This window comes from Hordeum vulgare, chromosome 1H, assembly GCF_904849725.1.
Source record: "Hordeum vulgare subsp. vulgare chromosome 1H, MorexV3_pseudomolecules_assembly, whole genome shotgun sequence".
Lineage (NCBI taxonomy): Eukaryota > Viridiplantae > Streptophyta > Magnoliopsida > Poales > Poaceae > Hordeum > Hordeum vulgare.
In genome coordinates, this window is record NC_058518.1 from 348453724 (window position 1) to 348525812 (window position 72089).

The 72089-nt window shown below is 42.3% G+C and overlaps 1 long non-coding RNA gene and 1 pseudogene across 1 annotated transcript; both read right to left on the reverse strand.

The window, feature by feature from the left end:
- Positions 1-8949: 8949 nt before the first annotated feature.
- On the reverse strand, positions 8950-10107 carry LOC123410875. Its single transcript, XR_006613123.1, has 2 exons — positions 9871-10107; positions 8950-9161 (listed from the first exon to the last, which is right to left on the reverse strand). It is a non-coding gene; the product is annotated as an uncharacterized LOC123410875 (long non-coding RNA).
- A 1137-nt stretch (positions 10108-11244) lies between these two features.
- Positions 11245-12240, reverse strand: LOC123410883 (annotated as a pseudogene).
- Positions 12241-72089: the final 59849 nt, after the last annotated feature.

A 72089-nucleotide genomic window follows, 5' to 3' on the forward strand; every position in this document is an offset into this window, starting at 1 on the left:
CACAATCCCCCACCCCGCGGCCAGGGGGCGCGCCATATAGGCTTGTGGGCCCCTGGAGGTCCCCTGACCTATATCTTTCACCTATATAATCCCATAAATTCCAGAAAAAGTCAAGAGATCATCGCAATCGCTTTTCCGCCACCGCAAGCTTCTCTCTCCGCAAGATCCCATCTGGGGCACGTCCTGGTGCCCTGCCGAAGGGGGATTAGGACACGGAGGGCTTCTTCATCAACACCATGACCTCTCCGATGATGTGTGAGTAGTTCACCATAGACCTATGGGTCCATAGCTAGTAACTAGATGGCTTCTTCTCTCTCTTGGATCTTCAATACAAAGTTCTCCATGATCTTCATGGAGATCTATCCGATGTAATCTTCTTTTGCGGTGTGTTTGTCGAGATCCGATGAATTGTGGATTTATGATCAGATTATCTATGAATCTTATTTGAGTTTCTTCTGATCTCTCTTATGCATGATTTCATATCCTTGTAATTCTCTTCGAGTTGTGGGTTTTGTCTGGCCAACTAGATCTATGATTCTTGCAATGGGAGAAGTGCTTGGTTTTGGGTTCATACCGTGCGGTGACCTCACCAAGTGACAAAAGGGGTAGCGAGGCACGTATCGTGTTGTTGCCATCAAGGGTAAAAAGATGGGGTTTTCATCATTGGTTTGAGATTATCCCTCTACATCATGTCATCTTGCTTAAAGCGTTACTATGTTCGTCATGAGCTCAATACATTAGATGCATGCTGGATAGCGGTCGATGTGTGGAGTAATAGTAGTAGATGCAGAAAGTATCAGTCTATTTGTCTCGGACGTGATGCCTATATGCATGATCATTGCCTTAGATATCGTCATGACTTTGCGCGGTTCTATCAATTGCTCGACAGTAATTTGTTCACCCACCGTAATACTTGCTATTTTGAGAGAAGCCTCTAGTGAAAACTATGCCCCCCAGGGTATACTCCACACCATATTTTCAGCCTTACACTTTTTACTTCTTTGCACTTTCCGCCTTCAGATCTCATTTTGCAAACAATCTTGAAGGGATTGACAACCCCTTTGAAGCGTTGGGTGCAAGCTTGGTTCTCAAACAGAGGGAAATACTTACTGCTCCTGTACTACATCACCCTTTCCTATTCAAGGGAAAAACTGATGCAATCCAGAGAAGTAACAAGAAGAATTCCTACGCGCCAGGGAAGGACTTTTGTTGCCGCAGCAGAAGAATTTCTGGCGCCGTTGCCGGGGAGGATCAAGTCAAGAACTCATCCAAGTAAGTGTCGCAAACTCATCTCTTGCATTTACTTTCTTTGCCAGTTGCCTCTCGTTTTCCTCTTCCCCACTTCACCATTTTGCCTTTTTTTCGTTTGCCCTTTTCGTTCACCCTTTTCTCTCGCTTGCTTTCTGGTGCTTGTGTGCTATGTGCCTTTAATATGCTTGCACCTTCGCTTGCTAGAAATCTAGTGATATGGATCCTCATCCACTGGCTAATCTCTTTAAGAGATCCAATTATGTTAAACCAATTGCTAGTGAGTTGAGTGCACTTGACTTTCTCTATGGAGTTTTGCTTGATATGCGTGCATCTAAAAATCATGATGAAGAAATTTATGAAGTGATTCACGAGGGCTCCTTGAATGAAAAGCATGATTGCAATGGTTTCACTATAAATCCTATTAGTGTCAATCATGCTGAAAATATGCAAAACCCTAAGCTCGGGGCTGCTAGTTTTGCTATGTCCTCTACTTGTTGCAATGATCATGAATGGGGTGAAGATTTTTCTTACGATCTTGAAAATTTGTTTAAACCTCGTGATGAATATGATATTTGCAATATTATTGAAAGTGGGTTTGGAGAAGTCATGACTTTAGTTGATGATAATCCCACTATTTCTGAAGAACGTCAACTTTGCATGCATGTGGATCATGAAAAGAATATCCTATGGGATAGCTATATTGTTGAATTTGATTATGATCACACATGTAATTGCTATGAGAGAGGAAAATATTGTGGTAGAAACTTTCATGTTACCAAATTACCTCTCATTATGTTGAGATTGCTATTGTCTCTTTCTTCTTCCTTGCATATGGTAACTATTGGTTGTCTTGCCAATTTGTTTTCCTATAAAATTCCTATGCATAGGAAGTATGTTAGACTTATATGTGATTTTCACATGCTTTATGATGCTCTCGTTGTGCTTCAATTCTTGTCTTTTGTGTGAGCATCATTGAATTACCGATGCCTAGCTAAGGGCGTTAAACAATAGCGCTTGTTGGGAGGCAACCCAATGAATTTATATTTTTCTTTCTGTTTTGTTGCGTCCGCACTTTCATAATTCTGTTGTGATTGTGTTTTTTGTGTTTCTTTTTGTGTTTGAGCCAAGCAAAGCCTTTATGACTAGTCTTGGTAATGGTTGTTTAATCCTGCTGGAAAAAGACAGAAACTTTTCACGCACGAGATGATTTTTCATTTTTATTCATAAATAGCTTTTGAGTTGATTCTTTTTGCTGCTGGTTGATATGCCTTTTTCCCAGGCAGTCGTAATTTTTCAGAATTTTGAGGTACCAGAAGTATACGAAGTATACAGATTGCTACACACTGGTCAGTTTTTGACAGATTCTGTTTTTTTTTTGAGTTGGTTGCTTGTTTTGATGAAACTATGGTTAGTATCGGGGGGTACTAGCCACAGAAAAGTGAGAATACAGTAGTCCAACACCAATATAGATGGAATTCAAGTTTTCTATAGTACCAAAAGAAGTGGTAGTTTGTTTTCTTGTGCTAATGTTATCACGAGTTTCTGTTTAAGTTTTGTGTTGTGAAGTTTTCAAGTTTTGGGTGATGTTCTCATGGACAAAGAGATAAGGAGTGGAAAGAGGTCAAGCTTGGGGATGCCCAAGGCATACCAAGCCAAATTCAAGGACACCAAAAAGCCTAAGCTTGGGGATGCCCCGGGAAGGCATCCCCTCTTTCGTCTTCAATCCATCGGTAACATTACTTGGAGCTATATTTTTATTCACCACATGATATGTGTTTTTGCTTGGAGCGTCTTGTATTGTAGGAGTCTTTTCCTTTTGTTGTGTCACAATCATCCTTGCTGCACACCTTTTTGAGAAAGAGAGACATGCACTCATCGTGATTTTGCTAGAATCCTCATAGTGCTTCACTTATATCTTTTGAGCTAGATACTTTTGTTCTAGTTCTTCACTTATATCTTTTGAGCTAGATACTTTTGCTCTAGTGCTTCACTTATATCTTTTGAGCTAGATACTTTTGCTCTCGTGCTTCACTTATATCTTTTAGAGCACGGCGATGCGTGATTGGGTAGTTGGCTTATGCTATGAAATTAGTCCCAAATGTGCTAGGTACCCAAAGAGGATGCAAAAACCTCCATCTTCATGTGCATTGAGTAGAAAGAGAAGTTTCGATTCCTCTCAATTAGTTTTGAGACATGGATTCGGTAATATTGAGAGCTATGTTAGTAGGGTGTTGTGAATCTAGAAATACCTGTGTTGGAGTTAGTGATTCTCGTAGCATGCACATATGGTGAACCGCTATGTTAGGAAGTCGGAGCATAATTGATCTATTGATTGTCATCCTTTGTGTTGAGGTCGGGATAGCGCGATGGTTTACACCTACCAACCCTTCCCCTCGGAGTATGCGTTTAGCACTTTGTTTCGATTACTAATAAAAACTTTCGCAACAAGTATGTGAGTTCTTCATGACTAATGTGAGCCCATGGTATAGATGCACTTTCACCTTCCACCATTGCTAGCCTCTCTAGTGCCGCACAATTTTCGCCGGTGCACAAACCCAACAAATTCTTTCCTCAAAACAGCCACCATACCTACCTACAATGGCATTTGCATAGCCATTCCGGGATATATTACCATGCAACTACCACCGTTCCGTCACATGACTTGTGCTGTCACTCTCATATTGCATTGCAAGATCGTAAGATAGCTAGCGAGATGTTTCAACGTCATACACCATGCTAGATCGTTGCACATCCCGGTACACTGCCGGAGGCATTTCCTATGGAGTCATCATCATTGTGATCTTTGAGCTGTGAGTAAATAAAAGTGTGATGATCATCATTGTTAGAGCATTGTCCCATGTGAGAAAATAAAAAAAAGAGGCCAAAGAGCCCAAAAAAAGAGAGAAAAGAAAAGAAAAGGAAAAAGAGGCCTAAGAGCCCAATAAAAGGAATGATAGAAAAACAGAGAAGGGACAATGCTACTATCTTTTTCCACACTTGTGCTTCATGATAGCACCATGTTCTTCATGATTGAGAGCTTCTTGCTTTGTCACTACCATATGCTAGTGGGAATCTTTGTTTTATAACTTGGCTTGTATATTCCAATGATGGGCTTCCTCAAAATTGCCCTAGGTCTTCGTGAGCAAGCAAGTTGGATGCACACCCACTAGTTTTCCTCTTGAGCGTTCACATACTTATAGCTCTAGTTTATCTCTTGTATGGCAATCCCTACTCGTTCACATTGATATATATTAATGGGCATCTTCATAGCTTATTGATACGCCGAGTCAGTGTGACCATCTCCTCCTTTTGTCTCACAACCACCACCACACTCTATTCCACCTATAGTGCTATATCCATGGCTCACGCTCATGTACTACGTGATAGTTATTAAAAGTTTGTGAAAGTAAGAGTGCAAAAACAATTACTTGGCCAATACCGTGGTTGTGCACGATTTACATTAGTGGTGTGAGGATGATTGAGCATAGCCAGACTATATGATTTTGTAGGGATAACTTTCTTTAGCCTTGTTATTTTGAAAGTTCATGATTACCTTGCTAGTTTGCTTGAAGTATTATTGTTTTCATGTCAATAGCAAACTATTGTTTTGAATCTTACGGATCTGAACATTCATGTCACACGAAAGAAGTTGCAAAGGACAACTATGCTAGGTAGCATTCCACATCAAAAATTCAGTCTTTATCACTTCCCTACTCGAGGATGAGCAGGAGTGAAGCTTGGGGATGCTTGATACGTCTCCAACGTTTCTATAATTTTTGATGGTTTCATGCTACTATCTTGTCAAACTTTGGATGTTTTGTATGCCTTATATATATATTTTTTTGTGACTAACTTATTAACTCAGCGCCAAGTGACAGTTCCTGTTTTTCCATGTTTTTGACCCCTTTCAGAGGAGGATTTTAAACGGAGTTCAAACGGAACGAAACTGCCAAATAGATTTTTTTCCAAAACAGACAAAGATCGGGAAGCTTTAGAATCAGGGCAGGGGATCACCAGGGAACCCACAATCCCCCTAGCCGTGGCCAGGGGGGCCCGCACCTCCCAGGCTTGTGGGCTCCCTGGGCCTCCTCTGCCCTAGGTCTTTCGCCTATAAATTCCCTAAAATCCCAGAAAAAATCAAGAGATCATCGAAAGTACTTTTCCGCCGCCGCAAGCTTCTATCTCCGCAAGATCCCATCTGGGGCACGTTCTGGTGCCCTTCCGGAGGGGGGATTCAGATACAGAGGGCTTCTTCATCAACACCATGACTCTCCGATGATGCGTGAGTAGTTCACCATAGACCTAGGGTCCATAGCTAGTAGCTAGATGGCTTCTTCTCTCTCTTGGATCTTCAATACAAATTTCTCCATGATCTTCATGGAGATCTATCCGATCTAATCTTATTTTACGGTGTGTTTGTCGAGATCCGATGAATTGTGGATTTATGATCAGATTATCTATAAATCTTATTTGAGTTTCTTCTGATCTCTCTTATGCATGATTTCATATCCTTGTAATTCTCTTTGAGTTGTGGGTTTTGTGTGGCCAACTAGACCTATGATTCTTGCAATGGAAGAAGTGCTTGGTTTTGGGTTCATACCGTGCAGTGACCTCACCCAGTGACAGAAGGGGTAGCGAGGCACGCATCGTGTTGTTGCCATCAAGGGTAAAAAGATGGGGTTTTCATCATTGGTTTGAGATTATCCCTCTACACGATGTCATCTTGCTTAAGGCGTTACTCTGTTCGTCATGAACTCAATACACTAGATACATGCTGGATAGCGGTCGATGTGTGGAGTAATAGTAGTAGATGCAGAAAGTATCGGTCTACTTGTCTCAGACGTGATGCCTATATGTATGATCATTGCCTTAGATATCATCATGACTTTGCGCGGTTCTATATATTAATTGCTCGACAGTAATTTGTTCACCCACCATAATATTTGCTATTTTGAGAGAAGCCTCTAGTGAACACTATGGCCCCCGGGTCTACTCCACACCTTATTTCCAGCCTTACACTTTTTCTTCGTTTCACTTTCCGCCTTCACATCTCACTTTGCAATCAATCTTGAAGGGATTGACAACCCCTTTATAGGATTGGGTTCCCACCATAGGGGTGGCGGCAGCCCCATCTGGCACCCGGAGGTGGCGGCCAGGTGGGCATGGGCCCCCTCCTGCGCTAGGGTTGCCCCTTCCCTCCTTTCCCACGCCTTGAGCTGGGTGGGAGGCGCACCAGCCCACCAAGGGGTTGGTTCCCTCCCACACTTGGCCCATGTAGCCTCCCGGGGCTGGTGGTCCCTCCCGGTGGACCCCCGGAACCCTTCCAGTGGTCCCAGTACGTTATCGGTGACGCCCGAAACATTTCCGGTGTCCAAAATCTCACTTACTGTATATAATTCTTTACATCCGGACCATTTCGGAGCTCCTCGTGACGTCCGGGATCTCATCCAGGACTCCGAACAACCTTCGGTAACCAAGTACACTATTTCCCTATAACCCTAGCGTCATCGAACCTTAAGTGTGTAGACCCTACGGGTTTGGGAGACGTCCAGACATGACCGAGACAGCTCTCCAGCCAATAACCAATAGCGGGGTCTGGATATCCATGTTGGTTCCCACATGTTCCACGATGATCTAATTGGATGAACCACGATGTCAAGGATTCAATCAATCCCGTATGCTATTCCCTTTGTCTATTGGTATGATACTTGCCCGAGATTCGACCGTCGGTATCCCTATACCTTGTTCAATCTCGTTACTGGGAAGTATCTTTACGCGTTCCGTAGCACATCATCCCATGACTAACTCCTTAGTCACATTGAACTCATTATGATGATGTTCTACCGAGTGGGTCCAGAGATACCTCTCCGTCACACGGAGTGACAAATCCCGGTCTCGATTCGTACCAATTCAACAGACACTTTCGGAGATACCTGTAGTGCATCTTTATAGTCACCCAGTTACATTGTGCCGTTTGATACACCCAAATCACTTCTACGGTATCCGGGAGTTGCACAATCTCACGGTCCAAGGAAATGATACTTGACATTATAAAAGCTTTAGCAGACGAACAACACGATCTAGTGCTATGCTTAGGATTGAGTCTTGTCCATCACAACATTCTCCCAATGATGTGATCCCGTTATCAACGACATCCAATGTCCATGATCAGGGAACCATGATCATCTATTGATCAACGAGCTAGCCAACTAGAGGCTTACTAGGGACATATTGTGATCTATATATTCACACATGTATTACTGTTTCCGGTTAATACAATTATAGCATGAACAATAGACAATTATCATGAACAAGGAAATATAATAATAACTACTTTATTATTGCCTCTAGGGCATATTTCCAACACTCTCCCACTTGCATTATAGTCAATAATCTAGTTACATTGTGATGAATCGAACACCCATAGAATTCTGGTGTTAATCATGTTTTGCTCGTGGAAGAGGTTTAGTTAACGGGTCTGCAATATTCAGATCTGTGTGTACTTTACAAATATCTATTTCTCCTTTCTGGACGTAGTCCTGGATGGAGTTGTAGCAGCGTTTGATGTGCTTGGTCTTCCTGTGAAATCTGGGCTCCTTGGTTATCGCAATAGCTCTAGTGTTGCCATAGAAGAGTGTCATCGAGCCTGATGCACTTGGAATCACTCCAAGGTCAGTGATGAACTCCTTCATCCAGATCCCTTCTTGAGCTCCTTCCGAAGTAGCTATGTACTCCGCTTCACATGTAGATGCTGCAACGACGTCTTGCTTGCAGCTGCACCAGCCGACTGCCCCAACATTGAAAACATACATGTATCCGGTTTGTGACTTGGAGTCATCCGAATCTGTGTTGAAGCTAGCATCGACGTAACCCTTTACGACGATCTCTTCGTCACCTCCATAAACGAGAAACATATCCTTAGTCCTTTTTACGTACTTAAGGATATTCTTGACCGCTGTCTAGTGTTCCATACCGGGATCACTTTGGTACCTCCCTACCAAACTTATGGCAAGGTTCACACACTACAAGGAATATGCTAATACACGACGCTATTTTTTCGTCGCTACATCGTCACGGTTTTTAATTTACGACGATCTCACGACGAAAAATCAAGCGTCGAAAACGGAGCGTCAGAAATGAACAGCACCGACGTTTTGATCAAAATCGTCGTAACTTTTACGACAATTCCTGGGTCGTCGTAACCTTTACGACGATCCTAAGTCGTCATTGGCAATCAAACCCAATCCTACGTGGCAGTCCTACGTGGCAAAATTACGACGAAATCAAAACGTCATGGTTGAAATCAGCCCAACCCATTTGATCAGATGGGCTGGTCCAGTTCGGTGCTTTACGTGGGCCGAGCCCATTAAAATAGCCCATTGTGTAATTTTTTTCCTATGGTTTGATTACCTACACGGGCCTGGGCCAACAATTCGGCCTTTTTAATTTCTAAACTATAGCCTTTTACTATCCATTTCTTTTTTGGGCCTCAACCTTTTTTACGCATTTCTATTTATATTTCAGCTTAATTGCTGCCAATAGATTCAGTTCCTCTTTTCAAAGCCCAAATAAATTTTGTTCAATAGACATTTCGACCAATTCTAGATTTTGCCCATGCCTATTTTTAACAAATAAAATTTATATCATCAACATAAAACCAGCCCAGATTCAATGCCAACGTATTTTCCAATTATGATAGTATTATAAGAATATGTACATAACTCCCAGCATTTGAATTTTGTTTGCATGCAAATATACATCAAATTCTCAGCAAAATCAACACTACATCCAAATTCCAAGAAAATTCAGCATTAGAAGAATGTGCATGCATGCCTAGATCATGCATGCCTTGCTTTCTTCTTACTTCTTCGTCATAGTGCTCGCGATGAAACATGAATGAAGGCCATCATCTGAATGTTATAAAATAGAATGATTAGAAACAAAAGAAAAGTACATCTGACAACATGTTAAGTTGGATGAAGTCTGTACACAAATAAAAATAGAAGAACAAAGACGATGCATAGTTATCGGTGATACTAGTGATTGCGAACAATCTGTAAATACATTTTATTAGTGACAAACATCATCATAAAGATAACAATGGGGATACATGTATGCACCAAAATGAGAAGTTATTTTGTATTTGAGAAACAGAAAATGGTTCAACATTGCAAACCTTGTTGTTCTACAACGTTTGGAATTAAGTTGCTCATTAGAATGTTCAGTTTCTCCATATAACGTGGGTTTATTTTCAGATAAATTGACGCAAGTATTTTTCTAGTAATTGTAGTTGAAATCAATCGCATGTTCCAAAATGCTGTTAGGCTACAATACGACGGAGAAATCAACAGAATGGAATAAATTATGGGGACCAACTCATATAACACAAATTAGTTAAAAACTTTAAAATGCTACATATATGGGATTCTGTTGTTCCTTTTCACCACTACAGGTGACTAGCAATGTTGGCAGTTGGTAGGGCAAATTATTTATTTTTTCAGCGGTCGTTTAAGAATTTTTTGCAGTTTTCAATCAAAATATTTAAGACTTTCTGAGCTTGCATTGCTGTTTGCTATGCCTGGAGCTACAAGAAACAATGGATGAATGGAAAGAGTGGACCTGCAAAGTAGTATCTGGAATGTGTCTGCACTATGAACTGATAGGTAGACTTGTGGCTGCTCATAAAGTGATGCCCCCAATGTTCAGTCACCTGACAGTAAGCAGCTATTTAATACGAAGATGCCAATATACATGTTACTCCATCAAATTACACACCTCAGGTTCAGGAAACATACTTGCCTAATAAGGTGGATTTCAACCAGTTTTTGTCAATCTAATAAAGCTCGCATGGTAATCAGAATTGTAACAGACAATTAAAACATAAACTTGTCATTAACTGGTACTTGGCCAAATACAGTAGTTTCCTAAATCATGAACTAGTTACTAACTATATTTAGCTAAATACAGTATGTTCTTGAGAAGGCTAGTCGTGAATAACACATATAGTCCAAAATCAATTGCGTGTAGAGGTGAACTTATCTTCTTATTTGAATGTAAGAAGTTCTCTAGTTTAAGGTCCCGATGGATGACACCATTTTTATGGCACATCTGTCACAGTATAATAGCAAGAATACATGTCAGATATCATAAAACTATCCAATATTGGAAGAAACACTGGTGGAACAAAAAGATGGACTCAAGTTAAAAATAAATGATGGAAGACTAAAAAGTTTTCAATGACATGACAAATTACACAATACTCAGAGAAGCATGTACATATTTTGTACCTCTAGAGTTCAACATGGCAATGATGTAGGACAGTAAGGCAATAGACTGGAACTCAGATTGTTGTACACAAATATATTATCAGTCCAAACTGGACCTAAACAGGTAGTTATATACTTATATGTACATAGCACATCATTTTCAGCTATGTATTACTGATAATAAATTGGAATTCTGATGCCGCCATTCATGTGTGATGGACTAAAAATGCCCCTTGTCTTTCTTTGTCTAAAATTATATATATACTCTGTATGCTAGTTACCTTAATAAAGAAACAAGAATACAAGATAGCCAATGAAATTAAGAATCATTCTTTAGCAGCAGATCAAACAAAAAATTTAATGCTCCTTGAATTCGTAAGTCCTAAACTAACTCCTAAGCTCGAGAATGTGCAAATGCTTCTATAAAAGCTTCAGACCACCAGTAACATCGTAAACCATGTATGTCGGCACTCCTAACAGCTATTGGATGTCTAAACTGAACTACTGCGTCCCTAAACCTGGAATCATATAGATAGATGGGTTGTTGAAGTTTCATATAGATTTTTGTGCCTACAGATTACACACCTCAATCGCGTAGTATTTCTCAAAGAAATACTGTATCTGGCAAGTGCTGATACTGAACAAAGATACTGATGATATTCAGTTTTGGCTCCTGAGAATCTCAAAATAAGATTAACAGCGATGCGGGCACCAGGACCCAAGACACCAAAATTATGTACCCTTGAATGAACACAGAACAAGTTAGAAGCAAGTCAAGCAGCATTCGACCCTACCACGATAAATGTGACAAAATATCCACATGTTGTCATGCAAATCTTGCACGATAAGCTCCTGGTTAGGAGGCTGCATCGAGTAATCCTACAAGTACCAAGGACATAACATATGTATGAGCTGAAGCACTCACAAAGAGTAACCAAGTAGATAAAAGAAAATGTGGACAAGATGCTGATATATACCAGCTGTGGAACAGCTTCCCTGCGGCTCTTCGAGGCACCGAGCACCCGCCGTGCGTGCTCATATCGCTCGCGGTCAAGTTCTTGCAGAAATACTCGGTCGGGTGCTTACTCTTGGCATAGCTGCCGAGAGACTGGATCGGGAACACATCGGTTTCCTGAAATTCACAGAATCTTCGAATCAGATGACAGTTTTATTACACTTTCAGTGAACAATGTAGAATAATTCAGCTCAGCTTGAACTGAACTTTTTCACCAAGTTCCATTTCTTGACAGTACTTACAGAGTTTACTGGTTGCAGCGTCATCTGTGCATACACCTCATCAGTATCCTTGTCAGCCTGTGCAAACCCCAAACAAGAAATCCAGCATTTATCACGGATAATGTTAATGCATAAGGCCACTAACTCCTAATCCATCTGTAGATGAACTGTCTGCGCTTACATGCATGGTGATTTTGTGGACTTGGCACAGCAGCTGCGACGGCAGGCTCGGGTAGTTGGGGATGTGGGAGTTGGGAGTCTTCTTGGTTGGTGGTGGCCGCGACCTGCCAGATCAAGAAAAACCTCAGCAATCCATGCATGAAGTCAAGTGAAGTGATCTAAACCAGATAAACGGAGCAGGAATGTTGGTGCGGTAGAAGGATGCAGACGGGGACCTGCTCGCTGTGGCCCTGTGGGAAGTAGTTGACGAGGCTCCCGCGCTGGGTCAGGCAGACGAGCGGGCCGGTGCAGGCGTGCCAGAGCTCCGAGTTGATCACCTTCTTGGCTCCCTACGCCTCCCACTGCTCCTTGGCCTGGTTGAGGCGGTGGCGGCAATGCTTGGCCCCGGACGGGTCGTCGTGGTCTTCATACACATTAGAATCACTACTCATCAAGCACGACTATAAAACTAACAGAAACTTAGCTGGACTCATCAAATAAGCTGATGTACGGACCAAGCATTAACTTGTGTGTAGTTCTACACACCTATACGTCTCATAGAAAAGATTCTGACCGAATGTACTAACATGGGTGCAGCCAAGGGTAAACCATCGGTGGACATATGATGAGTTCAGCATATGCTTATGTTAGCAACATGATACACTTAGCCTATTCTTCATTTTTTCGTTATAGAATTAAACATTGACGGCGTGCACGTGCTCAGAATGTCATGCCTTTTAGGATTCACATACTTCCTTTTGCTTTTAGCTTTGCGTACCACACTCACAGTTTACAAACCCACTTTTGCTGCATGTATCAATATTCAGACTGCTTACGAAATCACTGATTTTCAAAGATGGAATACTTGATAAAATGTTTATTCATCAACTGCTAGGAGTGATACATTGAGAATTCTCACATAAAAATATTAGATATATACTGATCAGTTCAGATTTCAGCCACTACTTCCAGATTTTTTAAGCACTGAAAATCGGCATACCTTCGCATCCACCTAGGATCTTTAGGGTCCATCCCGCCCACCAACTGCTTCGACGCCGGCGGTGAACCCTGCTATCCAACATCCACCGTGCCATCCAACGGACAGATCTTGCCATCCACGCTTAATGCCAGCATTAGCAACTGTTGATGACCGGATACCGTTGCGTGGACTTGATAATGTACGGGCTGACTAAGGATATCAAACCGTTGTCCTGGGTGTACATGGCTGCTGCTAGCTCCTCCATTCCTAGCCTTGTTTTTCACAACTTTGATTATGCATTGCAGCTGCTCACACAAACTACTCCGTGCAAGTGTTTTTTACAGTAATAAATTTGGTTAAGATGAAATGGGACAGATTTTTGCACATAATTAAGGTGGAATGTGTGTACAAGTTTTAACTAGCTTTAACAACAACACCAACCCTTTTCTTTGGCCAAAGCAACATGTTCAGGTTTTTGAAACTGAAGCAGCATGTTACTACATCAGCTTTGACAAACAGAAATGGTATGATGAGTGTAGGTGAAGAAACTTAAATCGCCAAAAAGAAAACTATTTCAGACACTAACTAGAACAGAACAAAAATCATTATTGGGTGCATCTACACCATAACCAGGGCAACAATAAAGACATGCGAGCACCTTACAACTGAAACCTAAAAGTTGGCATGCCACATAGCAATCTACAAACCATAACCTCTGTAGTACATGTATCTTCTATAGCGGGAGTGAAGCAACCGAATCACAAAACATGAGAAAATATCTAATAAAACATAACAACCGAATTGGTACTTAGATGAATGACATGAAGTCATCTAATAATGACACCCATGCGCATCAGTAAAATGAGAGAGAGAGTAAAAATGATGTTAGATAGTCAAGAGTTTGTGTTATGTGAGATAGTGTAGAAAACACTGATGTTCTGAAATGCACGGCTTCCAGGTTACTAAATTATATGGAAAAGTATCTTTTCACACAACCGAACACAAAAGAAAAAGAGGAGAACGGGCCAAAGCAAAGAACCTCCATTTCTTATTTACATGTTCACTAAATAACAACAAAATTTCACCTTGTGTTCTCACCATCACAATAGAATAATCCGAATGGGAGCAGTGCACATATCATAATATAGATGGCATGATTACATGAGACTATGAGAGACCACCTTTATTCAGCAACCATATGCTACGAGGTGGCACTGGGAGAAGCGGATTCAGCTTGTGGCAATACACAAATAGTTTTGCAAGGTATCTAGAAAGAGAGGAGCATACTCATCATCTGTTCTAGAATAAGAATTCAGAAATGATTACTCGTTGATTGGGCTTTTTGGGTGTTCACTGGTTCTGTGGAATATAGTAAATTTTATGTAAGCTCCTTTCATTATATTAATAAGTTTCAGAAAAAAAACTCCTATACTAATATCCTAAAAATATGCACAGTTGCAATATAACTACTTTGCATGGTTTACTTTATTTAGCAAATAAATCAGAAGAGAACATTGGGAGTAGACGAGTAGTGAATGTTCAATCTGAGTAAATCTAAGATCCTGGTTTCCTATATTTACCAAATAAATTATCTAGCGAACAATTGGTGTAGGCAATGTTCAATATGAGTAAGTAAAGCTAAGATTGAGTTACCGAGAGTACAGGTAATCTTCAATGCAACCAGCAAACCCAACACTCACAATTTTCAAGTAATTTCAAGATTAAAATAGTCACCTAGACCATGATTCTAAGCAATTCCATGACTTCAACAATCAGTAGACCGAGACAAGGGAACTCACCTCACCTAACCTCCTGGCGTCGCACTTGCTTGATGCCCTCGCGCAGCCGTTGCTTGAAGCCCTCGTATGGATGCTGATGGATGCCCCCGCACCACCGCTGATTTCTGTCAAGTGGCTACAAAATTGTTCCTGCGCCGCCGCCGTCGGTTGCCCTAGGCCCTAGTCCAGCTGCGGTTGATTCGTCTCGTGGGCGTCGCGGCTAGTTACCCTCGTGTCGTCGGACGGCCGATCCCCCTACCATCCATCATCCCAGATCCATCCCCAAATTAATCGCAGCACACATCAAACCCCGGGATCGTCCAGATCGGGGAGCTAACCACAGGCATGGGGCACGACACTTGAGAGAGGGGATCTCACCTGAGAGGGCCCTCGTTCCTCGATCCGGGCCGCTGCTGTCGGCCGTCGACTTCGCGGACAGTGGCGAGCTGGGGTCGTCGAGTCGACAACGGCGAGGCGAGGAGAAGGCAGGGCAGGGACGGGGCCGCGCGGGGAAGAGAGGAAGGATTGGGCGGTTCGGATGGTGGAGGAGCTGCACGGGGCGGAGAGCGGCCGGCGGGCGGGCGGGAGGGCGGAGCTCCGGTGGGGGAGAAGAGGAACAGGGCCATGGACAGGGCGGGGGAGTGGGGAGAGGAAAAGGAACCAGATGAGTTGGACATGGAGACGACCCACCTCTCACTGGACGACGGAGGAAAAAGGCGCGGGGGTTGGGCGAAAACTTTGGCCGCGCGCGCGGCGTGCCGGTTTGGCGTGTGGAATTTGAGCAAAGTTTTGGGAGGAAAATTTTCCTTCTTTTTGATAAGAATTAGAGGGAAGTTTTGATAGTTATTTTTTAATAGTTTTTAGGGAAATGATGCTAATCATCCGGCGGATCGGACATTTTCCATCCGCCACCTCGTGCGCACGACACGTGTCCCGTGCGCTCGGCCGCAACTATGAAGTCAATGGTGGGCGGTGCCGGTGAGAATCTAGATTGCAACATCGTTATTTTTTTTCCTGAAACATTACATGTGTTGCAAAACTTATTTCCGCAACAACACATGTGTTGCAAAAAAGAGAAAATTGGGAAAAAAATCTTCAATTTGACTTTTGTTGCAAAAAAATTATCTACTATAGCAGAAAAGAAAATCTATAACAAACACTCAGTTGCAAAATATTTATGTAACAAGACTTTTGTGTAGAGAAAGAATTCTACATATGTTTCCGCAACACGATCTTTTGCTGTGGAAGATATTATATAACAAGGAAAACTCTTCCCATCAGCCGGTCGATTTCTACGAACGCATAGTACAAGTAGGGCGTAATGACGAGTTTCTGCAACTTCGTGTCTGTTTCAAAAGACTCGTCAGTCATTTTTTAACCTGTCAGCCGGACGATGTAGCAGCGTGCTTGTTTCCGCAACTGAAGCATTGTTTCAGGATTTTGTGTGGTGGACGGATGCGACCGAGCTGGTGATCGAACGGTGCATGCATATGCATCGGACGATGCGTAGCAGTCCCCTAGTTTTTATGCAAAATATTATAATCTTAAAATGTGGGCCTTTTTAGCAGATCACAAACCAGCCCATTAGCAAGCATGGAGGATAAAATACCAGCCTAATATAAAAGTAAGTTGAAAAAAATAGCCCAACAGAAAAGTGGTATAAAAACAGTTCAATACATGGATGAGGTGGGATAGAATGGACCCACGAGTGACATGTCAACATAGTTAGAACATGTTACGACATTTTTATAATCGTCGTAGAAGTTATGGCGATCTCATCTTATGCGGTTACGACGTTTTTGACTCACATCATCGTAATTTATATGTAGATTTGATCCCCTCAAACGGTTTACGACAATCTCGAATGAAATCGTCATAGATTTATGACGAATTCATCAACGACATCTTAAATAACGTCATGTATAAGCATATTTCTTGTAGTGACATCAGGTCTGGTACACGGCATGGCATACATAAGAGAACCTACGGCTGAAGCGTAGGGGATGGTACTCATCTTCTCTTTTTCTTCTATCGTGGTCGGGCATTGAGTCTTACTTAATCTCATACCTTGCAATATAGGAAAGAACCCCTTCTTTGACTTATCCATATTGAACTTCTTCCATATCTTGTCAAGCTATGTACTTTGTGAAAGACCTATGAGGCGTCTTGATCTACTTCTATGGATCTTGATGCCTAATATGTATGCAGCTTCTCCAAGGTCCTTCATTGAAAAACTTTTTTTCAAGTAGGCCTTTATGCTCTCCAATAATTCTATATCATTTCCCATCAACAATATGTCATCCACATATAGTACGAGAAATGCTACAGAGCTCCCAGTCACTTTCTTGAAATACAGGGTTCTCCATAAACCTGTATAAACCCAAACACTTTAATCACCTCATTAAAGCAAATGTTCCAACTCCGAGATGCTTGCACCAGCCCATAGATGGAGCGCTGGAGCTTGCATACTTTGTTAGCACTCTTAGGATCGACAAAACCTTCTGGTTGCATCATATACAACTCTTCTTTAAGATATCTATTAAGGAATGATGTTTTGACGTCCATTTGCCAAATTTCATAATCATGAAATGCGACAATTGCTAACATGATTCCGACTGACTTCAGCTTTGCTACGGGAGAGAAAGTCTCATCATAGTCAATTCCTTGAATTTGTCGAAAACCCTTTGCGACAAGTCGAGCTTTATAGACGTTCACATTACCGTCTACGTCGGTCTTCTTCTTAAAGATCCATTTATTTTCTATGCCTCGCCGATCATCGGACAAGTCCACCAAAGTCCATACTTTGTTCTCATACATTGATCCTATCTTGGATTTCATGGCCTCAAGCCATTTGTTGGAATCCAGGCCCACCATCACTTCTTCATAGTTCGAAGGTTCACTATTGTCTAACAACATGATTTCCTTGACAGGGTTGCCGTGCCACTCTGGTGCGGAGCGTGCCCTTGTCGACCTTTGAGGTTCAATAGCAACTTCATATGAAGTGTCGTGATCATCATCATTAACTTGATCTCTAGCCGGTGCAGGCGCCTCAGAAACATTTTCTTGCAGTGCGCTACTCTCCGATTCGAGAGGAGGTACGATTACCTCATCAAGTTCTATTTTCCTCCCACTTACTTCTTTCGAAAGAAACTCTTTCTCTAGAAAGGATCCGTTCTTAGCAACAAAGACTTTGCCTTCGGATCTAAGGTTGAAGGTATGCCCAATAGTTTCCTTAGATTATCCTATGAAGACGCATTTCTACGCTTTGGGTTCAAGCTTTTCTGGTTGAAGTTTCTTCACATAAGCATCGCAGCCCCAAACTTTCAGAAACGACAGCTTAGGTTTCTTTCCAAACCATAATTCATACGGTGTCGTCTCAAGGATTTAGGTGGTGCCCTATTTAAAGTGAATGCCGTGGTTTCCAATGCATATCCCCAAAATGATAGCGGTAAGTCGGTAAGAGACATCATAGATTGCACCATATCTAATAAAGTGTGATTACGACGTTCAGACACACCGTTACGCTCCGGTGTGCCAGGCGGCATGAGTTGTGACACATTTCCACATTTCCGTAGGTGTGTGCCAAATTCATGACTCAAATATTCTCCTTCATGATCGGATCGTAGAAACTTTATTTTCTTGTTGCGTTGATTTTCCACCTCACTCTGAATTTCCTTGAACTTTTCAAAGGTTTCATATTTGTGCTTCATTAAGTGAGGGTGAGAACATAACGATAGCCATCGCGAGCTTCAACGCTCATTGGACCGCATACATAGGTATGTATTATTTCCAACAAGTTGGTTGCTCGCTCCATTATTCCAGAGAATGGAGTCTTGGTCATCTTGCCCATGAGGCACGGTTCGCATGTGTCAAATGATTCAAAATCAAGAGACTCCAAAAGTCCACCAGTATGGAGTTTCTTCATGCGCTTGACACCGATATGACCAAGGCGGCAGTGCCACAAGCATGTGGGACTATCATTATCAACCTTACATCTGTTGGTACTCACACTATGAATATGTGTAACATCAGGATCGAGATTCATCAAGAATAAACCATTGACCAGCGGGGCATGACCATAGAACATATCACTCATATAAATAGAATAACCATTATTCTCTGACTTAAATGAGTACCCATCTCGCATTAACCAAGATCCCGATACAATGTTCATGCTCAAAGCTGGTACTAAATAACAATTATTAAGGTTTAAAACTAATCCGGAAGGTAGATATAGAGGTAGCGTGCCGACGGCGATCACATCGACCTCGGAACCATTCTCGACGCGCATCGTCACCTCGTCCTTAGCCAACCTTCGTTTATTCCGTAGTTCCCGCTTAGAGTTGCAAATGTGAACAACAGCACCGGTATCAAATACCCATGAGCTACTACGAGCGTTGGTAAGGTACACATCAACAACATGTAGATCATTGATACGTCTCCGTCGTATCTACTTTTTCGAACTCTTTTGCCCTTGTTTTGCATGATTTGAATGGAACTAACCCGGACTAACGATGTTTTCAGCAGAATTGCCATGGTGTTGTTTTTGTGCAGAAATAAAAGTTCTCGGAATGACCTGAAAATTTACGGAGAATTTTTCTGGAATTTATGAAAAATACTGGCACAAGAATCAACGGAGGATGTGGAGCGTGGAGCCCACAAGCCCACCAGGCATGGGCCCCCCTGGCCGCGCCTAGCAGTCTTGTGGAGCCCATGATGCTCCACCGCCTCCAAATCCAGCTCTATTTAGTCCGTCTCACCCGGAAAAAAATCAAGGAGAAGAGTTCATCGCGTTTTACGATACGGAGGCACCTCCACCTCCTGTTCTTCATGTGGAGGGCAGATCTGGAGTCCGTTTTGGGCTCCGAAGAGGGGAAATCGTCGCCATCGTCATCATCAACCTTCCTTCATCGCCAATTCCATGATGCTTTTCACCGTTTGTGAGTAATCTCTTCGTAGGCTTGCTGGACGGTGATGGGTTGGATGAGATCTATCATGTAATCGAGTTAGTTTTGATGGCGATTGATCCCTAGTATCCACTATGTTATGAGATTGATGTTGCTACTACTTTGCCATGATTAATTCTTGTCACTAGGGCCCGGGTGCCATGATTTCAGATCTGAACCTATTATGTTGTCGCCAATATATGTGTGTTCTTGATCCTATCTTGCAAGTTGTAGTCACCTACTATGTGTTATGACCCGGCAACCCCGGAGTGACAATCGCCGGAACCACTCCCGGAGATGACCATAGTATGAGGAGTTCATGTATTCACCAAGTGTTAATGTGTTGGTCCGGTTCTTTATTAAAAGGAAAACCTTAATATCCCGTAGTTTCCATTAGGACCCCGCTGCCACGGGAGGGATGGACAATAGATGCCATGCAAGTTCTTTTCCCTAAGCACGTCTGACTACATACGGAATACATGCCTACATTAGATTGACGAACTGGAGCTAGTTACATATCTCTCCGTGTTATAAATGTTGCATGATGAATCACATCCGGCATAATCATCCATCACCGATCCAATGCCTATGAGTCTTTTCCTATTGGTCCTTGCTACGTTACTTTGCTGCTACTGTTGTCACTACTGCTACCGTTACTTGTTCTTACTCTGCTGCTACTGGTTACTGTTGCTACTGCTGCTATCACCCTACTTTGCTACTGATACTTTGCTGCAGATACTAAATCTTTCAGGTGTGGTTGAATTGACAACTCAACTGCTAATACTTGAGAATATTCTTTGGCTTCCCCTTGAGTCGAATCAATAAATTTGGGTTGAATACTCTACCCTCGAAAACTGTTGCGATCCCCTATACTTGTGGGTTATCAAGACCATTTTCTCGCGCCGTTTTCGGGGAAGCCAAGTCAAGAATATTCTCCCATCAACGTGCTATTTTATGGCGCCGTTGCCGGGGAAGCGCACCTATATTCTCTGAGTCACTTGGGATTTACGTCTGCTGATACTATGAGGAATCGGATAGATCCAAGAACTACAAGGACACGTAAGGAACTGCCATCTAGCTCTGCACTTGATTCACCTTCGATTATGAGTAAGTTTGTGACATCACCTCCTGCTAGAAATCTTGATATGTCGCATGTGCTTGATGATGCTACTTCTGCTGCCCATGATGCTTATGATGATGCTATGCTTGATACTGCTTTGCCTGATGATGCTATGCTTGATACTGCTTTGCCACTAGGTGCATTCCTTGATGCACAAATTGCTAGAGTTGCTGCTAGATGTGATGATACTTCTGAAACTACTCATACTATTGAAGTAGAACCTGCTATTATGCCTGAATTGCCTGATATGCCTGAGAATTATGTTATGGAGGGAGAGATAGCTGAGGACTTTCTTGCGTGTAAGGATAGCTATGATGTTGAGAAATTACTGCTCAAGTGGAAAGGAAAATCTCTGAACGCTAGGATGAAATACGACCTAAAGTTTGCTACTTCGCCTATCTTTGTGACTGATACATCCATTTTGCATCATGCTTTCATGTTGATATTTATCGCTTTATGGACTGTTATTATACTTTGTGGTGCCATACTTATGCCTTTTCTCTCTTATTTTGCAAGGTTTATTTGAAGAGGGAGAATACCGGCAGCTGGAATTCTGGATTGGAAAAGGAGCAAGTCTGAGTCCTCTATTCTGCGCAACTCCAAATGCCCAGAAAATCAATGTGGATTTTTTTCGGAATATATAAAAAATACTGGGCGAAAGAAGTGTCAGAGGGGAGCTACGAGGGGCCCACAAGCCTGGCCCACTGCCCCCCCCCCCCTCTTTTGCTATATGAAGGGTTTCGTCCGAGAAAAATCAGGGTGGAGCTTTTTCATGGATTCTCCGCCGCCACGAGGCGGAACTTGAGCAGAACCAATCTAGAGCTCCGGCAGGACGATCCTTCCGGAGGGGGAAATCATCGCCATCGTCATCACCAACACTCCTCTCATCGGAGGGGAGTCATCTCCATCAACATCTTCATCAGCACCATCTCCTCTCCAAACCCTAGTTCATCTCTTGTAACCAATCTCCGTCTCGCGACTCCAACTGGTACTTGTAAGGTTGCTAGTAGTGTTGATTACTCTTTGTAGTTGATGCTAGTTGGATTACTTGGTGGAAGAGTTTATGTTCAGATCCTTGATGCTATTCATTACACCTCTGATCATGATTATGATTATGCTTTGTGAGTAGTTACTTTTGTTCCTGAGGACATGGGATAAGTCATACTGATAATAGTCATGTGAATTTGATATTCGTTCGGTATTTTGATATGTTGTATGTTGTCTTTTCCTCTAGTGGTGTTATGTGAACGTCGACTACATAACACTTCACCATCTTTGGGCCTAGAGGAAGGCATTGGGGAGTAGTATGTAGATGATGGGTTGCTAGAGTGACAGAAGCTTAAACCCCAGTCTATGCGTTGCTTCGTAAGGGGGCTGATTTGGATCCACTAGTTTAATGCTATGGTTAGACGTTGTCTTAATTCTTCTTTCGTAGTTGCGGATGCTTGCGAGAGGGGTTAATAATAAGTGGCATGCTTGTCCAAGTAAGGTCAGTACCCAAGCGTCGGTCCACCCACATATCAAACTATCAAAGTAACGAACGCGAATCATATGAACATGATGAAACTAGCATGACAGAAATTCCCGTGTGTCCTCGGGAGCGGTTTTCCTCTTATAAGACTTTGTTCAGGCTTGTCCCTTGCTACAAAAGGGATTGGTCCACCTTGCTGCACCATTGCTACTACTTGTTACTTGTTACTTTTCGCTTGCTACGTTTCACCTCACTACACCATCACTTGTTACCGCCACTTTCAGTGCTTGCAGTTATTACCTTGCTGAAAATTGTTTATCAGAGCCTTCTTCTCCTCGTTGGGTTCGACACTCTTACTTATCGAAAGGACTACAATTGATCCCCTATACTTGTGGGTCATCAAGACTCTTTTCTGGCGCCGTTGCCGGGGAGGAAAGCGCCTTTGGTAAGTGGAATTTGGTAAGGAAACATTTATATACTCTGCTGAAATTTATTGTCACTTGTCACTATGGAAACTGTTCCTTTGAGGAATTTGTTCGGGGTATCTTCACCATGAACGGAAGCATGAGGGGTTGCTCCTCAACCTGAAGTACCTACTGAAAATATCTTTTATGAAATTCCTTCGGGTATGCTTGAGAGACTGCTGGCTAATCCTTTTACAGGAGATGGATCTTCACATCCAGACTTGCATCTAATCTATGTAGATGAAGTTTGTGGTTTATTTAAGCTTGTAGGTTTGCCCGAGGATGATGTAAAGAAGAAAGTCTTTCCTTTATCTTTGAAGGATAAGGCGTTTACATGGTATAGGCTATGTGATGATACTGGATCATGGGACTACAATCGGTTGAAATTGGAATTTCATCAAAAGTTTTATCCTATGCATTTAGTACATCGTGATCGGAATTATATTTGTAACTTTTGGCCTCGTGACAGGGAAATCATAGCTCAAGCTTGGGGGAGGCTTAAATCAATGCTATATTCATGCCCCAATCATGAGCTCTCGAGAGAATCACTCAAAACTTTTATGCTCGGCTTTCTCATGAAGATCGTACCATGCTTGACACTTCTTGTACCGGTTCTTTTATGAAGAAGGATATTGACCACAAGTGGAATTTATTGGAAATAATCAAATGTAACTCTGAAGATTGGGAGGTTGAAGAAGGTAAGGAGTCAGGTATGAATTTCCAGTTTGATTGCGTTAAATCTTTTGTTGAAACAAACACTTCTAGAGATTTTAGCGCTAAGTATGGACTTGACTGTGAGATAGTAGCTTCTCTATGTGAATCTTTTGCTGCTCATGTTGATCTTCCCAAAGAGAAGTGGTTTAAGTATCATCGGCCTATAGAAGTCAACATAGTTAAACCCAATCTAGTTGAAGAGAAAATCATTGCCTTTAGTGATCCTATTGTTCCTTGTGCCTACGCTGAAAAACCACCTTACCCTGCTAGGAAAAAGGATTATTCTAAAGCTCGAACTATGATACGTAGGGGTTACATTAGACCACTTGCACCCCCTGAGGAAATTAGAGTTGAACCTAGTGTTGCTATTATCAAAGATCTCTTAGCCGAAGACATAGACGGGCATATTATCAAATTCTGTGAGGACTCCGCTAGAATTGCTAAACCTCACGCGAAAGACAAATACGAACTTGTAGTTGGCCTTCCCGTTGTTTCTGTCAAGATAGGAGATCACTGTTATCATGGTTTATGTGATATGGGTGCTAGTGTTAGTGCAATACCCCGGTCCCTATAAGATGAAATCAAAGATGAGACTGCACCTACTAAGTTAGAACCCATTGATGTCACTATTACGCTAGCTAATAGAGACACTATCTGCCGTGTGGGAATTGTGAGAGATGTAGAAGTCCTGCATGGTAAGATGAAGTATCCTACTGATTTCCTCGTCCTTGCTACTGCACAAGATAGCTTTTGTCCCATCATATTTGGTAGACCCTTTCTCAACACTCTCAATGCTCATATTGATTGCGTTAAACAGTCTGTAACTGTTAGTTTCGAGGGTGTGTCTCATGAATTTAACTTCTCCAAGTTTGAAAGACAACCCCATGAAAAAGAGTCGTCTGGTAGGGATGAAATCATTGCTTTTGCCTCTATTGCCGTACCTCCTACGGATCCTTTAGAGCAATATCTGCTTGAGCATGAAAATGATATGCATATGGATGAAAGAGATGAGATAGATAAAATTGTTTTAGAACAATATCCTATTCTCAAGAATAATCTGCCTGTTGAACTGCTTGGGGATCCTCCCCCACCAAAGGGTGATCCTGTGTTCGAGCTAGAACAGTTACCAGATACTCTTAAGTATGCTTATCATGATGAGAAGGAGATATATCATGTTATTATTAGTGCTCTCCTCTCGAATCACGAAGAGAAGAAGTTATTAAAAACTTTGAGGAAGCACTGTGCTGCTATTGGATATACTCTTGATGATCTTAAGGGTATTAGTCCCACTCTATGTCAGCACAAGATTAAAACCGATCCTGATTCTAAGCCAGTTGCTGATCATCAACGGAGATTAAATCCGAGGATGAAAGAGGTCGTGAGAAAATAAATATTAAAGCCTCTGGAAGCAGGAATCATTTATCCTGTTGCTCATAGTGATTGGGTAAGTCCAGTACATTGTGTACCTAAGAAGGGAGGTATCATCGTTGTTCCTAATGATAAGAATGAACTAATCCCACACAGGATTATTACTGGCTATAGGATGGTGATAGACTTCCGAAAACTGAACAAGGCAACCAGGAAAGACCATTATCATTTGTCGTTTATCGACCAAATGCTAGAAAGGCTATCTAAACACACACACTTCTGCTTTCTAGACGGTTATTCAGGTTTCTCGCAAATACCTGTTGCACAATCTGATCAGGAGAAAACCACTTTCACCTTCCCCTTCGGTACATTTGCTTATAGATGTATGCCTTTTGGCTTGTGCAATGCACCTGCCACCTTTCAAAGATGTATGATGGCTATATTCTCTGACTTTTGTGAAAACATTGTTGAGGTTTTCATGGATGATTTCTCCGTTTACGGTTCTTCCTTTGATGATAGCCTCAGCAACCTTGATCGAGTCTTACAGAGATGCAAAGATACCAACCTCGTCTTGAACTGGGAGAAATGCCACTTCATGGTTGATGAAGGCATCGTCTTAGGACACAAAATCTCTGAGAAAGGCATTGAAATTGATAAGGCTAAGGTTGATGCAATTGAGAAAATGCCTTGCCCCACAGATATCAGAGGTATACGAAGTTTCCTAGGCCATGCTGGTTTCTATAGAAGGTTCATTAAGGACTCCTCTAAGATTTCCAGGCCTCTTACCAACCTCTTGCAGAAGGATGTTCCTTTTGTTTTTGATGAGGATTGTGAGGAAGCTTTCTAAATACTTAAGAAGGCCTTGATAACCGCACCTATTGTTCAACCACCTGATTGGAACTTGCCCTTTGAAATCATGTGCGATGCTAGTGATTATGTTGTTGGTGTTGTTCTAGGACAAAGAGTTGACAAGAAGTTGAATGTCATTCACTACGCTAGTAAAACTCTAGACAGTGCCCAAAGAAACTATGCCACTACGGAGAAGGAGCTTTAGCAGTCGTGTTTGCATGTGAAAAGTTCAGATCTTATATAGTTGACTCCAAAGTCAATATTCACTCTGATCATGCTGCTATTAAGTACCTTATGGAGAAGAAGGATGCTAAGCCTAGGCTAATCAGATGGGTTCTCCTGCTACAGGAATTTGATTTGCACGTTGTTGATCGAAAGGGTGTTGATAACCCTATAACAGATAACTTGTCTAGTCTAGAGAATGTCCTTGATGACCCACGACCTATTGATGACAGCTTTCCTGATGAGCAATTGAATGTCATCCGCACTTCACATAGTGCACCCTGGTATGCTGATTACGCAAACTATATCGTAGCCAAATACATACCACCCAGTTTCACCTACCAGCAAAAGAAGAAATTCTTCTTTGATTTGAGACACGTCTTTTGGGATGATCCTCACCTTTATAAGGAAGGAGTAGATGGTGTTATTATACGTTGTGTGCCTGAACATGAACAGGGACAGATCCTGCAGAAGTGTCATTCTGAAGCCTACGGAGGACACCATGCTGGAGACACAACTGCTCACAAGGTATTGCAATCAGGTTTCTATTGGCTCACTCTCTTCAAGGATGCCCGTAAGTTTGTCTTGTCTTGTGACGAATGCCAAAGAATAGGGAACATCAGTCAGCGTCAGGAAATGCCTATGAACTATTCACTTGTCATTGAACCATTTGATGTCTGGGGCTTTGATTAAACGGGATCTTTCCCAACTTCCAATGGGTATACTCACATATTAGTTGTTGCGGATTACATCACTAAGTGGGTAGAAGCTATCCCCACTAGAAATGCTGATCACCACACCTCTATTAAGATGCTTAAAGAAGTCATTTTCCCAAGATTTGGAGTCCCTAGATATCTGATGACTGATGGCGGTTCACACTTCATTCATGGTGTTTTCTGCAAGATGCTCGCTAAGTATGATGTCAACCATAGAGTTGCATCTCCTTATCATCCTCAGTCTAGTGGTCAAGTGGAGTTGAGTAATAGGGAGATCAAATTAATCTTACAAAAGACCGTCAATAGATCTCGAAAGAATTGGTCTAGCAAACTTGATGATGCACTATGGGCTTATAGGACTGCTTATAAGAATCCCATGGGCATGTCGCCGTATAAAATGGTTTACAGTAAGGCCTGTCATTTACCTCTTGAGATGGAACACAAAGCTTATTGGGCAATCAAAGAGCTCAACATCGATTTCAAACTTGCCGGTGAGAAGCGGTTGTTTGATATCAGCTCATTAGATGAATGGAGGGCCCAGGCATATGAGAATGCCAAGTTGTTCAAGGAAAAGGTTAAGAGATGGCACGATAAAAGAATACAAAAACGAGAGTTCAATGTAGGTGATTATGTCCTGCTATACAATTCTCGCTTAAGATTCTTCGCACGCAAGATTCTCTCTAAATGGGAAGGTCCCTACGTTGTCGAGGAAGTATATCGTTCCGGTGCCATCAAAATCAATAACACGGAATGTAATTTTCCTAGAGTGGTAAATGGGCAAAGAATCAAGCATTATATCTCTGGTACTCCCATAAATGTTGAGACCAATATCATCAATATCATAACTCCACAGGAGTACATAAGGGATGTTTATCAGCCTGTTTCAAACCCTGAAGACGAAGAGGTTTGTGTTTCAGTAATTAATTGGACTCTGAAACTTTTCCAATAGGAAATTTTCTCCGTTTTGGAATTGTTGGAAAATTAGAAAAATAAAAAGCAGTCCGGAGAGCGCACGAGGCGGCCACAATCTTGGTTGCCACGGCCTCCCCCTGGCCGCGGCAACAGGGCTTGTGGGCACCTCGTGCGCCTCCCGGACTCCGTTTTCTTGCGGAGCACTCCTTCTGGTCCAGAAAAAATCAATATATATGCGCCCTAGGGTTTTGATCTCCGTATCGCGCAGTTTTCCTCTGTTTTCGTTTCGTGCCTGTTGTCTGTCGCAGATTTAGAGCAAAGATGTCTCAGGAATCTGTTGGGGAGAATAATCTCCCTCAAGTTCATGAAGAAGTAGATGCTGGTCTGAAAAGAGTAGAAGTCACGGAAGCCAGGGACAAAGCTAAGGAGAAAACCCAAGCTAGGGAATAAGTTCAACCTATGTTCAACATTGAAGACGTTGAAGGAGTGGATTTTCTCCAACCCTTCCTCCACGTGCTGTCACCATCCTTGATTGAACTCTTGAGGTTTTGTGAAACAACTCGTGCTCGCAATATTTCCCTTTCTCAAGAAGTTATTTTGCTGGAAAACCATGTCGCAAATCTACAAGGTATAAATCAAAGATTGATAGCTCTCTTGGAATCAAAGCCAAAGACTTCACCACCATCACCACCCAAGGAATACAACTAAGCATTGGTATGGGCAACTCCGTTGGCTTATGCCAAGCTTGGGGGAGTTGCCCTGGTATCGTATCACCTTTATATCTTTTGCTTTTACCTTTGTTTCGGTTCTTTCCTTTTCAGTTTTTATTTCTTCTCATAGTGGAATAAGTCTTTAGTGTTTAGTTTGAGTCTTTTGCCTTGTGTCTCCCCCGTTGTATTCGAGCTTGCGAGCTATATAATAAAGAGTATCTTAGTCAAGGGCTTTGTTTTGTGCCGTGATCAAAAGTACGAAAAGAACGATAGCATGAAAGATCATGAGATGATATTATGGAAAGTGATAGCTTCACATATAACAAGTATGATGATTGAAACTTGTTGAGAATAGACCAACATAGACCTCAGTCATTGTTGCAATTAATAAGAAGTAATAAGGAAAGAGAGGTTCACGTATAAATATATCATCTTAGACACTTTCTATAATTGTGAGCACTCACCAAACTATTACATGCTTAGAAGTAGAAGTTGGAAAAGTAAGACAACATAATGAATTGTGTTTGCTTGGTTCCAAACAATGTTATATGATTAGATATCCCTTAGCATGTGACGATTGCTTCCACCTCATATTAGCCAAAACTCCCGCACCAAGTAGAGATACTACTTGTGCATCCATAAACCTTCAACCCAGTTTTGCCATGAGTGTCCACCACACCTACCTATGGATTGAATAAGATCCCTCAAGTAAGTTGCCATCGGTGCAAGCAATAAAAATTGCTCTCTAATATGTATGATCTATTAGTGTGTGGAAAATAAGCTTTATACGAACCTATGATGAGAAGTACATAAAAGCGACAGACTGCATAATAAAGTTTTTTATCACAGGGGGCAATATAAAGTGGCGTTCCTCCGCACTAAGAGGACACGCATCCAAACCTCAAAAGCGCATGACAACCTCTGCTTCCCTCTGCGAAGGGCCAATCTTGTACCTTTACTTTTTGCCCTTGTAAGACTCATGGTGATCTTCACCAATTCCTTATTTAGCCTTTTTCTTAGTGAACGTCATATGCTTGGCAAAGATCTATATTCATATATCAACTTGGAGATGAGTACTTATGCTTTATTATTGTTGACTTTACCCTTGAGGTAAATCGTTGGGAGGCAAAATTATAAGCCCCTATCTTTCTCTGTGTCCAACTGAAACTTTGATACCATGAGTACCACGTGAGTTGTAACAATTGTGGAAAACAAAAGAGATGATTGAGTATGTGGATTTGCTTTACAAGCTCTTATTTGACTCTTTGTGATGATATGATAAATTGCAATTAGTTCAATGACTATGGACTGTTGTTGGCTACTTCTTTGTAAGGTTTTTATTTCATACTTTGCTTTGTGAAGGAATAGTTACTTTCCCATAAGAATCTCTATGATGTATTGATGTTCTATGTGTGATCATGATGCCCTCATGTCCGTATTATGTTTTATCGACACCTTCATCCCTAAACATGTGGACATGTTTATGGATCTTGGTTTTCGCTTGAGGACAAGTGAGGTCTAAGCTTGGGGGAGTTGATACGTCCTTTTTGCATCATGCTTTCATGTTGATATTTATCGCTTTATGGACTGTTATTATACTTGAGGTACCATACTTATGCCTTTTCTCTCTTATTTTGCAATGTTTATTTCAAGAGGGAGAATACCGGCAGCTAGAATTCTAGACTGGAAAAGGAGCAAGTATGAGTCCTCTATTCTGCGCAACTCCAAATGCCCTGAAAATCAAGGTGGAATTTTTTAGGAATATATAAAAAATACTGGGCAAAAGAAGTGTCAGAGGGGAGCTCCCAGGGGCCCACAAGCTTCGTTGATGCGGCCTACCCCCTGGCTGCGGCAACAGGGCTTGTGGGCACCCTAGTGGCCCACTGGCCCCCCTCTTTTTCTATATGAAGGGTTTCGTCCGAGAAAAAATCAGGGTGGAGCTTTTTTGTGGATTCTCCGCCGCCACGAGGCGGAACTTGAGCAGAACCAATCTAGAGCTTCGGCAGGACGATCCTGCCAGGGAAACTTCCCTCCCGGAGGGGGAAATCGTCGCCATCGTCATCACCAACACTCCTCTCGTCGGAGGGGAGTCATCTCCATCAACATCTTCATCAGCACTATCTCCTCTCCAAACCCTAGTTCATCTCTTGTAACCAATCTCCATCTCGCGACTCCGATTGGTACTTGTAAGGTTGCTAGTAGTGTTGATTACTCTTTATAGTTGATGCTAGTTGGATTACTTGGTGGAAGAGTTTATGTTCAGATCCTTGATGCTATTCATTACACCTCTGATCATGATTATGATTATGCTTTGTGAGTAGTTACTTTTGTTCCTGAGGACATGGGATAAGTCATGCTGATAATAGTCATGTGAATTTGATATTCGTTCGGTATTTTGATATGATGTATGTTATCTTTTCCTCTATTGGTGTTATGTGAAGTCGACTACATAACACTTCACCATCTTTGCGCCTAGAGGAAGGCATTGGGGAGTAGTATGTAGATGATGGGTTGCTAGAGTGACAGAAGCTTAAACCTCAGTCTATGTGTTGCTTCGTAAGGGGCTCATTTGGATCCACTAGTTTAATGCTATGGTTAGACGTTGTCTTAATTCTTCTTTCGTAGTTGCGGATGCTTGCGAGAGGGGTTAATCATAAGTGGGATGCTTGTCCAAATAAGGGCGCTACCCAAGCACCGGTCCACCCACATATCAAACTATCAAAGTAACGAACGTGAATCATATGAACATGATGAAACTAGCATGACGGAAATTCCTGTGTATCCTCGGGAGCGTTTTTCTCTTATAAGACTTTGTTCAGGCTTGTCCCTTGCTACAGAAGGGATTGGGCCACTTTGCTGCACCGTTGCTACTACTTGTTACTTGTTACTTTTCGCTTGCTACGTTTCACCTCGCTACACCATCACTTGTTGTCGCTACTTTCAGTGCTTGCAGTTATTACCTTGCTGAAAACTGTTTATCATCGCCTTCCTCTCCTCGTTGGGTTTGACACTTTTACTTATCGAAAGTACTACGATTGATCCCCTATACTTGTGGGTCATCAGTGACCGATAAGGATTATGAATTCTCTGTCGACCCTGAGTTAATCACTCTGGTCGAATCTGATCCTTTCCACGGTTATGAGTCTGAAATGGTTGTAGCCCATCTTACCAAACTGCACGATATAGCCACCCTATTCACTAGTGAGGAAAAGATCCACCACTACTATATCGTCAAGTTGTTTCCTTTCTCGCTAAAGGATGATGCTAAGACTTAGTTCACTTCTTTTGCTCCTGGTTCTGTGAGTAGCCCCCAGGATATGGTCTACTACTTCTCTGAAAAATATTTCCCTGCCCATAAGAAGCAAGTTGCCTTGCAGGAAATATACAACTTTACGCAAGTTGAAGAAGAGAGTCTCCCACAAGCTTGGGGGAGGCTTATCCAGCTACTGAATGCTTTGCCTAATCACCCTCTTGAGAAGAATGGAATACGTGATATCTTCTATAATGGACTTACCGACGCTTCTAAAGACCACCTAGATAGTTGTGCTGGTTGTGGTTTTAGGGAACGAACCGTAGAACAAGCTGAGATTTTATTGAATAACATCTTGTGCAATGAGAATGCTTGGACTATTCCCGAACTACCTCCTAAGCCAACTCCGAAAAAAGAGGTATTCTATTCCTCAGTCCTGAAGATATGCAAGAAGCTAAGAAATCTATGCGAGAGAAAGGCATTAAATCTAAAGATGTCAAAAATCTATCTCCTATCGAAGAGATCCATGGTCTTGATAACCCGATACAGGTAGTAGAAGTAAATTCTCGGCGTAGGTTTGATGAGAGTGGTATTCCTTTTGATAAACCTGCTAGCCTATGTCTGGATGAATTTGATAACTTTGTTGCCAAACAACAAAGTTTCAATGATTATGTTAGCAGAAAATTGGAACAGAACGCTCGTATGCTTAGTCATTTAAGTGCTTGTGTGGACAGAAATGTCAATGATCTTATACTTCTGAGTAAACATGCCTCTATGGTTACTACTCAGGTAGAACTAGTACTTAAAGCTCAGAATGACCTGCTCAATGAGTTGAATGATAAATCTGACAGAGTCGTCACTAGAGGCGGTAAAATGACCCAGGAACCTTTGTATCATGAGGGTCAGCCGAAGAGAATTGAACAAGATTCTCAAGGAGTTAGCATTGATGCACCTAGTCATCCTACAAAGAAGAAGAAAGATGATAGGAACTTGCACGCTAGCAACCCTGTTGCTGCTACACCTGAGAGTACAAACGATGTCTCTGTCTCTGATGCTGAAACACAATCTGGTGATGAACATGAGCCTAATGATAATATCAATAGTGGTGTTCATGATGATGCTCAACCTAGCAGTGATAAGGATGTGGAGATTAAACCAGATGATCTTGATAACCCACAACCTAAGAATAGAAGATACGATAAGAATTATTTCGCTGCTAGGAAGCATGGTAAAGATAGGGAACCATGGGTTCAGAAACCCATGCCCTTTCCTCCCAAACCATCCAAGAAAAAGGATGATGAGGATTTTGAGCGCTTTGTTGAACTGATTAGACCTGTCTTTCTGCAAATGCGTTTGAGAGATATGCTCAAAATGTCTCCGTATGCTAAGTACATGAAAGATATTGTGACTAATAAAAGGAGGATACCTCAGGTTGAGATTTCCACCATGCTCGCTAATTATACCTTCAAGGGTGGAACTCCTAAGAAACTAGCTGACCCTGGAGTGCCCACTATACCTTGCTCCATTAAAGGTAACTACGTTAGAACTGCTTTATGCGACCTTGGAGCCTATGTTAGTGTTATGCCTCTCCCTCTCTCTCTTTATCGTAGGCTTGAATTGGATAAGTTGACACCCACTAAAATCTCTCTGCAAATGGCCGACAAATCAACTGCTTTCCCTATCGGCATTTGCGAGGATGTGCCTGTTGTGGTTGCTAACGTCATTATCTTAACAGACTTTGTTATCCTAGATATTCCCAAGGACGATGCCATGGCGGCATCTTTGGAAGACCCTTTTTAAACACTGCAGGGGCTGTTATAGATTGCAACAAAGGCAATGTCACTTTCCGTGTCAACGGTAATGAGCATACGGTGCACTTTCCATAGAAACAATATAGAGTACATTGCATCAATGCTATCGAAAAAACTTCATCGATTCTTATTGGGAGCTTTGAATGCCCCATTCCTCCTGTTAAGATGAAGTATGATTTGCTTGTTGGGGAGATACACATCCCCATTGAGGTAATCTAGTGACTATTCGAAAATTCTCCGTTCTCTTTTGCGATTCGAAAAAGTTTGTCAAGGAGACTTGATCAACCTCATTGACGGATTTCTTTCGATGACCATGAGATGGAAGAATCGAGGCGTCACAAACCTCTGTTCCAAGCTTTCACCTTCGGTTTCTTAGAAGAAAAATGATAGATTAAGTTTACTTTTCCCTGTTTTCTGTTTTAGCATCCCGTAGAAAAGTACCCCGAAAATAAAAGTTCTACGAACGTCCTGAAAATCAAGTATGATTTTTTCTGGAATTTTTGAAAAATACTGAGACGAAGAGCTAGTCTGGGGGCTGCACGAGTGGGACACAAGCCCTGGAGGCGCGGGCACCCCCCTGGTCGCGCCTACCTGGCTTGTAGGACCCACGTGCACCCCCTGGTCGCGCCTACCTGGCTTGTGGGGGCCACGTGCACCCCCTCCACTCATTCTAGCTCCCATCCGCTTCTCCTACCTCCAGAAAAAATCATTTCGCAGCTCAAACCCGTGTTCTTGCTCTTCTTGCTGGGATTTTCGATCCCCTTGCTCAAAGCACCATTCTCCGAACTGTTTTGGGGAATTTCTCCTTGGTAAGTGACTCCTCATTGGTCCAATTAGTTTTTGCTCTAGTGTCTTATACTTTGCATATTTTTGCTGCCTTGGTGACTCTGTTCTTGAGCTTTGCATGCTAATTTTAGTTGGTCCCAAGTAGTTTTGATGCGTAATACGACCTCTAGGCACTTGTTGGAGTAGTTGCTACGAGTTTAGTTGAGCCTTGTTCACTTTTCCTTAGAGTCACTAAAAATTTCAGAAAATTTCAGAGATAGAAAAGGGAAAAGACGAGGAGGTTCTTAAGAGGCTCTTCAAGCCGTGACCCCAAGGATGATGGAAGTGAGAAGAAGCCCAAGTATCCGGTCCCTCGAGTCGTAGAAGTTCGAGCGTGCGAGTGGCCAAGCGATGTGTTCTTACGCGCCGCCGGACTTTATGAGGACTTTTATCACTTGGTGGAGAATGCAGGCCTTACCGCCTTCGTTGAAGATAAGTGTCCGCAATACCTCCTCCTCACTAATATCTTCGTACAAAGCTTTAACTTCTATCCGAGGAAGAATCCTCCTATGGTTGAGTTCAAATTACATGATATCCCCAAGTGCATGTCACTCCAGGATTTTTGCAATGCTTGCAAATTGCCTTTTGTTGGGGATATTCATGAACCTCGTCCACGGGACTTGGAGGCTTTCATCGATACAATTGTTGTAGGAGAGGAGAGAAGAGTGTCTTGCACTCGAGCTGCTAGCATTAATTTTCCCTCGCTTGGTACTTCTCACTATTTGTGGGAAAATGCTTGATTGGCCATGGGAAAGCTGGGTCCCTTAGCTCCCCAGAACTTGCGGTCTTGCGCGAAGCCCTTTATAACGATAAAACTTATAGCTTGGGCGCTATAGTAGCTCAACGGTTGAACACGAACAGTTCTAAAGGTGTTGTCTATGGAGGTATCTATGCTACTTGTCTTGCTAGACACTTTGAGATACCTATTAGACTGGACGAGGAAGAAGAAATTCTTCTTCCTGAGAGATATCTAGATTATGATAGCATGGTTCTCCATGACTTTCTTGATAGAGATATAAATGGAAGGATGATTTATAACCTGGTATTTATTCAGGGTACTCGTGAGACTATTACTTTGCCTGCTCCTTGTTTGTTCAATCTTCATTCAGGCAGGTACATTATTATGCCCTCGGACATCTACGCATATTGGGGCTTGGCCCAACCACACGTGCACATGCCCGAGCCACCAGTCGAGTACCAGACGCAAGTTTATCAGTGGGAGTCAGAGGAGCTCACACAGCAGTGGCATCCTCAGTCCACTCAGGAGTACCCCGGAGCTGGTTATTTCCCTCCTTGGGAGTAGACCAACTTAGGCCAAAATCCTAAGCTTGGGGGAGTACGTGTTTCTCACGGACTTTACATTCTTGCTTATGCTTTCACTTTGTTCGTCGGTGTTCACACTTTGCCAGTGTATCATCCATGCTAGTTTGTTTTCTTTTTCTCGTTTTCCTTTCGTGTGTCTGTCTGGTTTGAGAAAAACCCAAAAAGATTTGTTTTTCTTCTTTTGCTTGTTGGGAGCTTTCCCGTGTAAATAGTTTTCTTTTTCTTTGGGTCAAGGTAGAAGATAATGGTTACAATGTTTAGTGGCTCTCGCATGCATACTTGTTTAGCTGTCAAAGAGCCATATTACTTTGTCTTCTCCTTTGTGTTTGCCTACAGATTCCAGTGTAGTCCAATGCACGAGCACTCTTACTATTGTTCACATCGTTCGTTCGTGCAAGTGAAAGGCAATAATGACGATATATGATGAAGTGACTGAGCCTAGAAAAGCTGGTATGAACTCGATCTATTTTGTTTTTGTAAATATGACTAGCTCACTGTTCCTAGTTCAGGTTTGTTGTGAGAGAAACATGTTTGCAATGAAAACTTAGAGATCATAGTTGTTCATGCCATGCTTAATTAGCTAGGAGCTTATAATGGTTTGCCTTGAATGCCAACATGAATTTTGAGATGACTATGATGTAGTATGATAGGATGGTATCCTCCTTTCAATGATTCAAGTGGCTTGACTTGGCGCGTGTTCACACATGTAGTTGAAACAAAATCAACATAGCCTCTATGATATTCATGTTCATGGTGATTTATGTCCTACTCATGCTTGCACTCAATGTTAGTTAATCTCAATGCATTTTGATGACTGTTGTCGCTCTCTAGTTGGTCGCTTCCCATTATTTTGCTAGCCTTCACTTGTACTAAGCGGGAATACTGCTTGTGCATCCACTTCCATAAACCCAAAGTTGTTCCATATGAGTCCACCATACATACCTATCTGCGGTATCTACTTGTCGTTCCAAGTAAATTTGCATGTGCCACTCTCTAAACCTTCAAAAATAATCTGGTTTGGATGCCTGAACCGCTCATGTGGTGACAGGGGCTATCAGTATCTTCCATGCTAGGCGTGTTATCCTGATATGTGTTTATTCACTATCATTCACGAGAAAGGGGTCGGTAATTGGAATGCCCAGTTCCATGCTCAAATCGAAAAGATAATTGCAAACAAAACTCCCCCTCGATTGATGTTGGTATGGACGGTACCCGAGGATTCGGCTAGCCGTGGAGTGTGATTGATTGGTGGTGGGGGAGTCAGAACTTTTCTTTTCTATTTGGGAACAGCCTATAGAATGTGTAGCGTGGAAGATGTTGAGAACTCTTAGTCATTGCGTTGACAATGAAAGCATGCCACCCAAAACTATTATCTCTGTTTTCAAAGCTTGAGCTCTGGCACCTCTGCAAATCAATGCTTCCCTTTGCGAAGGGCCTGTCTATTTATGTTCCTATTGAGTCATCCTCCTCTTATAAAAGCACCAATTAGAGAGCACCTCTGTCATTTTTATGCTTTGCTTTTAACTGTGTTGAGTATGATTGTGACTGGATCTTCTACGCCATGAATTACAATGTTTAGTCAGCCCTTGGTCTTTGAAGGTGCTCTGCATTTATGTTTTGCGGTCTCAGAAAGAGCTAGCGAGATACCATCTATTCGTACTGCTTCATGATTGTTTTGATTGAAGTGTTGGCGTTTGAGACTTATTATTATTTGCTCGCTAGTTGATTATGCCATTGATATGAGTTTACCGTGAGACCTTGATGTCATTTTCTTATGTGGTTAGCTTGTGATCTTGCTAAAACTCTGGATATCAGTTAGACATAGTTGCAACAACAAGATCCAATAGAGTTCGTCAAAGTTTTTCTTTTGTCTCTTTCAGTTTGTCAACTGAATTGCTTGAGGACAAGAAAGGCTTTAAGCTTGGGGGGGGTTGATCCGTCTCCGTCGTATCTAATTTTCCGAACTCTTTTGCCCTTGTTTTGGACTCTAATTTGCATGATTTGAATGGAACTAACCCGGACTAACGTTGTTTTCAGCAGAATTGCCATGGTGTTGTTTTTGCGCAAAAATAAAAGTTCTCGGAATGACCTGAAAATTTACGGAGAATTTTTCTGAAATTTATGAAAAATACTGGCGCAAGAATCAGCAAAGGATGTGGAGCATGGAGCCCACAAGCCCACCAAGCGCGGGCCCCCCTGGCCGCGCCTGGCAGGCTTGTGGAGCCCACGACGCTCCACCGCCTCCAAATCTAGCTCTATTTAGTCCGTCTCGCCCGGGAAAAAATCAAGGAGAAGAGTTCATCGTGTTTTACGATACGGAGGCGCCGCCACCTCCTGTTCTTCATCTGGAGGGCAGATTTGGAGTCCGTTTTGGGCTCCGGATAGGGGAAATCATCGCCATCGTCATCATCAACCTTCCTTCATCGCCAATTCCATGATGCTCTTCACCGTTCGTGAATAATCTCATCGTAGGCTTGCTGGACGGTGATGGTTGGATGAGATCTATCATGTAATCGAGTTAGTTTTGACGGGGATTGATCTCTAGTATCCACTATGTTCTGAGATTGATGTTGCTACTACTTTGCCATGCCTAATGCTTGTCACTAGGGCCCGAGTGCCATGATTTCAGATCTGAACCTATTATGTTGTTGCCAATATATGTGTGTTCTTGATCCTATCTTGCAAGTTGTAGTCACCTACTATGTGTTATGACCCGGCAACCCCGGATTGACAATAGCCGGAACCACTCCTAGAGATGACCATAGTATGAGGAGTTCATGTATTCACCAAGTGTTAATGCATTGGTCCCGTTCTTTATTAAAAGGAGAACCTTAATATCCCGTAGTTTCCATTAGGACCCCGCTGCCACGGGTGGGATGGACAATATATGTCATGCAAGTTCTTTTCCCTAAGCACGTATGACTACATACGGAATACATGCCTACATTAGATTAACGAACTGGAGCTAGTTACATATATCTCCGTGTTATAACTGTTGCATGATGAATCACATCCGGTATAATCATCCATCACCGATCAAATGCTTACGAGTCTTTTCCTACTGGTCCTCGCTATGTTACTTTGCTGCTACCGTTACTTGCTGTTACTCTGCTGCTACTCGTTACTGTTGCTACTGCTGCTATCACCCTACTTTGCTACTGATACTTTGCTGTAGATAATAAATCTTTCAGGTGTGGTTGAATTGACAACTCAACTGCTAATACTTGAGAATATTCTTTGGCTTCCCCTTGAGTCGAATCAATAAATTTGGGTTGAATACTCTACCCTCGAAAACTGTTGCGATCCCCTATACTTGTGGGTTATCAATCATATATACCTTTGACATTGTCGGCCTTCTTATCCGCTAAGTATTTGGGGCAGTTGCGCTTCCAGTAACCAGTTCAATTGCAATAGTAGCACTCAGTCTCAGGCTTGGGTCCATTCTTTTTCTTCTTCCCGGCAACTGGCTTACCGGGCGTGGCAACAGCTTTGTCGTCTTTCTTGAAGTTCTTCTTACCCTTGCCTTTCTTGAAACTAGTGGTCTTATTGACCATCAACACTTGATGCTCTTTCTTGATTTCTACCTGTGCAGATTTCAGCATCGAGTACAACTCGGGAATAGTCTTCTCCATCCCTTGCATGTTGTAGTTCATCACAAAGCTTTTATAGCCAGGTGGAAGCGACTGGAGGATTCTGTCAATGACGGCATCATCCGGAAGTTCGACTCCAAGCTGAGTCAGACGACCGTGCAACCCAGACATTCTGAGTATATGCTCACTGACCAAACTATTCTCCTCCATCTTACAGCTAAAGAACTTGTCGCAGACTTCATATCTCTCGACCCGGGCATGATACTGAAAAACTAGTTTCAGATCGTGGAACATCTCATATGCTCCGTGTTGCTCAAAACGCCTTTGGAGCCCCAGTTCTAAACTGTATATCATGCCACACTGAACGAGAGAGTAGTCATCACTCCGTGACTGCCAGGCTATCTGAACGTCCTGGGCTGCCGGGGTAGCAGGAGGATCACCTAGCACCACATCAAGGACATAAGCCTTCTTGGCCGCAATAAGGATGAGCTTTAAGTTATGACCCAATCCTCATAGTTGCTGCCATCACCTTTCAGCTTTGTTTTCTCTAGGAACACGTTGAAATTCAAGTTGACAGGTGTGTTGGCCATTGGATCTACAATATTTGTAAACACAACTTTTAGACTAAGTTCATGATAATCAAGTTCATCTAATCAAATTTTGTAATGAACTCCCCCTTAAATTGACATCACTCTAGTCATCTAAGTGTTACATGATCCATGTCGACTAGCCCGTGTCCGATTATCACGTGGGACGGACTAGTCATTAATGGTGAGGATCTCCATGTTGATCGTATCCTCCATACGATTCATGTTCGACCTTTCGGTCTCCCATTTTTTAGGCCATGTATGTACATGCTAGGCTCGTCGAGTCAACCTAAGTGTTTTGCGTGTGTAAACTGGCTTACACCCGTTGTATGTGAACGTTAGAATCTATCACACCCGATCATCACTTGGTGCTTCGAGACAACGATCCTTCGCAACGGTGCACACTTAGGGAAATATGTTCTCGAAATTTTATGAGGGATCATTTTATTAAGCTACCGTCGTTCTAAGCAATAAGATGAAAAACATGATAAACATCACATGCAATCATATAACGACATGATATGGCCATTATCATTCTTGCTCCTCTGATCTCCATCTTCGGGGCATCGCATGATCATCATCATCACCGGCGTGACACCATGATCTCCATCACCATGATCTCCATCATTGTTTCTCTGTGAAGTTGTCACGCCAACTATTACTTCTAGTACTATAGCTAACCGTTAGCAATGAAGTACAGTAATAAACACATGGCGTTGCATCTCATACAATAAATTAAGACAACTCCTATGGCTCCTGCCGGTTGTCGTACTCATCGACATGCAAGTTGTGAATCCTATTACGAGAACATGATCAATCTCATACATCACACATGTAACATCACATGCTTTGGCCATATCACATCACATAGCAATCCCTGCAAAAACAAGTTAGACGTCCTCTAATTGTTGTTGCAAGTTTTACGTGGCTGATTTGGGTTTCTAGCAAGAATGCCTTCTTACCTATGTGACAGCCACAACGTTGATATGCCAAAGCTATTTACCCTTCATAAGGACCCTTTTCATCAAATCCAATCCGACTAGAGTGGGAGAGACAAACACCTGCTAGCCACCTTATGTACCATGTGCATGTCTGGCGGTGGAACCAGTCTCACGTAAGCGTACGTGTAAAGTCGGTCCGGGCCGCTTCATCCCACAATACCGTCGGAAAAGATAAGACTAGTAACGGTAAGCAATTAACAAAATCAGCGCCCACAAGTTTTGTATTCTACTCGTGCATAGAATCTACGCATAGAACCTTGGCTCGGATGCCACTGTAGGGTAACGTAATAAATTCAAAATTTTCCTACGCCATGCAAGGATCTATCTATGGAGAGGCTAGAAACGAGAAAGAGGAAAAAGCATCTTCATACCTTTGAAGATCGCTAAGCGGAAGCGTTACTAGAACGCAGTTGATGGAGTCGTACTCGCGGTGATTCAGATCGTGGTGTGATTCTGATCTACGTGCCGAATCAAGCCACCTCCGCGTTCAACACACGTGCAGCCCGGTGACGTCTCCAACACCTTGAACCAGCAAGGAGGGAGGAGAGGTTGACGGAGAGCTCCGACAGCACGACGACGTGGTGGCGGTGGAGCTACGTGGAACTCCGGCAGGGCTTCGCCAAGCACCGCGGAGTATGAGGAAGAGGAGAGGTAGGGCTGCGCCGAGAGAGAGAGGTTTGTCCGTCTCAAAACAGCCCCAACTCATGGGTATATATAGGAGAAGATGGACGAGGGGGCGCCAACTCTAGGGTTCCCACCCTAGGGGTGGCGGCAGCCCCATCTGGCGCCAGGAGGTGGCGGCCAGGGCCGGGAGAGGGAGGGGTGGCGCGCCAGGTGGGCCTGGGCCCCCTCCTGCGCTAGGGTTGCCCCCTTCCCTGCTTTCCCACGCCTTGGGCTGGGTGGGAGGCGCACCAGCCCACAAAGGGCTAGTTCCCTCCCACACTTAGCCCATGTAGCCTCCCGGGCTGGTGGTCCCTCCCGGTGGATCACCGGAACCCTTCCGATGGTCCCGGTATGTTACTGGTGACGCCCGACACATTTCCGGTATCCAAAATCACACTTCATATATATAATTCTTTACCTTTGGACAATTCTTGAGCTCCTCGTGACGTCCGGGATCTCATCCGGGACTCTGAACAACCTTCGGTAACAATGTACACTATTTCCCTATAACCCTAGCGTCATCGAACCTTAAGTGTGTAGACCCTACGGGTTCGGGAGATGTGCACACATGACCGAGACATCTCTCCAGCCAATAACCAACAACGGGGTCTGGATATCCATGTTGGTTCCCACACGTTCCATGGTGATCTCATCGGATGAACCACGATGTCAAGGATTCAATCAATCCCGTATGCAATTCCCTTTGTCTATCGGTATGATACTTGCCCGAGATTCGATCATCGGTATCCCTATACCTTGTTCAATCTCGTTACTGGCAAGTCTCTTTACTCATTTTGTAGCACATCATCCCGTGACTAACTCCTTAGTAACATTGAGTTCATTATGATGATGTTCTACCGAGTGGGCCCAGAGATACCTCTCCGTCACACGGAGTGACAAATCCTGGTCTCGATTCGTACCAACTCAAGAGACACTTTTGGAGATACCCATAGTGCATCTTTATAGTCACCCAGTTGCGTTGTGACGTTTGATACACCCAAAGCACTTCTACGGTATCCGGGAGTTGCACAATCTCACGGTCCAAGGAAATGATACTTGACATTAGAAAAGCTTTACCAAACGAACAACACGATCTAGTGCTATGCTTAGGATTGGGTCTTGTCCATCACATCATTCTCCCAATGATGTCCTCCTGTTATCAACGACATCCAATGTCCATGATCAAGAAACAATGATCATATGTTGATCAACGAGCTAGCCAACTAGAGGCTTACTAGGGACATATTGTGATCTATATATTCACACATGTATTACTGTTTTCGGTTAATACAATTATAGCATGAACAGTAGACAATTACCATGAACAAGGAAATATAATAATAGCTACTTTATTATTGCCTCTAGGGCATATTTCCAACAATACTTGTGGGTCATCATATGCCTTATGTGATTTCTGGATCAAGGCTGAGTCCCCGAGCATGGGTTATGTCTTCACTTAGGGTATTCTTTAACTTAGGTGATTACCGGGTCGCACATAAGCCCCCAAGTGTGGACGATGTCCTTACTCGGAATATTTTTTTTAACTTAGACGGTTACTAGGTGGCATTTAAGCCCCCTAGTGTAGATGATGTCCTCACTTGGAGTGTTCTTTAAGATGGGCGAGTACTCGGTCGCAGCTAAGCCCCCGAGTGTGGATGATGTCCTCATTCAAAGTGATTAGGACTTAGGGAAGTTCTGGTTTAAAGCAAAGTCTTCGAGTGAAGAAATCTTCTGCACTCGAAGCGTTTAGGACTCAGGTGAAATCTGGTTCACGGCAAAGCCCTCGAGTGAGGAAATCTTTTGTACTTGGAATGATTTTAGCTTGGGCGATTGCTGGATCGCAGCTAAGCCCCCGAGTATGGAAATATTCCACTATCGGAATAATTAGGACTTATGCGAAATCCGGTTCACGGCAAAGTCTTCAAGTGAAGGAATCTTCCACACTCGAAATGTTTAGGACTCCTGCAAAATCTTGTTAGAGGCAAAGCCTCGGGTGTGGAAATCTTCCGCGCTGGAAATGTTTAGGACTCATGCAAGATATGGTTCCCGGCAAAGCCCCCGAGTGTGGTAATCTTCCACACTCGGAATGTTTCTAACTTAGGAAAAATCTGGTTCGCAACTAGGATTCCCGAGTGTGGAAATCTTACACACTTAGAATGTTTAGAACTTAGGCAAAATATGGTTTGCAGCAAAGCCCCCCGAGTGTGGAAATCTTCCACACTTAGAACATTTTTAATTTTAGGAAAAACCTGGTTCACAGCTAAGCTTCCCGAGTGTTGGAATCTTCTACACTCGAAAAGTTTAGAACTACGGTGAAATCTGGTTCACAGCAAAGCCCCCGAGTGTGGAAATCTTCCATACTCGGAAATATTTGAACTTAGGCGAAATTTGGTTCGCAACTAAGCTTCCCGAGTGTGAAATCCTCCGCACTCAGAACAATCATAACTGAGGCGAAATCTGGTTCACACCAAAGCCCACGAGTGTGGAAATCTATCACACTTGGGACGTTTTTAACTTTGGCGAAAGCTAGTTCGCAGCTAAGCTTCCCGAGTGTGGAAATCTTCCATACTCGAAGCGTTTCGAACTTAGGAGAAATATGGTTCACAGCAAAGCCCTTGAGGGTGGAAATCTTCCAAAGTGATAACCTTTTTGACTTAGGCAAAATCTGGTTTGCAAATAAGCTTGCCGAGTGCAAAAAATTTCCACACTTAGAATGTTTCGAACTTAGGCGAAATCTGGTTCACAGCTAGGCTTCCCAAGGGCGGAAATCTTCCACACAGAAAGTGTTTCAAACTTAGGAGAAATATTGTTCACACATAAGTCGTTCACCTACTTGGGGAGATATAGCTTATGAGGTACGAAAATCACTAGAGAGAATAACAGATATTGATAAATTTTGATGAAATACAAGAAAAGCAAGAACTTTATTCATCACTCACTCAAAAACTATTTCACAAATTAAAGTTCTATTCTAAGTGTAGAACTTACGGAAGAGGTCCGCATTCCAAGCTCGGGGCTCTTCCATGCTACCGAGTACGAGGAAGGATTTCTAGCGCCGTTGCCGGGGAATATCATAACAAACTACCAAGTAACTCCACACAAATTTTCATTCACTTGTTCCTTTTTTTATTGTCAAGAATATTTAGTTTGTCTCGTATAAAAAATATAAAACTATTTATCTTTTCTTGGTTAGCTTGTCACTAGATTATATTTTCTCTCTCTAGTTTAAGTGTTTGACATCATGGCTACTTCCACTACGGATATGCCTCTTCCTCCTTACTTAGGAGAGGGTTCCCCATTCTTGGATTTTAAGGAAGTAGGTGATGATTCGCTCAAGGAAGCTTGGGATAGACTACTAACAATACAAGCTAGGGCTAATCCTAAGAGTCATATTAATTTGCTTATCACAAGTTTTTATGTTGTTTTTATCTCTTTCCCATAGACGTGTCTTGGACTCTATGTTTGAAAAAGTTTTCCTTGGAAACAATGTTTTAACACCTTTTTTTGATAGGGAACTGTAGGGAAAACCCCCACAACAAATCTTAATTTTTATTGCAAGGAAAGGTAATTACACGTGTTACAAGGGGTAACAGAGGAAAGAAAGAAAAGTAAAATTTACATGTATGTACACTGTTTAGCAAATCCCTGGCAATGGCTAGACAAATGCTATTCTCGATTGCTCAACAATTAGAAATTGTCTTGCAATGACCCACCAGCGCGTGGGATCGAGGCAGTTTTCGAGGGTAGAGTATTCGACCCAATTTGTTGATTCGCCAGTCAGGAAGTGAGAGGATACTCTCAAGTGTTAGCAGCTGAATGTGTCAGATTCAACCACACCTGAAAGATAATATCTGCAAGCAAAGTGTCAACAGCAAAGTAATATGATAACAACGGTGTTAGAAACGATCTGTTGACGGCAGACTATTCCTAACGATTGTATCAATGGCGCCAGAAGTTGCCCGTGGACGGGAAATATTATTTCCCATCAACGTCGTGCGAACCAGTATTGTAGCAGGTAGTAGCAGTGTAACGAGTAGCAGCAGTGGCAAGGAACAGCAGTAGTGACAGCAGTAGCAAGTAGCAACAGTAGCAAGTAACAGCAGAGCAAGTAACAGCAACAGCAACAGTAGTAACAGCGGCAGAGCAAAACAAGTAACAGCAGCAGTGCAAAACAAGTAACAGCAGCAGTGGGACAAAATCGTAGGCAATGGGTCGGTGATTTGTTTGGATGATATTCATCATGCAACAATTATAACACGGAGAGATATGTGGCTAGCTCCCGTTCGTCAAAGTGATGTAGGCATGCATTCCGTGTGTCGTCATACGTGCTTAGGGAAAAGAACTTGCATGACATCTATTGTCCATCCATCCCGTGGCAGCGGGGTCCAAAAGGAAACTACGGGATATTAAGGTTCTCCTTTTAATAATGAACCGGACCAACGCATTAGCACTTGGTGAACACATGAACTCCTCAAACTATGTTCATCACCAGGAGTGGTTCCGGTTATTGTCACTCCGGGGTTGTCGGGTCATAACACATAGTAGGTAACAACAACTTGCAAGATCAGATCTAAAACACACATATATTGGTGACAACATAATAATTTCAGATCTGAAATCATGGCACTCGGGCCGTAGTGACAAGCATTAAGCATGGCAAAGTAGTAGCAACATCAATCTGAGAACATAGTGGATACTAGGGATCAATCCCCGTCAAAACTAACTCGATTACATGATAGATCTCATCCTACTCATCACCGCCCAACGAGCCTACGAATAGATTACTCATGAACGATGAAGAGCTACATGGAATTGGAGAGGGAAGAAGGTTGATGATGACGATGGCAACGATTTCCCCTCTCCGGAGCCCAAAACGGACTCCAGATCTGCCCTCCAGATGAAGAACAAGATGTGGCGGCGCCTCCGTATCGCAAATGCGACGAAATCTTCTCTCTTGATTTTTTTCGGGGACGAAAGTGAATTTATAGAGCTGAGTTTGGGGGCGGTAGGGCCACGTGGGCCCCACAAGCTTGCTAGCCGCCACCAGGGGGTGGCGGCCACAGGGCTTGTGGCCCACTGGCCCATCCCCTCCGGTGGATCTTTGCATAGGTATTTTTCATATTTTCCAAAAATACTCTTCGTAAATTTTCAGGACGTTCCGAGAACTTTCATTTCTGCACAAAAACAACACCAAGGCAATTATGCTGAAAACAACGTCAGTCCAGGTTAGTTCCATTCAAATCATGCAAATTAGAGTCCAAAACAAGGGCAAAAGAGTTAGGAAAAGTACATACGATGGAGACGTATCAACTCCCCCAAGCTTAAAACCTTGCTTGTCCTCAAGCAACTCAGTTGACAAACTGAAAGAGAAATAAAAACTTTGACAAACTCTGTTTGATCTTGTTGTTGCAACTATGTGTAACTCATAACCAGAATTTCAGCAAGATCACAAGTTAACCACATAAGCAAGTTTCACAAAGGTCTCATGGTAAACTAATATCAATGGCATAATCAGCTAACGAGCAAATAATAATGAGTTTCAGATACCAACAATTCAATCAAAACAAGCATGAAGCAATATGAGTAGGTGGTATCTCGCTAGCTCTTTCTGAGACCGCAAAACATAAATGCAGAGCACTTTCAAAGATCAAGGGCTGGCTAAACATTGTAATTCAAAGCAACGAAGATCCAGTCATAGTCATACTCAATATCAATCAAAAGCAAAGCATAAAAATGACAGAGGTGCTCTCTAATTGGTGCATATAAAAGAAGAGGATGACTCAACAGGAAAATAAATAGACATGCCCTTCGCAGAGGGAAGCATTGATTTGTAGAGGTGCCAGAGCTCAAGCTTTGAAAACATAGATAATAATTTTGGGTGGCATGCTTTCATTGTCAACGCAATGACCAAGAGTTCTCAATATCTTCCATGCTAGTCATCCTATAGGCGGTTCCCAAACATAAAAGTAAAGTTTTAACTCCCCCACCACCAATCAATCACACTCCACGGCTAGCCGAATCCTCGGGTACTGTCCATAGTAACATCAATCCGGGGGAAGTCTTGTTTTACAGTTATGTTTTCGATTTAAGCGTGGAACTGGTCATTCCAATTACCGGCCCCTTTCTCGTGAATGACAGTGAATAAACACATGTCGAGGATAACACGCCTAACATGGAAGATACCAATAGCCCCCTGTCACCACATGAGTGGTTCGGGCATGCAAAACAGATTATTTCTTGAAGGTTTAGAGAATGGCACATGCAAATTTACTTGGAAAGGCAGGTAGATACCGCAAATAGGTAGGTATGGTGGACTCTCATGGAAAAACTTTTGGGTTTATGGAAGTGGATGCACAAGCAGTATTCCGCTTAGTACAAGTGAAGGCTAGCAAAAGACTCGGAAGCGACCAACTAGAGAGCGACATGAGTCATCAAGATGCAATGAGTTTGACTAACATTGAATGCAAGCATGAACAAGATATAAATCACCATGAACACGAACATCATAGAGGCTATGTTGATTTTGTTTCAAGTACATGCATGAACATGTGCCAAGTCAAGCCACTTGAATCATTCAAAGGAGAATACCATCCTATCATACTACATCATAGTCATCTCAAAATCTATGTTGGCATTCAAGATAAGATCTCAGTTAACTAAGCATGGCATCAGAAACTATGATCTCTAAGTTGTCATTGCAAACATGGTTCTCTCACAACAAAGCTGAATCGGGCATGACAAGCTAGTCATATTTACAAAAACAAAAAAGATAGTGTTCATACCAGCTTTTCCAGTCTCAGTCACTTCATCATATATCATCATTATTGCCTTTCATTTGCACGATCGAACGATGTGAACAATAATAAGAGTGCTCGTGCAATGGACTAAGCTGAATCTGCAGGCAAACACAAAGGAGAAGACAAAATAATATGGCTCTTTGAAAGCTAAACAGGTATGCATGCAAGAACCACTAAACATTGTAACCAATATCTTCTACCTTGACCCAAAGAAAAAGAAAACTATTTACACGGGAAAGCTCCCAACAAGCAAAAGAAGAAAGAATAATCTTTTTGGGTTTTCTCAAAAGGACACGAAACAAGAAAACAAGAAAATGAAAATAAACTAGCATGGATAATACAGTGGCAATGTGTAAACACCGACTAACAAAGTGAAAGCATAAGTATGAATGTAAGGTCGGTGAGAACGCGTACTCCCCCAAGCATAGGCTTTTGGCCAAGCTTGGTCTACTCCCAAGGCGGGAAATAACTAGCTCCCGGACACTAAAACAGAAAACATGAAAAGCTAAACTAAATCTATCATTTTTCTTCTAAGCAACAGAAAGTGAAAGCTTAAAACAGAGGTATGTGACTCTTTGATTCATCCATTTCATGGTCATCTAAAGAATTCCGTCAATGGGGTTGATCAAATCCTCATGACAAAACCTTTTCGAATCACAAGAAGAAACGGAGAATTGTCGAATAGCCACTAAGTCACCTCAATGGGGATATGTATCTCCCCAACAAGCAAATCATACTTCATCTTGACACGAATAGGGCATTCAAAGCTCCCAATAAGAATCGATGAAGTCTTTTTGATAGCATTGATGCAATGTACTTGATATCGTTTCTTCGGAAAGTGCACTGTGTGCTCATTACCGTTGACACGGAAAGTGACATTGCCTTTGTTGCAATCTATAACAGCCCCTGCAGTGTTTAAAAAGGGTCTTCCGAGGATGACGGCCATGGCATCGTCCTCGGGAATATCCAAGATAACAAAGTCTGTTAAGATAGTGGTGTTAGCAACCACAACAGGCACATCCTCGCAAATGCCGATAGGGAAAGCAGTTGATTTGTCGGCCATTTGCAGAGAGATTTCAGTGGGTGTAAACTTATCCAGATCAAGTCTCCGATAAAGAGAGAGCGGCATAACACTAACACCGGCTCCAAGGTCACATAAGGCAGTTCTTACGTAGTTTCCTTTAATAGAGCAAGGTATAGTGGGCACTCTGGGATCACCAAGTTTCTTAGGAGTTCCACCTTTGAAAGTGTAATTGGCAAGCATGGTGGAGATCTCAAGATCTGGTATCTTTCGTTTATTGGTCACGATATCTTTCATGTACTTGGCATATGGAGACATTTTGAGCATATCAGTTAACCGCATCTACAGAAAGATGGGTCTTATCATCTCAACGAAGCGCTCAAAATCCTCATCATCCTTTTTCTTGGATGGCTTAGGAGGAAAGGGCATAGGTTTCTGAACCCATGGCTCCCTTTCTTTACCATGCTTCCTAGCAGTGAAGTCATTCTTATCGTATCTTTTAGATTATGGGTTATCAGGATTAACCGTAGGTTCAATCTCCACATCCTCATCATTGCTAGGTTGAGCATTATTATGAACATCGATGTCCAAATTATCACCAGGTTCATGTTCATCACCAGATTGTGTTTCTGCATCAGACGCGGAAATATCATTAGGTTCTTCAGGTGTGACAGTATTTGGTGAACTAGCATGTAGGTTTCTATCATCCTTCTTCTTCTCCTTAGGATGACTGGGTGTATCAGCATTAATTCCTTGAGAATCTTGATCAATTCTCTTAGGATGGCCTTCACGATACAAAGGTTCCTGAGTCATTTTGCATCCTCTAGTAATGACTCTGACAGAGTTGTCATTTAATTCATTGAGCAAGTCATTCTGAGCTTTAAGTACTTGTTCTACCTGAGTAGTAATCATAGAGGCATGTTTACTCAGAAGCTTCAGATCATTGACATTTCTGTCTACACAAGCACTTAAATGGCTAAGCATACGAGTACTTTGTTCCAAATGCCAGCTAACATAATCATTGAAACTCTGTTGTTTGGCAACAAAGTTGTCAAATTCATCAAAGCATAGGCTAGCAGGTTTGTCAAAAGGAATATCACTCTCATCAAACCAACGCAGAGAATTCACTTCTACTACTTGTATCAGGTTATCGAGACTATGGATCTCTTTGATGGGCGGTAGATTTTTGACATCTTCAGATCTAATGCCTTTCTCTTGCATAGATTTCTTGGCTTCTTGCATATCTTCGGGACTGAGGAATAGAATACCTATTTTCTTATAAGTTGGCTTAGGAGGTGGTTCGGGAATAGTCCAAGCATTATCATTGATCAAGATGTTATTCAGAAGGGTCTCAGCTTGTTCAATAGTTCTTTCCCTAAAAACACAACCGGCACAACTATCTAGGTGGTCTCTAGAGGCATCGGTAAGTCCGTTATAGAAGATATCAAGTATCTCGTTCTTCTTAAGAGGGTGATCAGGCAAAGAATTTTGTAGCTAGATGAGCCTCCCCCAAGCTTGTGGGAGACTCTCTTCTTGGAGTTGAGCAAAGTTGTATATTTCCTGCAAGGCAGCTTGCTTCTTATTGGCAGGGAAATATTTCTCACAGAAGTAATAGACCATATCCTAGGGACTACTCACACATCCAGGAGCAAGAGAAGTGAACCAGGCTTTTGCCTCATCCTTTAGAGAGAAAGGAAACAGCTTAAGGATATAGTAGTGACGGATCTTCTCCTCACTAGTCAAAAGGGTGGCTATATCGTGTAGTTTGGTAAGATGGGCTACGACCGTCTCACACTCGTAACCGTGAAAAGGATTAGATTCGACTAGAGAGATTATCCCAGGGTCGACAAAGAATTCATAATCCTTATCGGTGATAAAGATAGGTGAAGTGGCAAACTTCGGGTCGTATTTCATCCTAGCTTTCAGAGATTTTTCCTTCCACTTGAGAAGTAATTTCTCAGCGTCATAGACATCCTTACACGCAAGAAAATCCTCAGCTATCTCTCCCTCCATAACGTAACCCTCAGGTATATCAGGCAACTCATATCTAGGAGAGCTAGATCTAGCAGGAGCAAAAGCAGGTTCTATCTCAATAGTATCGGCAGTTTTAGAAGCATCACGAGCATTGGCAGTAACTCTAGCAATATGAGCATCAAGAAACACCCCTAGTGGCACATCAAGCAAAGTAGTATCTCTAGCAGTATCAAGCATAGCATCATTAGGCAAAATAGCATCTCTAGCATCATCAGGCAAAGTAGTATCAGGCATAGCATCTCTATCAGTATCAGGCATAGCATCTCTAGCAGTATCAGGCATAGCATCTCTAGCAGTATCAGGCATAGTATCTCTAGCAGTATCAGGCATAACATCTCTAGCAGTATTAGACATGGCATCTCTAGCAGTATCAGGCATAGTAGCATCATAAGCATCATCAAGCACAGGCGACATATCAAGATTTCTAGCAGGAGGTGATGTCGCAAACTTACTCATAACTGAAGGTGAATCAAGTGCAGAGCTAGATGGCAGTTCCTTACCTCCCCTCGTAGTTGAGGGCAAGACTTTGGTTTTTGGATCCTTCAGATTCTTCATAGTGATCAGCAGATATAAATCCCAAGTGACTCAGAGAATATAGCAGTCGCCTCCCCGGCAACGGCGCCCGAAAAATGTTGTTTAGCAGATCCCTGGCAATGGCTAGACAAATGCTATTCTCGATTGCTCAACAATTAGAAATTTTCTTGCAATGACCCACCAGCGCGTGGGATCGAGGCAGTTTTTGAGGGTAGAGTATTCGACCCAAATTTGTTAATTCCCTAGTCAGGAAGTGAGAGGATACTCTCAAGTATTAGCAGCTGAATGTGTCACATTCAACCACACCTGAAAGATTAATATCTGCAAGCAAAGTATCAACAACAAAGTAATACGATAATAACGGTGTCAGAAACGATCTGTTGACGGCAGACTATTCCTAACGATTGTATCAATGGCGCCAGAAGTTGCCCGTGGACGGGAAATATTCTTTTCTGTCAACGTCATGCGAACCAGTATTGTAGCAGGTAGTAGCAATGTAACGAGTAGCAGCAGTGGCAAGGAACAGAAGTAGTGACAGCAGTAGCAAGTAGCAACAGTAGCAAGTAACAGCAGAGCAAGTAACAGCAGCAGCAACAGTAGTAACAGCAGCAGAGCAAAACAAGTAACAACAGCATTGCAAAACAAGTAACAGCAGCAGTGGGACAAACTCGTATGCAATGGGTCGGTGATTTGTTTGGATGATATTCATCATGCGACAATTATAACACGGAGAGATATGTGGCTAGCTCCCGTTCGTCAAAGTGATGTAGGCATGCATTCCGTGTGTCGTCATACGTGCTTAGGGAAAAGAACTTGCATGACATCTATTGTCCATCCCTCCCGTGGCAGCGGGGTCCAAAAGGAAACTATGGGACATTAAGGTTCTCCTTTTAATAAAGAACCGGACCAACGCATTAGCACTTGGTGAACACATGAACTCCTCAAACTATGGTCATCACCGGGAGTGGTTCCGGTTATTGTCACTCCGGGGTTGCCGGGTCATAACACATAGTAGGTAACTACAACTTGCAAGATCGGATCTAAAACACACATATATTGGTGACAACATAATAATTTCAGATCTGAAATCATGGCACTCGGGCCCTAGTGACAAGCATTAAGCATGGCAAAGTAGTAGTAACATCAATCTCAGAACATAGTGGATACTAGGGATCAATCCCTGTCAAAACTAACTCGATTACATGATAGATCTCATCCTACTCATCATCGCCCAGCAAGCCTACGAATAGATTACTCACGAACGATGAAGAGATTCATGGAATTGGAGAGGGAAGAAGGTTGATGATGACGATGGCGACGATTTCCCCTCTCCGGAGCCCAAAACGGACTCCAGATCTGCCCTCTAGATGAAGAACAGGATGTGGCGGCGCCTCCGTATCGCAAACGCGACGAAATCTTCTCTCTTGATTTTTTTCTGGGACGAAAGTGAATTTATAGAGCTGAGTTGGGGGGGGGGGGGCAGGGCCACGTGGGCCCCACAAGCTTGCTAGCCGCCACCAGGGGTGGCGGCTACAAGGCTTGTGGCACACTGTCCCATCCCCTCCGGTGGATCTTTGCGCAGGTATTTTTCATATTTGCCAGAAATATTCTCCGTGAATTTTCAGGACGTTCCTAGAACTTTCATTTCTGCACAAAAACAACACCAAGGCAATTCTGCTGAAAACAACGTTAGTCCAGGTTAGTTCCATTCAAATCATGCAAATTAGAGTCCAAAACAAGGGCAAAAGAGTTTGGAAAAGTAGATACGATGGAGACATATCATACACATCAAAACTCAAGGAGGTTGGTATGAGATCCATATCAGAAGGTCATCTTTAAAGATCGACTTGATTCTGTGTTGAATGAGAGAGATATCATGCACAAATGCTGCTCTCCATCTATTAAACCTCGCCCTTTCATGCGTGAAGGCTTTTGCATTCCGAATAATCCAAATATTCCAACAAGCAAGGAATACGACTTCAGAGAAGAATTTTTTTGCAAAATCTCTCCCTGCATTGATGCTGGTTTCTCCCATGGTATTCCCTTGTGACCAATCAATCTGCAAATAATTCCAGACTCTGACACTGAAATTGCACTGGAAAAAGAGATGGTCTCTGGTTTCTCTTTCACTCAATGGGCAGAGAACACAGTGTACACCATCCTCCATGTGCCAATGCCTCCTTTCAACCATATCTTTGGTATTCGACCTATCCGTAATCAACATTCGTGCAAAGACCTTTATTTTCATGGTGCAACATGATCTCCAAATCCATGAGAGCAAACGATTAAAAGTAAGATTGGAGTGCAATCTCACATAAAATAACTTGGGCTTAAAGTGTTTGGAGGAATCCTTCCACCACCAAGAGTCCTTGAGATGTGCATCCCTTTCATGGGATCCCCTCAGGTTTTTCCAGTCCAAAAGGTCATGATAAGCTTGCTCAGATAAAGGCAGATGGAAAAGATCCACCAACTGTTGTATATTGAAGACTTCCTTGGTAGTCACCCATGGGTCTTTAACATAATAAAAGGGCCTAGGGAACCTTGATTCCAAAGTGGCAACATCATCACCAATTTCCAATGATCTGACCAGAAAAGGAGAGTGTCCCTAGCATTTATTGTAATCCAAGTTGAGGACCTGAACCGAGTCATAATTTTACAAATATCCTTCCACCAGAAAGAACCACAATCCCTAGTTGCTTGTGGGACTCTCTCATGATAGTACGTGTTCCAAATCAGTGACACCCAAGGAACATCTTTCTTGTTCATGAAGTGATTTGCATGCTTCAGCAGTAATGCCACATTCTGGATTCCAAGATTCATGATTCCAAGTCCTCCCTTAGCTTTTTTTCTACAAACCAAATCCCAGGCAGCCAGGGTGGAGCAGGTTCATCCTTATGTTTCCTGCAAAGGCACTGTCTCTGGATTTTTCCAACTGTTTAAGTATCCCATGGGGTATAGCTAAGCTAATTAGAAAGAACATTGGCATTGAGGACAATACTGAGTTTAAGAACTGCAATCTTTCACCTGAATTAAGGAAGGTAGAACTGGCAATCATTCTCCTTTCCATGCAGTCAACCAAAGGCATGAAGTCCATTGTTTTTAGTCTAGTAGTCCCAAGAGGAAGCCCTAAGTAAGTAAAAGGCATTTTGCCCACCTGACAAGCAAAAGCTTCAACAAGATCCTTGATGGCTTCATCATCCACATTGATGGGAATGATAAGGACTTATGATAGTTAACATCAAGCCCAGTAGACTGTGAAAAAACCCTGAGCATGTCTTTCAGAGCAAGTAATTGCACCTTATCAACTGGCAGAATGATGAGAGTATCATCAACATATTGAACAATAGGATAATCTAGGTCATGGCATGGAATTGGCATCTATAATACTCCTCTGACATGCATATCATTAACCACTGATTGTAAGAGATCAACAACAATCACAAACAATAGGGGGAAATAGGATCTCCTTGCCTGACCCCTTTCTTGCACAAAAACTTCCTACCAGGGACCCCATTGAGCAACACTGAAGAGGTACTAATAGATAAAAGCTGGATCATCCAAGAAATCCACTTTTCACTAAAATTCTTGAACCTCAAGACTTGCATGATTGCCTCATGCTCGAAAGAATCAAAAGCTTTTTGAAAATCTAACTTCAGAATTACAATGGGCCTCTTGGATTGATGACATTGATGCAAATATTCAAAAGCCTATCCAATGCAGTCTTGAATAGTTTTGGTCTTGACGAAACCATATTGGTTCTTATGGATGCACTCCATAATTAATTTTTGCAACCTATTTGCCAACATTTTTTAGAGAACTTCAAACCCATGCTAGTGAGGGAGATTGGTCTATAATCCCCAACCCCCTCAGGGACCAACTTTTTTGGCACTAAGGTAATGTATGAACCATTAATGTTTTCCAGAACAACACTACCATCATAAAAAGAGTGAGCTACTTCATAAAAGTCATCACATATGATATGCTGGCACTTCTTAAAGAAAAGACCATTGAATCCATCTGGACCAGGAGCCTTGTCAACGGGCATATGTTTGACAATGTCACCCATTTCCTCTTTCTCAAAGGGTTTGATTAACTCCTCAAGACCTTCAATGGGTGATAGCAAAGATGCCAGATCAAACCCCATTACAATGCCCCTGGACACTCCCATTCTGTTCTTAAAACAACTTCAGTTGACCCCATCCATTTGGGAATGCTCAGTGATGACACATCCATCTGACAATTTCAGACTAGCTATGGAGTTTCTTCTATGTCTTTTAGTGGCCATTGCTTGAAAGAACGTGGTATTCTCACCCCCCAAGTTTGATATATCTGATAGTGCATCTCTTCTTCCAATATAAGAATTGCAGATGGGGCAAATTTTCCACATGGAGTTTTACAATCATTCTAAAATTAAACTCATGCCTAAACAAAGGCCTAAGCTCCTCCAAATTATCCAAAAGAAGGATTACCTGGTTAGATTTGGCAACCAAACATTTAAGTTTGGAGACACCGATCTTCCACTTCTTAAGGTCCACTCTCATTCTCTTGAGCTTGTCATCAATTCTTGGAGTGATATGTACCTTTGCAGACCGTCTCTTCCATGATTGCTCCAGACACTGCATAAAACCATCCAACTCCAACCAATAATTGTCAAACCTGAAGATATTTGACTTTGGAATTAAGGTTTTGATTGTAATCATGCATGGTACATGATCTGAGGCACTCTTAGCTAATGGGAAAACTTCAGTCATTGGGTATGCAGAAATCCAATCAGAGGAAGTGAAGAACTAATCTAGCTTCTCTAGTAGTGGGTTGTCGTGCATATTTGACCAGGTAAATGACCTTCCCTTCAAGGGCAGTTCCAAAAGTCCTAGATGACCAAGTATTTCATTGAAAATGAACATATCATTTAAATCACCTCCAGGCAGATTTTTATTATCTATGGACCTGATAAAATTGAAATCATCAACCAAAAGCCACTGTTCTCCTAGTAGTATGTGCAGGTTGTAAAGCCAGCTCACAAACTAGTCCCTAGCTTCCCCTTGGAATGGTCCATAGACAAAAACAAGAGTACATTGCTCATTAAATTGTCTTAAAGTGAATTTAACCACCATAACAAACTGATTAACCTCCAACAAGGTTCCAGCAAAAACTGAAGAATTCTAGACCACAATAATCCCTCAGAGGATCCCACACAAGGAGAGAAAGCAAAGCAATCAAACTTCCTTGGGCAGAAATTTTTGATTTGCCTACTGTCAAAAGTAGAGCACTTAGTGTCCTACAAGCATGCAACAACACATTGAGTTTCTTCCATTTTCTACTTCACTGCCCTTTGCCTCGTGCCAAAATTAAGACCCCTAAGATTCCAGCATAGGACATTCCAATTTCTAGCTGAACTATTCATGAAACCTGACATCAAAAGATCATAAATCCTGCTCACATTCAATGTCACACGCACATTCACAAGTAGCACAAGTTTTCTAGATATTACATGAGACAAGAACCCCATGCATATACTACAACTATTACATAAAAAGCCAATTTAGAGGCTTGCCAAACCCAGAAAGAGATAAGGAGATTAAACATCAGAACTATTGCTCTTAGGAACCAATGGGGTCCGCCGTAAGCGCCTCCACAGTGAGCAACTGCTGATCAATTCCCAGCTCTGCATCAATCTCCTGGATTCTCCCAATTGGTGTTGCTGGTGGAGCTGTGTCAGGGACATCAGAATATCCCTTTCCTTCATGGGCTACAAATGGCCTGGACTTGGGCTTCTTCTTCTTGGGCTCACCAACAATTCCTAGAAGATGGGCTTGAAACCATCATGCCTGACAGAGCCCCTTGTGCAGCGTCTCACAGCAGTTTCAACAACTCGGGTTGGCGCCAAAGATTTTCTAGGCCTGCCAACCTTTCTAGGTACGGTGATAGGTGGAAGCTCTTGATTGTTTTCCATGGCAGGGAAAAGAGACAAAGAAACTGGTGCCTTAACCACTGGAATTGCCTCAGGCTGCTGCTCTACTTGGTGCTCCTGCTCTGTCCAAGTTAACAATGGAACTTTGTCCTCAAATGCCAGCTCCCAGGATCGTTTGGAAAAAACGACAGAAGAGATAGGCCAAACATGAACCGCTGGTGGTATTGGAAAAGCAGCTCGAGAATTTAGCATATTTTCAAAAGTACTTCTCCAGAGCATCTTAGGTGGCAGGGGGACCCCAAAGGGGGCCCTAACCTCCTGCATTTGTAGAGGTGCTTCAAACACCGGGAAATAAACCACCATTACCCAATTGCTACTATCATTTAGGTCCAAAGGTTGTGGCTCCATCACCTAACCTTGTTCCTCCAGAATAACCTAATCCCCTGCTGCATGATCAACCTGTTCTACTGCCTCCAGGTTAATATGATCATCTGTCTCCAAATCCACCAGATGCACATGCGGTTGTTGCTACGTCGATGATATGTCTCCAACGTATCTATATTTTTTGATGGTTTTATGCTATTATCTTGTCAAACTTTGGATGTTTTGCATGCCTTTTATTTATTTTTTGGGACTACCTTATTAACTCAGTGCAAAGTGCCAATTCCTGTTTTTTTGCATGTTTTTTACCCCTTTTAGAGGTGATTTTGAAACGGAGTCCAAACGGAAGAAAATCCCTGAAAAGATTTTTTCTGGAACGGAAGAAGATCGGAGAACTTGGGGGCCAAGCCATAGGAGCCCCAGGGGCCCCACAATCCCCCACCCCGCGGCCAGGGGGCGCGCCATATAGGCTTGTGGGCCCCTGGAGGTCCCCTGACCTATATCTTTCACCTATATAATCCCATAAATTCCAGAAAAAGTCAAGAGATCATCGCAATCGCTTTTCCGCCACCGCAAGCTTCTCTCTCCGCAAGATCCCATCTGGGGCACGTCCTGGTGCCCTGCCGAAGGGGGATTAGGACACGGAGGGCTTCTTCATCAACACCATGACCTCTCCGATGATGTGTGAGTAGTTCACCATAGACCTATGGGTCCATAGCTAGTAACTAGATGGCTTCTTCTCTCTCTTGGATCTTCAATACAAAGTTCTCCATGATCTTCATGGAGATCTATCCGATGTAATCTTCTTTTGCGGTGTGTTTGTCGAGATCCGATGAATTGTGGATTTATGATCAGATTATCTATGAATCTTATTTGAGTTTCTTCTGATCTCTCTTATGCATGATTTCATATCCTTGTAATTCTCTTCGAGTTGTGGGTTTTGTCTGGCCAACTAGATCTATGATTCTTGCAATGGGAGAAGTGCTTGGTTTTGGGTTCATACCGTGCGGTGACCTCACCAAGTGACAAAAGGGGTAGCGAGGCACGTATCGTGTTGTTGCCATCAAGGGTAAAAAGATGGGGTTTTCATCATTGGTTTGAGATTATCCCTCTACATCATGTCATCTTGCTTAAAGCGTTACTATGTTCGTCATGAGCTCAATACATTAGATGCATGCTGGATAGCGGTCGATGTGTGGAGTAATAGTAGTAGATGCAGAAAGTATCAGTCTATTTGTCTCGGACGTGATGCCTATATGCATGATCATTGCCTTAGATATCGTCATGACTTTGCGCGGTTCTATCAATTGCTCGACAGTAATTTGTTCACCCACCGTAATACTTGCTATTTTGAGAGAAGCCTCTAGTGAAAACTATGCCCCCAGGGTATACTCCACACCATATTTTCAGCCTTACACTTTTTACTTCTTTGCACTTTCCGCCTTCAGATCTCATTTTGCAAACAATCTTGAAGGGATTGACAACCCCTTTGAAGCGTTGGGTGCAAGCTTGGTTCTCAAACAGAGGGAAATACTTACTGCTCCTGTACTACATCACCCTTTCCTATTCAAGGGAAAAACTGATGCAATCCAGAGAAGTAACAAGAAGAATTCCTACGCGCCAGGGAAGGACTTTTGTTGCCGCAGCAGAAGAATTTCTGGCGCCGTTGCCGGGGAGGATCAAGTCAAGAACTCATCCAAGTAAGTGTCGCAAACTCATCTCTTGCATTTACTTTCTTTGCCAGTTGCCTCTCGTTTTCCTCTTCCCCACTTCACCATTTTGCCTTTTTTTCGTTTGCCCTTTTCGTTCACCCTTTTCTCTCGCTTGCTTTCTGGTGCTTGTGTGCTATGTGCCTTTAATATGCTTGCACCTTCGCTTGCTAGAAATCTAGTGATATGGATCCTCATCCACTGGCTAATCTCTTTAAGAGATCCAATTATGTTAAACCAATTGCTAGTGAGTTGAGTGCACTTGACTTTCTCTATGGAGTTTTGCTTGATATGCGTGCATCTAAAAATCATGATGAAGAAATTTATGAAGTGATTCACGAGGGCTCCTTGAATGAAAAGCATGATTGCAATGGTTTCACTATAAATCCTATTAGTGTCAATCATGCTGAAAATATGCAAAACCCTAAGCTCGGGGCTGCTAGTTTTGCTATGTCCTCTACTTGTTGCAATGATCATGAATGGGGTGAAGATTTTTCTTACGATCTTGAAAATTTGTTTAAACCTCGTGATGAATATGATATTTGCAATATTATTGAAAGTGGGTTTGGAGAAGTCATGACTTTAGTTGATGATAATCCCACTATTTCTGAAGAACGTCAACTTTGCATGCATGTGGATCATGAAAAGAATATCCTATGGGATAGCTATATTGTTGAATTTGATTATGATCACACATGTAATTGCTATGAGAGAGGAAAATATTGTGGTAGAAACTTTCATGTTACCAAATTACCTCTCATTATGTTGAGATTGCTATTGTCTCTTTCTTCTTCCTTGCATATGGTAACTATTGGTTGTCTTGCCAATTTGTTTTCCTATAAAATTCCTATGCATAGGAAGTATGTTAGACTTATATGTGATTTTCACATGCTTTATGATGCTCTCGTTGTGCTTCAATTCTTGTCTTTTGTGTGAGCATCATTGAATTACCGATGCCTAGCTAAGGGCGTTAAACAATAGCGCTTGTTGGGAGGCAACCCAATGAATTTATATTTTTCTTTCTGTTTTGTTGCGTCCGCACTTTCATAATTCTGTTGTGATTGTGTTTTTTGTGTTTCTTTTTGTGTTTGAGCCAAGCAAAGCCTTTATGACTAGTCTTGGTAATGGTTGTTTAATCCTGCTGGAAAAAGACAGAAACTTTTCACGCACGAGATGATTTTTCATTTTTATTCATAAATAGCTTTTGAGTTGATTCTTTTTGCTGCTGGTTGATATGCCTTTTTCCCAGGCAGTCGTAATTTTTCAGAATTTTGAGGTACCAGAAGTATACGAAGTATACAGATTGCTACACACTGGTCAGTTTTTGACAGATTCTGTTTTTTTTTGAGTTGGTTGCTTGTTTTGATGAAACTATGGTTAGTATCGGGGGGTACTAGCCACAGAAAAGTGAGAATACAGTAGTCCAACACCAATATAGATGGAATTCAAGTTTTCTATAGTACCAAAAGAAGTGGTAGTTTGTTTTCTTGTGCTAATGTTATCACGAGTTTCTGTTTAAGTTTTGTGTTGTGAAGTTTTCAAGTTTTGGGTGATGTTCTCATGGACAAAGAGATAAGGAGTGGAAAGAGGTCAAGCTTGGGGATGCCCAAGGCATACCAAGCCAAATTCAAGGACACCAAAAAGCCTAAGCTTGGGGATGCCCCGGGAAGGCATCCCCTCTTTCGTCTTCAATCCATCGGTAACATTACTTGGAGCTATATTTTTATTCACCACATGATATGTGTTTTTGCTTGGAGCGTCTTGTATTGTAGGAGTCTTTTCCTTTTGTTGTGTCACAATCATCCTTGCTGCACACCTTTTTGAGAAAGAGAGACATGCACTCATCGTGATTTTGCTAGAATCCTCATAGTGCTTCACTTATATCTTTTGAGCTAGATACTTTTGTTCTAGTTCTTCACTTATATCTTTTGAGCTAGATACTTTTGCTCTAGTGCTTCACTTATATCTTTTGAGCTAGATACTTTTGCTCTCGTGCTTCACTTATATCTTTTAGAGCACGGCGATGCGTGATTGGGTAGTTGGCTTATGCTATGAAATTAGTCCCAAATGTGCTAGGTACCCAAAGAGGATGCAAAAACCTCCATCTTCATGTGCATTGAGTAGAAAGAGAAGTTTCGATTCCTCTCAATTAGTTTTGAGACATGGATTCGGTAATATTGAGAGCTATGTTAGTAGGGTGTTGTGAATCTAGAAATACCTGTGTTGGAGTTAGTGATTCTCGTAGCATGCACATATGGTGAACCGCTATGTTAGGAAGTCGGAGCATAATTGATCTATTGATTGTCATCCTTTGTGTTGAGGTCGGGATAGCGCGATGGTTTACACCTACCAACCCTTCCCCTCGGAGTATGCGTTTAGCACTTTGTTTCGATTACTAATAAAAACTTTCGCAACAAGTATGTGAGTTCTTCATGACTAATGTGAGCCCATGGTATAGATGCACTTTCACCTTCCACCATTGCTAGCCTCTCTAGTGCCGCACAATTTTCGCCGGTGCACAAACCCAACAAATTCTTTCCTCAAAACAGCCACCATACCTACCTACAATGGCATTTGCATAGCCATTCCGGGATATATTACCATGCAACTACCACCGTTCCGTCACATGACTTGTGCTGTCACTCTCATATTGCATTGCAAGATCGTAAGATAGCTAGCGAGATGTTTCAACGTCATACACCATGCTAGATCGTTGCACATCCCGGTACACTGCCGGAGGCATTTCCTATGGAGTCATCATCATTGTGATCTTTGAGCTGTGAGTAAATAAAAGTGTGATGATCATCATTGTTAGAGCATTGTCCCATGTGAGAAAATAAAAAAAAGAGGCCAAAGAGCCCAAAAAAAGAGAGAAAAGAAAAGAAAAGGAAAAAGAGGCCTAAGAGCCCAATAAAAGGAATGATAGAAAAACAGAGAAGGGACAATGCTACTATCTTTTTCCACACTTGTGCTTCATGATAGCACCATGTTCTTCATGATTGAGAGCTTCTTGCTTTGTCACTACCATATGCTAGTGGGAATCTTTGTTTTATAACTTGGCTTGTATATTCCAATGATGGGCTTCCTCAAAATTGCCCTAGGTCTTCGTGAGCAAGCAAGTTGGATGCACACCCACTAGTTTTCCTCTTGAGCGTTCACATACTTATAGCTCTAGTTTATCTCTTGTATGGCAATCCCTACTCGTTCACATTGATATATATTAATGGGCATCTTCATAGCTTATTGATACGCCGAGTCAGTGTGACCATCTCCTCCTTTTGTCTCACAACCACCACCACACTCTATTCCACCTATAGTGCTATATCCATGGCTCACGCTCATGTACTACGTGATAGTTATTAAAAGTTTGTGAAAGTAAGAGTGCAAAAACAATTACTTGGCCAATACCGTGGTTGTGCACGATTTACATTAGTGGTGTGAGGATGATTGAGCATAGCCAGACTATATGATTTTGTAGGGATAACTTTCTTTAGCCTTGTTATTTTGAAAGTTCATGATTACCTTGCTAGTTTGCTTGAAGTATTATTGTTTTCATGTCAATAGCAAACTATTGTTTTGAATCTTACGGATCTGAACATTCATGTCACACGAAAGAAGTTGCAAAGGACAACTATGCTAGGTAGCATTCCACATCAAAAATTCAGTCTTTATCACTTCCCTACTCGAGGATGAGCAGGAGTGAAGCTTGGGGATGCTTGATACGTCTCCAACGTTTCTATAATTTTTGATGGTTTCATGCTACTATCTTGTCAAACTTTGGATGTTTTGTATGCCTTATATATATATTTTTTTGTGACTAACTTATTAACTCAGCGCCAAGTGACAGTTCCTGTTTTTCCATGTTTTTGACCCCTTTCAAAGGAGGATTTTAAACGGAGTTCAAACGGAACGAAACTGCCAAATAGATTTTTTTCCAAAACAGACAAAGATCGGGAAGCTTTAGAATCAGGGCAGGGGATCACCAGGGAACCCACAATCCCCCTAGCCGTGGCCAGGGGGGCCCGCACCTCCCAGGCTTGTGGGCTCCCTGGGCCTCCTCTGCCCTAGGTCTTTCGCCTATAAATTCCCTAAAATCCCAGAAAAAATCAAGAGATCATCGAAAGTACTTTTCCGCCGCCGCAAGCTTCTATCTCCGCAAGATCCCATCTGGGGCACGTTCTGGTGCCCTTCCGGAGGGGGGATTCAGATACAGAGGGCTTCTTCATCAACACCATGACTCTCCGATGATGCGTGAGTAGTTCACCATAGACCTAGGGTCCATAGCTAGTAGCTAGATGGCTTCTTCTCTCTCTTGGATCTTCAATACAAATTTCTCCATGATCTTCATGGAGATCTATCCGATCTAATCTTATTTTACGGTGTGTTTGTCGAGATCCGATGAATTGTGGATTTATGATCAGATTATCTATAAATCTTATTTGAGTTTCTTCTGATCTCTCTTATGCATGATTTCATATCCTTGTAATTCTCTTTGAGTTGTGGGTTTTGTGTGGCCAACTAGACCTATGATTCTTGCAATGGAAGAAGTGCTTGGTTTTGGGTTCATACCGTGCAGTGACCTCACCCAGTGACAGAAGGGGTAGCGAGGCACGCATCGTGTTGTTGCCATCAAGGGTAAAAAGATGGGGTTTTCATCATTGGTTTGAGATTATCCCTCTACACGATGTCATCTTGCTTAAGGCGTTACTCTGTTCGTCATGAACTCAATACACTAGATACATGCTGGATAGCGGTCGATGTGTGGAGTAATAGTAGTAGATGCAGAAAGTATCGGTCTACTTGTCTCAGACGTGATGCCTATATGTATGATCATTGCCTTAGATATCATCATGACTTTGCGCGGTTCTATATATTAATTGCTCGACAGTAATTTGTTCACCCACCATAATATTTGCTATTTTGAGAGAAGCCTCTAGTGAACACTATGGCCCCCGGGTCTACTCCACACCTTATTTCCAGCCTTACACTTTTTCTTCGTTTCACTTTCCGCCTTCACATCTCACTTTGCAATCAATCTTGAAGGGATTGACAACCCCTTTATAGGATTGGGTGCAAGCTCTTTGTGTTTGTGCAGGTACTCTGGACTTGACGAGATTCTCCTACTAGATTGATACCTTGATTCTCAAACTGAGGGAAATACTAACTGCTACTGTGTTGCATCACCCTTTCCTCTTCAAGGGAAAACCAACGGAAGCTCAAGAGACGACAGAAGGTTTCTGTCGACTGATGCGGCAACAAAAGTCCTTCCCTGGCGCGTAGGAATTCTTCTTGTTACTTCTCTGGATTGCGTTGGTTTTTCCCTTGAAGAGGAAAGGGTGATGCAGTACAGGAGCAGTACGTATTTCCCTCAGTTTGAGAACCAAGGTATCGAACCAAAAGGAGGGCCTCGTCAAGTCCAAAGTACCTGCGCAAAAACAAACAAGCTTGCACCCAACGCTTCAAAGGGGTTTCAATCCCTTCAAGATTGTTTGCAAAGTGAGATCTGAAGGCGGAAACTGCAACGGAGTAAAAAGTGTAAGGCTGAAAATATGGTGTGGAGTAGACCCTGGGGGGCATAGTTTTCACTAGAGGCTTCTCTTAAAAAAGCAAGTATTACGATGGGTGAACAAATTACTGTCGAGCAATTAATATATAGAACCACGCAAAGTCATGACGATGTCTAAGGCAATGATCATGCATATAGGCATCACGTCCGAGACAAGTAGACCGATACTTTCTACATCTACTACTATTACTCCACACATCGACCACTATCCAGCATATATCTAGTGTATTGAGTTCATGACGAACAGAGTAACGCCTTAAGCAAGATGACATCGTGTAGAGGGATAATCTCAAACCAATGATGAAAACCCCATCTTTTTACCCTTGATGGCAACAACACGATGCGTGCCTCGCTACCCCTTCTGTGACTGGGTGAGGTCACTGCACGGTATGAACCCAAAACCAAGCACTTCTTCCATTGCAAGAATCATAGATCTAGTTGGCCAAACAAAACCCACAACTCGAAGAGAATTACAAGGATATGAAATCATGCATAAGAGAGATCAGAAGAAACTCAAATAAGATTCATAGATAATCTGATCATAAATCCATAATTCATCGGATCTCGACAAACACACCGTAAAATAAGATTAGATCGGATAGATCTCCATGAAGATCATGGAGAAATTTGTATTGAAGATCCAAGAGAGAGAAGAAGCCATCTAGCTACTAGCTATGGACCCGTAGGTCTATGGTGAACTACTCACGCATCATCGGAGAGTCATGGTGTTGATGAAGAAGCCCTCTGTATCTGAATCCCCCCTTCGGAAGGGCACCAAAACGTGCCCCAGATGGGATCTTGCAGAGTAAGAAGCTTGCGGCGGCGGAAAAGTACTTTTGATGATCTCTTGATTTTTTCTGGGATTTTAGGGAATTTATAGGCGAAAGACCTAGGGCAGAGGAGGCCCAGGGAGCCCACAAGCCTGGGAGGTGCGGGCCCCCCTGGCCGCGGCTAGGGGGATTGTGGGTTCCCTGGTGACCCCCTGCCCTGATTCTAAAGCTTCCCGATCTTTTTCTGTTTTGGAAAAAATCTTTTTGGCAGTTTCATTCCGTTTGAACTCCGTTTAAAATCCTCCTCTGAAAGGGGTCAAAAACATGGAAAAACAGGAACTGTCACTTGGCGCTGAGTTAATAAGTTAGTCACAAAAAAATATATATATATAAGGCATACAAAACATCCAAAGTTTGACAACGTAGTAGCATGAAACCATCAAAAATTATAGAAACGTTGGAGACGTATCAAGCATCCCCAAGCTTAACTCCTGCTCGTCCTCGAGTAGGGAAGTGATAAAGACTGAATTTTTGATGTGGAATGCTACCTAGCATAGTTGTCCTTTGCAACTTCTTTCGTGTGACATGAATGTTCAGATCCGTAAGATTCAAAACAATAGTTTGCTATTGACATGAAAACAATAATACTTCAAGCAAACTAGCAAGGTAATCATGAACTTTCAAAATAACAAGGCTAAAGAAAGTTATCCCTACAAAATCATATAGTCTGGCTATGCTCAATCATCCTCACACCACTAATGTAAATCATGCACAACCGCGGTATTGGCCAAGTAATTGTTTTTGCACTCTTACTTTCTCAAACTTTTAATAACTATCACGCAGTACATGAGCGTGAGCCATGGATATAGCACTATAGGTGGAATAGAGTGTGGTGGTGGTTGTGAGACAAAAGGAGGAGATGGCCACATTGACTCGGCGTATCGAAGGGTTATGGAGATGCCCATTAATAGATATCAATGTGAATGAGTAGGGATTTCCATACAATGGATGCACTAGAGCTATAAGTATGTGAAAGCTCAAAAGGAAAACTAGTGGGTGTGCACCCAACTTGCTTGCTCACGAAGACCTAGGGCAATTTTGAGGAAGCCCATCATTGGAATATACAAGCCAAGTTATATAATGAAAATTCCCACTAGTATATGGTGGTGACGAAACGAGAGGCTCTCGATCATGAAGAACATGGTGCTATTATGAAGCATAAGTGTGGAAAAAGATAGTAGCATTGCCCCTTCTCTCTTTTTCTCTCTTTTTTTGTTTGGGCCCTTTGGCCTCTTTTTTCTCTTTTTTATGGGCTCTTTTTCCTCTTTTTTTTATTTCTTCACATGAGACAATGCTCTAATAATGATGATCATCACACTTTTATTTACTCACAGCTCAAAGCTTAGAAATGACTCTATAGGAAATGCCTCCGGTAGTGTACCGGGATGTGCAAAGATCTAACTTGGCGTATGACGTTGAAACATCTCGCTAGCTATCTTACGATCATGCAATGGCAATATGAGAGTGACGGCACAAGTCATGATACGGAACGGTGGTAGTTGCATGGCAATATATCTCGGAATGGCTATGAAAATGCCATAGTAGGTAGGTATGGTGGCTGTTTTGAGGAAGGCATATGGTGGGTTTGTGTACCGGTAGTCTCAAAACTAATTGAGAGGAATCAAGACTTCTCTTTCTACTCAATGCACATGAAGATGGAGGTTTTATTGTATCCTCTTTGGGTACCTATCACCTTTGGGACTAATTTCATAGCATAAGCCAACTACCAAGTCACGCACTGCCGTGCTCTAAAAGATCTAAGTGAAGCACATGGAGCAAAATTATCTAGCTCAAAAGATGCAAGTGAAGCACTATGAGCATTCTAGCAAAATCACGATGAGTGCATGTCTCTCTCTAAAGGTGTGCAGCAAGGATGATTGTGACACAACAAAAAGAAAAGACTCCTAAGATACAAGACGCTCCAAGAAAAACACATATCATGTGGTGAATAAAAATATAGCTCCAAGTAACGTTACCGATGGATTGAAGACGAAAGAGGAGATGCCTTCTCGGACAATACCCAAGCTTAGGCTTTTTGGTGTCCTTGAATTTGGCTTGGGATGCCTTGGGCATCCCCAAGCTTGAGCTCTTTCCACTTCTTATATCTTTGTCCATGAGAACATCTCCCAAAACTTGAAAACTTCACAACACGAAACTTAAATAGAAACTCGTGATATCATTAGCACAATAAAACAAACTACCACCTCTTTAGGTACTGTAGCAATCTTGATTTCTATTTATATTGGTGTTGGGCTACTGTATTCTCACTTTTCCATGGCTAGTACCTACTGCTGGCTACGCCTATAGGGATTTCCTTGGCAAGTATGCAAAGGATTCCCCCGCGGCCTTGGAGCCTTGCGTTGGTGTTCCCTTGAAGAGGAAAGGGTGATGTAGCAAAGCGGCGGTAAGCATTTCCCTCAGTTTGAGAACCAAGGTATCAATCCAGTAGGAGGATCGCGTCAAGTCACAAGTACATGCACAAACACAAAGAGCTTGCACCCAACGCTATGAAGGGGTTGTCAATCCCTTATAGATTGTTTGCAAAGTGAGAACTGAAAGCAAAAAAGTAAACAAAGGAAAGTAAAAGTAAAAGCTGAGATAATAATTGTGAGTAGACCCGGGAGCCGTAGTGTTCACTACTGGCTTCTCTCATGAAAGCAAGTAGACACGGGGTGAATGAATTACTGTCGAGCAATTGATAGAACCGCGCAAACTCATGACGTTATCTATGGCAATGATCATACATAGAGGCATCACGTCCGAGACAAGTAGACTGATACTTTCTGCATCTACTACTATTACTCCACACATCGACCGCTATCCAGCATGCATCTAGTGTATTGAGTTCATAAGAACAGAGTAACGCCTTAAGAAAGATGACATGATGTAGATGGACAATCTCAAATCCATGATGAAAGCCCATCTTGTTACCCTTGATGACAACAACATGATGCATGCCTTGCTGCCCCTTCTGTCACTGGGAAAGGTCACTGCACGGTATGAACCCAAAACCAAGCACTTCTCGCATTGCAAGAATCATAGATCTAGTTGGCCAAACAAAACCCAAGACTCGAAGACACTTACAAGGATATCAAATCATGCATATAAGAAATCAGCAAAGACTCAAATATAATTCATAGATAATCTCATCACAAATCCACAATTCATCGGATCTCGACAAACACACCGCCAAAGAGGATTACATTGGATAGATCTCCATGAAGATCATGGAGAACTTTGTATTGAAGATCCAAGAGAGAGAAGAAGCCATCTAGCTACAAACTACGGACCCGTAGGTCTGAAGTAGACTACTCACGAGTCATTGGAGAGGCAATGATGTGGATGTAGAAGCCCTCCAGCTCCAAAGTCCCCTCCGGCAGGGCACCGGGAAGGGTCTCTAGATGAGATCTCGCGGAAACGGAAGTTTGCGCCAGCAGAAAAGTGGTTTCGTGGACGCCTTGATTTTTTCTAGGATTTTAGGGAATATATAGGCCAAAGAGCTAGGGCAGGGGAGCTCGAGGGGGCCACAAGCCTGGTAGCCGCGGGCCCCCTGGCCGCAGCTACAGGGCTTGTGGGCTCCGTGTGGGCCTCTTGCCTTGGCCCTCAAGTCCCCCGATCTTCTTCTATTCTGGAATAATTCATTTCGGGGATTTTATTCCGTTTGGACTCCGTTCCAAAATCAAATGTGAAAAGAGTCAAAAACACACACAAAACAGGAACTAGCACTTGGCACTGAATTAATAAGTTAGGTTAAGCTCGTTGCTTTTTATTTTACCAGAATTGGAGAGATATAAAAGGTATATAAAACATCCAAAGTTGACAAGATAACAACATGAAACCATCAAAAATTATAGATACATTTGAGACGTATCAAGCATCCCCAAGCTTAACTCCTGCTCGTCCTCGAGTAGGGAAGTGATAAAGAATGAATTTTTGATGCTTTCATGCTACCTAGCATAGATGTCCTTTGTAACTCCTATTATGTGACGTGAATGTTCAGATCCGTTAGATTCAAAACAATAGTTTTCTATTGACGTGGAGACAATAATACTTCAAGCAAACTAGCAAGGTAATCATGAACTTTAACAATAACAAGGCCAAAAGAAAGCTATCCCTACAAAATCATATAGTCTGGCTATGCTCTATCATCCTTGCACAACGAATTTAAATCATGCACAACCTCGATATTGGCCAAGTAATTGTTTTCACACCTTTACTTTCTCAAACTTTTTCAACTCTCACGCAATACATGAGCGTGAGCCATGGTTTTAGCACTATAAGTGGAATGGAGTGTGGTGGAGGTTGCAAGGCAAACAAGGAGAAGATGGTCACATTGACTAGGCATATCAATGAGCTATGGAGATGCTCATCAATAGATATCAATGTGAATGAGTAGGGATTGCCATACAAATGATGCACTAGAGCTAAGAGTATGTGAAAGCTCTTAAAGAAAACTAGTGGGTGTGCATCCAACTTGCTTGCTCATGAAGACCTAAGGCAATTTTGAGGAAGCCCATCATTGGAATATACAAGCCAAGTTATATAATGAAAATTTCCCACTAAATATATGGTGGTCACAAAATGAGAGACTCTCAATCATGAAGATCATGGTGCTTAATAAGCACAAGTGTGGAAAGACAGTAGCATTGTCCCTTCTCTCTTTTTCTCTCATTTTTTTGGTGGGCTCTTTGGTCTCTTTTTTTGGTGGGCATATTTGGCCTATTTTTTTGTAAATGGGCTTCGCTGGCCTCTTTTATTTCCTGACATGGGACAATGCTCCATCAATGATGATCATCACACTTACAACTCAAAACTTAGAGCAATGATGACTCTATATGGAATGCCTTCGGTAGTGTACCGTGACAATGATCTAGCATGGCATAGACATCAATAGAAACATCATGCTTGCTATATTATGATCATGCAATGGCATTGTAGAAGTGGTGGCACATGTCATGGTGGTAGTTGCATGGCAATATATCTCGAAATGGATTTGAAAATGCCATAGTAGGTAGGTATGGTGGATGTTGTGAGGGAGGCTAATGGTGGTTTTATGCACCGGCAAAAGTTGCACGGCACTAAAGAGGATAGTGATGGTGGAAGGTGAAAGTGCATCTAATCCATGGACTCAACATTAGTCATGAAGAACTCATATACTTGTTGCAAAAGTTTTAGTAGTAATCGAAACAAAGCTTTCAACGCATACTCCTAGGGGAAGGGTTGGTAGGTATAAACCATCGTGCGATCCCGACCGCTACACAAAGGAAGGCAATCAATAAACTAATCATGCTCAAACTTCATCACATAGCGGTTCACCATACGTGCATGCTACGGGAATCACTAACTTCAACACAAGTATTTCTAGATCCACAACACCTTACTAGTATAACTTCAATATTACCACAACCACAACTCAAAACTAATTGAGATGAATCAAACTTCTCTAACTACTCAATGCACATGAAGGTGGAAGTTTTAATATCCCTTTGGATAACTACCCCTTTTGAGACTACTTTCATAGCATAGATCAACTACCACGCCACGCACTGGCGTGCTCCAAAAGATAGAAGTGAAGCACATAGAGGAAAATCAACTAGCTCAAAAGATATAAGTGAAATACATGTGAGCTGAATTGCCTAACCAAAGGATATAAGTGAAGCTCGACAAAATCACGGTGAGTGCATATCTCTCTCTCTAGGTGTGCAGCAAGGAAGATTGTGACACAACAAAAATAAAAGACTCCTACGATACAAGACGCTCCAAGAAAAACACATAACATGTGGTGAATAAAAATATAGCCCCAAGTAACGTTACCTATGGATTGAAGACAAAAGAGGGGATGCCTTCCCAGGGCATCCCCAAGCTTAGGCTTTTTCGGCATCCTTGAATCAACTTGGGGTGCCTTGGGCACAACCAAGCTTGAGCTCTTGCCACTCTTTATCTCTTTGTCCATAAGAATTCACGCAAAACTTGAAAACTTCACAACACGAAACTTAAACAGAAACTCGTGATATCATTAGTATAAGAAAGCAAATCACCACTTCCTTAGGTACTGTAGCAAACTTAAATTCTACTTATATCGATGGTGGGTTACT